Source organism: Scyliorhinus torazame, chromosome 13 (genome assembly GCF_047496885.1).
Source record: "Scyliorhinus torazame isolate Kashiwa2021f chromosome 13, sScyTor2.1, whole genome shotgun sequence".
In the NCBI taxonomy this organism is placed as follows: domain Eukaryota; kingdom Metazoa; phylum Chordata; class Chondrichthyes; order Carcharhiniformes; family Scyliorhinidae; genus Scyliorhinus; species Scyliorhinus torazame.
Genome location: NC_092719.1, coordinates 50145390 through 50217478, shown reverse-complemented (window position 1 = coordinate 50217478; position 72089 = coordinate 50145390). Strand labels below are relative to the sequence as shown.

General features: G+C 47.4%; 2 pseudogenes; both read right to left on the bottom strand.

Moving 5' to 3' along the window:
• Positions 1 to 14627: 14627 nt before the first annotated feature.
• LOC140387616 (ribosome-binding protein 1-like) lies at positions 14628 to 15985 on the bottom strand (annotated as a pseudogene).
• Positions 15986 to 16011: 26 nt separating this feature from the next.
• LOC140387615 (uncharacterized) lies at positions 16012 to 68671 on the bottom strand (annotated as a pseudogene).
• Positions 68672 to 72089: the final 3418 nt, after the last annotated feature.

Here is a 72089-nt window from a genome sequence, read left to right as displayed (position 1 = left end):
TTCCATTCGTCCGAGCACCAAAAGATTTTCCTGACAGCGGGATCCCATTCCGTAGAGATCAAAGGGTTCTGCATCGTGCACCTAACAGTGCAAGGGAGGGAGTTTAAGAATTATCGGCTTTATGTCCTTCCCCACCTCTGCGCTCCCACTCTCCTAGGGTTAGATTTCCAATGTAACCTCCAGAGCCTAACGTTTCAATTCGGCGGCCCTATACCCCCACTCACTATCTGCAGCCTCGCGACCCTCAAGGTTGAATCGCCTTCCTTGTTTGCGAACCTGACCCCGGATTGCAAACCCGTCGCCACTAGGAGCAGACGATACAGCGCCCAGGATCGGACGTTTATCCGGTCTGATGTCCAGCGGCTGCTGAAGGAAGGCATAATCCAGGCCAGCAATAGTCCCTGGAGAGCCCAGGTGGTAGTTGTAAAGACCGAGGAGAAGCAGAGGATGGTCGTAGACTATAGTCAAACCATCAATAGGTACACGCAGCTAGATGCGTACCCTCTCCCCCGCATATCCGACATGGTCAATCGGATTGGACCTTAAGTCCGCATACCACCAGCTTCCCATGCGCCCGAGTGACCGCAAGTACACGGCCTTCGAGGCAGACGGCCGACTCTACCACTTTTTAAGGGTTCCATTTGGCGTCACGAACGGAGTCTTGGTCTTCCAACGGGAGATGGACCGAATGGTTGACCAGCACGGTTTGCGGGCCACGTTCCCATACCTCGACAATGTAACCATCTGCGGCCATGACCAGCAGGACCACGACGCCAACCTCCGCAAATTCCTCCAGACCGCTAACGCCCTGAACCTCACCTATAACGAGGAAAAATGCGTGTTTAGCACCAACCGTCTGGCCATCCTGGGATACGTAGTGCGTAATGGCGTGATAGGCCCCGACCCTGAATGCATGCGCCCCCTTATGGAATTTCCCCTCCCCCACCGCTTCAAAGCGCTGAAACGCTGCCTGGGCTTCTTCTCGTATTACGCCCAGTGGGTTCCCCAATATGCAGACAAGGCCCGCCCGTTAATTCAGCCCACTACCTTCCCCCTGTCGACAGAGGCCCGCCAGGCCTTCAGCCGCATCAAAGAGGATATCGCAAAGGCCACGATGCACGCAATCGACGAGTCCCTCCCCTTCCAAGTCAAGAGCGACGCATCCGATGTAGCTCTGGCGGCCACTCTCAACCAAGCGGGCAGACCCGTGGCCTTTTTCTCCCGGACCCTCCACGCCTCAGAAATCCGCCACTCCTCAGTGGAAAAGGAAGCCCAAGCCATAGTGGAAGCTGTGCGACATTGGAGGCATTACCTGGCCGGCAGGAGATTCACTCTCCTCAGTGACCAACGGCCGGTAACCTTTATGTTCGATAATGCACAGCGGGGCAAAATCAAGAATGACAAGATCTTGAGGTGGAGGATCGAGCTCTCCACCTATAACTATGAGATCTTAAATCGTCCCGGAAAGCTGAACGAGCCGTCCGATGCCCTATCCCGCGGCACATGTGCCAACGCACAAGTAGACCGCCTCCAAGCCCTCCACGAGGACCTCTGCCACCCAGGGGTCACTCAATTCTACCACTTTGTGAAGACCCGCAACCTCCCCAACTCGGTTGAGGAGGTCCGAACAGCCACCAGGAACTGCCAAATCTGCGCAGAGTGCAAGCTGCACTTTTTCAGGCCAGATAGAGCGCACCTGATAAAGGCTTCCCGTCCCTTTGAGCGCCTCAGTCTGGATTTCAAAGGCCCCCACCCCTCCACCGACCGCAACGCGTACTTCCTAAGTACGCGTTGGTGGACGAATACTCCCGTTTCCGCTTCGCCATCCCCTGCCCCGACATGACCGCAGCCACAGTCATTAAAGCCCTCTGCACCATCTTTACACTGTTCAGTTTCCCCACGTACATCCATAGCGATAGGGGGTCCTCCTTCATGAGCGACGAACTGCATCAGTTCCTGCTCAGCAAGGGCATTGCCTCGAGCAGGACGACCAGTTACAACACCCGGGGGAATGGTCAGGTAGAGAGGGAGAATGGTACGGTCTGGAAGACGATCCCACTGGCCCTACGGTCCAGAAGTCTCCCAGTTTCCCGTTGCAGGAAGTCCTCCCGGATGCCCTCCACTCCATCCGGTCACTGCTGTGTACCACCACTAATCAAACGCCTCACGAGAGCCGCCTGGTCTTCCCTAGGAAGTCCTCCTCCGGAACGTCGCTGCCGACCTGGCTGGCAGCCGCAGGACCCATCTTGCTCCGAAAGCATGTGCGGGCGCACAAATCGGACCCGTTGGTCGAGAGGGTTCACCTTCTCCATGCAAACCCTCAGTACGCCTACGTGGCGTACCCCGATGGCCGACAGGACACGGTCTCCCTGCGGCACCTGGCACCCACCGGAACCACACATACCCCCCCAACACCAATCAACCCCTCCCTCCCGCCGGCGCACCCCACGGCCGCTCCCTTCCCGGGTGGATCGGTCCTCCTCCCGTGCCCGCCCAGGAGTAAGGAAACAGGGACAAACAGCACAATGCTCCCAGAGACGACAGTGCCCGAGCCAGCACCTGCACCACCACCGGGGCTGAGACGATCGACGAGGACGACCAGGGCACCCGCTCGACTCGTGGAATCCATGTGACAAAACAAAAATCTGTAAATAATTCAGCCAAAATCTGTAAATAGTTAACTGTTGAGATCAATGCATAGCCACTGTATGAAGGTAATTCCAGGACCAGCTTTGTAAACCCCTACCACCATGCAACCCACCACCCCGCCGGGTTCCTTTTTAACAAGGGGTGAATGTGGTGGTATGTATTAGGGGTAGTACGGTACCTGTGATGCTGAGAGGCTATTGGTAGACAGACACTGGGTCCTGATTGGATCTGCCGCCTGCTGGCTCCACCCAGTAAGGCGGAGTATAAGAGCCCGGGTTCTCCCAGCAGCCACATTCTGTAACTGAGCTGCTGGGGAACAAGTCTTGCTGAATAAGGCCTCGACTGACTTCATCACTTCTCAACTCGCGAGTAATTGGTTGCGCCACAGTATACTGTTAGTTCAATTTTGTGTCCCTGTGCTTCTATCACCAGTCGCTGTTGTACTTTTCTCGGTGAGGCTGTCACTTTTGTGCTGGACTATGGGCTTCAATGGGTTTCACCATGGCCTTCTGTGTCTGTGGATACATGTATTTGAGAATATTCAGAGGTAGAATCTTGGCCAATAATGAGTAGGTATTAACTTTCTTAGGGAAAATAATATGAATCTTGGCAAATACTTCAGAAGGTGAGGTGGGATCTATGCATTCCACAGGATTGGCAGTGTCGAACATGTATTCATCACTCTGCATCTCATTGTGCACATCATTATCAGTTTCTGATTTTCCAATACACCTCATGTATATGTTTTTGATGGAATACCAGATGCTCATTCTCATTGCTGTAAGGTACCCATTGTGTACTGTCTGTTTTGATCAATGCACAGCTCTTGGTAGCTGCATCTGTCTTTGCTCTTGTGCACTGCAACTGTTCATGGCCCTTTCTGTCACATGGCTTGCAAAATTGCTGGAACGCTGGGCATTTCTTTGGTGCATGCAGAAGGCCACACTTCCACATGTCTTGCCAGATTTAGGTATTCTAATAAATGTGTCAACAATTAGGGTTCCACTTAGGACCTGTAAGCTTTGTCTTCCGGCAAGGATTGTTTCGTACTCATGTCCATCCTTGAGTAGTTTGTCATACTTCACCTTTTGGGCTTGTCCAGCAGACCTTTCTGGAATGATTCCTCGCTCGTTATCGATGCGGACCACACCCTAGTCACTCGCCTTTACCGACTGAACTAACTCAGTGCTGGTCCTCTTGATGAACTGTCTAACTCACAGAACTGACAGACTATCCACCATGAGGGATCCCTCCACTTACCAGCTCTTTACTTGAGCACTATCTTGGTCTGTGTCATTGGTGCAGTCACCACGGTGCGACTTCAACATTCTCCGATGCTGCTGCTTTGTTGTGTTCTGACCGAAATGTCAAGGGACCTCTCATGTCACGTAGCACAATTTAAGACTGTTTACCAGTTTGTAACTCATTTAATCTTGCTGCCATACTATTTGACCAGCACTAAGCACCAGGTGATGTTTTCATAATTATATAAAGACATCAATCAGCCACAAGGGATTGTCTAAACATGTTGTCGGTTCATTTATTAAGACCAGGCAGGTGGGGATGTTTATATTAAGGTTGAAGACTTGAAGAATTCAACAGCAGTTGTGTGTGCAGAGGTCTGCTTCCCGGCCAAAGTGAAATTCAAACTTGTTGGCAGGATACACTTCCCTTTCTAGTGATGTCATGTGGCTGTCCCTTAAAGACATATTAAAACAGGGAACTCACTGCAAGTTATATTTTTTCAACATACTTTTTTTTTGGCACAATCTGCCTGAATGCAGCCAAATTGGCACAAAAGATGAGCAATTTTAAGTGCAAACTTGCATCCAGCACAAATCAAGTTTCCAGGATTTTGCACTAATTTTGAAAACATTGTTTGGCCCTGCGCATAAAAATGGCCACGCCTCCAATCAAAGAACAAAGAACAAAGAAAAGTACAGCACAGGAACAGGCCCTTCAGCCCTCCAAGCCTGTGCCGACCATGCTGCCCGTCTAAACTAAAATCTTCTACACTTCCGGGGACCATATCCCTGTATTCCCATCCTTGTCAAGATGCCCCTTAAACGTCACTATCGTCCCTGCTTCCACTACCTCCTCCTGCAGCGAGTTCCAGGCACCCACTACCCTCTATGTAAAAAACTTGCCTCGTTCATCTCCTCTAAACCTTGCCCCTCGCACCTTAAATCTATGCCCTCTAGTAATTGACCCCTCTACACTGGGAAAAAGTCTCTGACTATCCACTCTGTCTATGCCCCTCATAATTTTGTAGACCTCTATCAGGTCACCCCTCAACCTCCGTCGTTCCAGTGAGAACAAACCAAGTTTATTCAACCTCTTCTCATAGCTAATGCCCTCCATACCAGACAACATCATGGTAAATCTCTTCTGCACCCTCTCTAAAGCCTCCACATCCTTCTGGTAGTGTGGCGACCAGAATTGAACACTATACTCCCAAGTGTGGCCTAACTAAGGTTCTATACAGCTGCAACATGACTTGCCAATTTTTATACTCAATGCCCCGGCCAATGAAGGCAAGCATGCCGTATGCCTTCTTCACTACCTTCTCCACCTGTGTTGCCCCTTTCAGTGACCTGTGGACCTGTACACCAAGATCTCTCTGACTGTCAATATTTTTGAGGGTTCTACCATTCACTGTATATTCCCTACCTGTATTAGACCTTCCAAAATGCATTACCTCACATTTGTCTGGATTAAACTCCACCTGCCATCTCGCCGCCCAAGTCTCCAAACGATCTAAACCCTGCTGTATCATCTGACAGTCCTCATCGCTATCCACAATTCCACCAAACTTTGTGTCGTCTGCAAACTTACTAATCAGACCAGAAACATTTTCCTCCAAATCATTTATGTATACTACGAACAGCAAAGGTCCCAGCACTGACCCCTGCGGAACACCACTTGTCACAGCCCTCCAATTAGAAAAGCATCCTTCCAATGCTACTCTCTGCCTTCTATGACCTAGCCAGTTCTGTATCCATCTTGCCAGCTCACCTCTAATCCCGTGTGACTTCACCTTTTGTACCAGTCTGCCATGAGGGACCTTGTCAAAGGCCCTACTGAAGTCCATTTAGACAACATCCACTGCCCGACCTTCATCAATCATCTTTGTGACCTCCTAGAAAAACTCTATCAAGTTAGTGAGACATGACCTCCCCGCCACAAAACCGTGCTGCCTCTCACTAATACGTCCATTTGCTTCCAAATGGGAGTAGATCCTGTCTCGAAGAATTCTCTCCAGTAATTTCCCTACCACTGACGTAAGGCTCACCTGCCTGTAGTTCCCTGGATTATACTTGCTCCCCTTCTTAAACAAAGGAACAACATTGGCTGTTCTCCAGTCCTCCGGGACAATCAGGTTAATCATTGTGACCAATTATACATAGATATATATATATATGTAATGGGCGGGATTCTCCGGGAATCGGCGCGATGGTCCAACGCCGGCGCCAAACATGGCGCGAAACACTCTGGCGTCGGGCCCCCCCTGGAACGTCACAAATTCTCCGGCCGGGAATGGGCTAGCAGTGGCATGACGCCATTCGCGATGGCGGCACCCGTCACGGACACGTGCGCGGCGTCGCAGCACAAAAGACGGCCCCCTCCGGAGACCAGCAAAATGGCCGCCCGCCGCGCAGCTCCGTGGTTCCAGGAGCGCGACATTGAGGCACTCCTGGATGTAGTGCAGCAGAGGAGGGAGGTCCTGTACCCCGGACACGGCCGCAGGGTCGCACCACGTCTCAGTCGGGGCCTGTGGAGGGAGGTCTCAGAGGCCGTCAGCGCCGTCGCTGTAACAGCCAGGACAGGCGTCCAGTGCCACAAGAAGGTCAATGACCTTGTCAGGGCAGCCAGGGTGAGTACCCCTCCCCACCCCCGATGGGCGGCATGGCCCTAGGTGCAACCGACAAGGCTGCACCCACCCATGCAGGCTGCATTGGCAGAATGGGTTGTGAACCTCTGCCAACAGACACACAACAGCTGGTCCGCATGTATATGTCTGCCTAACACTGTTGCTATTTATCCCTGCCACCCTCCCGCCCCCACAGGAGAAGCACGCTCACAACAACCAAGAGCGTGATAGGACCGGAGGGGGTCCACCTGAACTGCGACCACTCACCATTCATGAGGAGAGGACTTGCAGGCGGACCCGAGGACCGGCAGGTTGCAGGTGCAGAGGTCGGGGGCGCACCACCAAGTGAGACCCCCCACTGCCTGCCCCCCTTTCCCCCATATCCCCCCTTCCCCCATAACCCCCCTTCCCCATCCCCATATCCCCCTTTTCCCATATTCCCCCATATCCCCCATATCCCCCCTTCCCCATATCCCCCCTTTCCCCATATCCCCCTTTTCCCATATCCCCCTTTCCCCATATACCCCCTTTCCCATATCCCCCCTTTCCCCCATCCCCCCTTCCCCCAAATCCCCCCTTCCCCCATATCTCCTTTCCACCATCCCCCTTCCCCCATATCCCCCCTTTCCCCATTCCCCCCTTCCCCCATATCCCCCTTCCCCCATATCCCCCCTTGCCCCTATCCCCGTCTACGTGTCTAACCATGCATGCTGTATTGTGTATTGCAGGACCAAACGTCGACGCACCTGTCCCCGTGGATGCCGACCGCCCCCAGGACGTGCCCGGGCGCCCACGAGTCAGGGACAGACCCGGAGCACCAGGTGGACGCTGCCCCCATCTAGTGCGAGTGCGGCGACGCCGGCGGGCCGCACCCAGTGATCAGGAGGGCAGCCACAGCAACAGGCCCCCGTCGCAGTCGACCAGGACACTGACGCACGGGACACAAGCACCCAGGAGAGCCACATACAGGACACACCCACCCAGGAGACCCACATACAGGACACACCCACCCAGCACACCGACACCCAGGACACTGACCACTGACGCCCAGGACACTGACGCCCAGGACGCTGACGCCCAGGACACTGACGCCCAGGACACTGACGCCCAGGACACTGACTCCCAGGACACTGACACCCAGGACACTGACGCCCAGGACACTGACGCCCAGGACATTGACACCCAGGACACTGACACCCAGGACACTGACGCACAGGACACTGATGCACAGGACACTGACGCCCAGGACACTGACACCCAGGACACTGACGCACAGGACACTGACACCCAGGACACTGACGCCCAGGACATTGACACCCAGGACACTGACACCCAGGACACTGACGCACAGGACACTGACACCCAGGACACTGACGCACAGGACACTGACACCCAGGACACTGACACCCAGGACATTGACACCCAGGACACTGACACCCAGGACACTGACGCACAGGACACTGATGCACAGGACACTGACGCCCAGGACACTGACACCCAGGACACTGACGCACAGGACACTGACACCCAGGACACTGACGCCCAGGACATTGACACCCAGGACACTGACACCCAGGACACTGACGCACAGGACACTGACACCCAGGACACTGACGCCCAGGACACTGATGCACAGGACACTGACACCCAGGACACTGACACCCAGGACACTGACGCCCAGGACACTGACGCCCAGGACACTGATGCACAGGACACTGACGCCCAGGACACTGATGCACACGACTCTGACGCACTGGACATCGACGCACTGGACACTGATGCCCACGACACTAACACACAGGACACCGACGCCCAGGACACCGACACACACGACACCTAGACACAGGGGACGGAAGGACAGGAATCACCACTCCAGGGGACCATGGACTTCGGGTCGGATGCGGAGCACGACACTACGCCACTTCTATCTCCTACACCCTCCACCATCGCAGAGACACTCACCACGGTTGGGCACTTTAGCGATGAGACATCTGGGACACTAATTGGTGCGCACAACACAGCCGTCCTGGTACAGCAGCTGGAGGCAGGAGCAGCCAAGGGGCCGGGTGGTCGGAGGGCAGCCCGGCGCAGGCAACCATCTGCCGCCCAGACGGCTCCCGGGTTCCTGGAGTTACCACACCCACCCATAGACCCGATGCAGTCACGGACCAAGGGACGATCGAAGGAGTGACGGCCAACTTGCGGCAGCTGCAGACGCAGGTGGAGGAGTCCACCAGCAGCCAGGAGCAGGGAATGGTGCCAGTCATGCGTGCCAGGCCAACGCCCACACGGGTAGCGTCCGCGGTGGATGCAATGGGTGCGACGGTGTCAGACATGGGTCGCAGTATGCAAGGCCTGGGGCTTTCCGTGCAGGCGGTGTCCGTGGCTGAGGATATGGCTGCCATGAGCCAGAGCCAGCAGCAGATCGCAGAGGCATTCAACGCCGTGGCCCAGTCTCAGCAGGCCATGGCCCAGTCTCAGCAGGCCATGGTCCAGTCTCAGCAGGCCATGGCCCAGTCTCAGCAGACCTTGGCCCAGTCTCAGCAGGCCATGGTCCAGTCTCAGCAGGCCATGGCCCAGTCTCAGCAGACCTTGGCCCAGTCTCAGCAGGCCATGGCCCAGTCTCAGCAGGCCATGGCCCAGTCTCAGCAGACCATGGCCCAGTCTCAGCAGGCCATGGGCCAGTCTCTGCAGGCCATGGCCCAGTCTCAGCAGGCCATGGCCCAGTCTCTGCAGGCCATCGCTGAGGGCATCGGCGCCATTTCCCAGGTGCTGGCCGGCGTCGCCCAGACACAGACAGGGATGGCCAATTCCCTGAGCTCCATGGCTGCAAACTTGCAGACCCTTGTTGATACCAGGGCAGGCCTCCAGGTGTCGGGGGGGCATCGGATGTTTGGTCCGTTCGCATCCCCGACCCATGTAGAGGCCCGGGGGCCATCGGGCACCCCAAGGGTGTAGGAGGTGCTGGGGCCCCTTCCGGATCCACCTGCAGGGGCGTTCCCGGAACACCTCGGACCCCCCCCCCCTTCTGTCCCAGGTGCATCTGGTGGGCAACGGGCAGGACAGGCTGGCAGCTCGCCAACCCAGTCACCCGAGCTGCAGCCTGGCCCATCTACGCCGGGCCGCCCCAGGAAACGGCCGCCAAAGGCGTCCCCAGTCACAGGGCAGGAATCACAGGAGTCCACCTCCAGTTCCGCTGCACTGTCTGGGGAACCACCTAGACATAGTCATTGGGCCCGTAAGGCACTGAGTAAGTTGGCATGGGTGCAGGGCACAGATTAGTTATAGGGGCTGGGGCACGTGTATGAACTGTTTGTCATTAAAATCACTTTCACACCTACAGAAGCTGCCTTTGTGCTCTGTCCGATGAGTGCGGGGGTATGGTGTGAGGCAAGTGCCAGTGTGTGTGTGAGGGGTGATAGAACGTCGGCCTCAGGTGAGTGTGCCCCCTCCCCAACCCCGGGTCGCCCTCGCCATCCCCCCGGGCAGACGACGGTACCCTGCGCTGCAGTGTCACGGCCGCATGCAGGGACGGTCCGGGTGGAGGGTGGGACTGTGGCCATGGGTCAGATATTGTCCAACGATGTAGAGCCCAGAGCACATCGCAGAGCGGGTTGCCATCATTCTCCATGGCCTGCAATAGACACGCTTCCACCGGCGACTGTGTGAGCCCGGCCGTTGTGCCACAGGTGGATGTGCAATGGAGGGCCGGTGTGCATGCGGGTGGGGTGCGGGTGGTTGGTGTTGGGTAGGTGGGGTGAGGTTGGTTGCTGTTGGGTGGGGTGAGGGTGGTTGGTGTTGGGTGGGTGGGGTGAGGGTGGTAGGCAGGTGTCGTAGTGTGCAGTCTGTGCCCATACTCGGCGATACCCACGCCCCCCCTAGTCCATGAACCGGGCAGCTATCAGCCTGTCCTGTGCCCGCTGGCCCAGCCGGTAACGGTGGGCAGCCACCCGTCCATGTCCAGCCTGTCAGTCCTGAACATTGCCCCCATCCTCTTCTTCTGGCGAGGTCTGTGCCTCGTCTTGCTGCTCCTCCCCTTCCCCCTCCTCTGCCTGCAGCACATCGCTCCTCCGCTGGGCTATGTTGTGCAGGACGCAGCAGACCACAACGATGCGGCCGACCCTATCTGACGGGTACTGGAGGGCCCCTCCAGAGCGGTCCAGGCACCTGAAGCGCATCTTCAGCAGCCCAAAGCACCTCTCTATCGCACCCCTGGTCGCTGCATGGGCATCGTTGTAGCGGTTCTCCGAGTCCGTCTGTGGCCTCCGTATAGGCATCATCAGCCACGACCGCAACGGGTAACCCCTGTCGCCCAGCAACCAGCCCCTCAGCCGGGAGGGGGCGTCCCTCGAACATGGTGGGGATGAAAGATTGTGCCAATACGAATGAGTCATGTACACTGCCCGGGTACCGGGCGCAGTTGTGCAGGATCCTCATACGGTGGTCACAGACCACCTGCACGTTCATGGAGTAGGTCCCCTTCCTATTTGTGAACACGGCCCTGTTATCCACAGGTGGCCGCACGGCAACGTGCATCCCAACAATCACCCCCTTGACCATGGGCATCCTGGCCACGGCAGCGAAGCCCGCTGCCCGGGCATCCTGGCTGGCCCGGTCCACATGGAACTGGATGTAACGGTCCGCAATGGCATATAGCGCGTCCATCACTGCACGGATGCACCGGTGCACCGATGCCTACAGGATGCCGGACAGGTCCCCACTCAGCGACTGGAATGACCCTGTGGCATAAAGGTTCAGGGCCACCGTAACCTTGACGGCCACGGGGAGAGGGTGTCCTCCCCCAGTGCCACACGGTGCCAGGTGTGCCATCAGGTGGCAGATATGAGTGACGGTTTCCCGCCTCATCCGGAGTCTCCTCCTGCATGCCCGGTTTGTGAGGTCCTGGTACGACGAGCAGGGCCGGTACACACAGGGCCTCATCTGGCGTCTCCGTCGCCGTGGCACCACCTGCTCCAGCTCCCCGAGGGCAACATGTAGAAGCGCGGCTCCCGCCATGGCGGCCAACATCACTGGGTGATGACCAAACATAACGGCCTGCAGGGGGTGGGGGTGGGGGGGATAGACGGCATGTCATCATTGCCCGAACCCCCTCCCCCCTCCCGCCGCAGCCAGGTGCCATGGGCTGCATGGTCGCGACTGTTGCCAGTTGGCACCTGGCCAGGCAGACAACCTCCCTGCTCCCTCAACACGCACCCTCCCCAACCCCCCCCCCCGTCTCCTCCCCGGCACGCACCCTCCCCAACCCCCCCCCCCCCCCCCCCCGTCTCCTCCCCGGCACGCACCATCCCCAACCCCCCCTCCTCCCCAGCACGCACCATCCCCAACCCCTCCCCCCCTCCTCCCCGGCACGCACCCTCCCCAACCCCCCCTCCCCCTCCTCCCCGGCACGCACCCTCCCCAACCCCCCCCCCCCCCCCCCCTCCCCGGCACGCACCCTCCCCAACCCCATCCCCCTCCCCAGCACGCACCCTCTCCAACCCCATCCCCCTCCCCGGCACACACCCTCCCCAACCCCATCCCCCTACCCGGCACGCACCCTCCCCGACCCCATCCCCCTCCCCTTCACTTGCCCTCCCCGGCCCCCCTCTCCTCCCCGGCGCGCACCCTCCCCAACCCCCCTCTCCTACCCAGCACGCGCCCCCCCCAACCCCCCCTCTCCTCCCCAGCACACACCCTCCCCAACCCCTCCCCCTCTCCTTCCCAGCACGTGCCCTCCCCAACCCCCCCCTCTCCACCCCGGCACGCACCCTCCCCAACCCCCCCCCTCTCCTCCCCAGCACACACCCTCCCCAAACCCCCCCCTCTCCTCCCCGGCACGCGCCCGCCCCAACCCCCCCCCCTCTACTCCCCGGTATGTGCCCCCCACTAACCCCCTCCCCAGCCCCCTCCCTCCCCAGCCCCCCCCTCCCCAGCCCCTCCCCACCCCAGCACGTACACTCCAACAGCTCCTGCGACCCCCCCCCCACTAACTGCTGCTGTGTCGTTCCCTCTCCGGCGGCCGCCCCACACCGACCCCTACCTCCGCGCTGGCCGGCAGCAACCAGCAGGACTGGTTGACGCCGTTAAATAGGTGGTTCGATTACGCGGCATGACCTGTGGTCACGTCGGCGGGACTTCGGCCCATCCGGCCCGGAGCATTGGGGCGGCCCCAGGGCCCATTGCATCGTGCCGGTCCTCGCCATTCTGCGAGGCGCGCGGCGCGATTCACGTCGACGGCATTTTGGGGGGACCGGAGAATATCGCGGGCGGCGTCGGGGCGGGATTTACGCCGCCCCCCCCGGCGATTCTCTGACCCGGCGGTCGGGGTCGGAGAATCCCGCTCAATATCTATATATTTAATTTTCTAAGGAATGAGAGGTTAAGTATACGAACATAGAACATACAGTGCAGAAGGAGGCCATTCGGCCCATCAAGTCTGCACCGACCCACTTAAGCCCTCACTGCCACCCTATCCCCATAACCTAATAACCCCTCCTAACCTTTTTTTTGGACACTAAGGGCAATTTAGCATGGCCAATCCAACTAACCTGCACGTCTTTGGACTGTGGGAGGAAACCGGAGCACCCGGAGGAAACCCTTGCAGACACGGGGAGAACGTGCAGACTCCGCACAGACAGTGTATTGACATAGATAGAGACAGGACGCAGAGAGTGGGAATAAATGGGTGCTTTTCAGAGTGGCAGGCAGTGACTTGTGGGGTACTGCAGGGTTCAGTGCTGGGACCCCATCTGTTCGCAATACACATTAATGATTTGGACGAAGGGATTGCTTGCAATATCTCCACATTTGCAGACGACACTAAGCTGGGTGGCAGTGTGTGCTGTGAGGAGGATGCAAAGAGGCCGCAGGGTGATTTGGACAGGCTGGCTGAGTGGGCAAATACTTGGCAAATGCAATATCACGTGGGTAAATGTGAGGTTATCCACTTTGGCGGCAAAAACAGGAAGGCAGATTAATATCTGAATGTTGGCAGTTCAGGAAAAGGAAACATGCAATGAGATCTGGATATCGTGGTGGAACAGTCGCTGAAGGTTGGCATGCAGGTACAGCTGGCGGTGTGGAAAGCTGATGGCATGCTGGCCTTCATAGTGACAGGATTTGAGGAGGAGAGGGATGTCTTGCTGCAGTTATAAAGGGCCTTGGTGAGGCCACACCTTGAGTATTGTGTGCAGTTTTGGTCTCCTAGTTTGAGGAAGGACATTTATGCAATTGAGGGTGTCCAGCGAAGATTCAACAGATTAATTCCCGGGATGGCAGGACTGAATATGAAGAAAGACTGGCTTGACTGGGTTTGTACTCACTGAACGCGATTTTGGCACGGGGCTGCGGAGAATCCAGCCCCACAAGTGAACCTTGCTGTCGGTAATTCCTCCTGGTGGAGGCAGAGAATCGCGGGAGGCCCGGAGAATACTGTACAACTTGTATGCCCACGACGGCATGCGGCATCGGATGCATTCATGCCGCTGTTGAGGCGCTGGAGTATGACATCCCGTTTGGCGCAAGCGTCGATTTTCGTCTAACACACAATTCTCCGCCCAATCGCAACTTTACTCTTTGCTTACTCTGTACAGACCAAGAATTATTCTCTTGGATCTATTTGAAGAGTAGATTCACATAGACATGAGAAAACCTTTGCAACTGGAGCTGCTGCTCCCTGTTAGGCTGGGAAGTGAGGGGACAGTCATGCTTTGCCCATAAATCTCCATTCAGTCTGCTATAGGGAGAGAGGTGTGTGTTTGTAGGAGACAGGGTCTGCAGCAATCCTTATCCAATGAGGTAGAGGGATGGGGATTGTTGGCAGCAAACCGGTTTTTACAGGTGCTGTCATTATCAATTCTAGCATTCTTCCAGCTAAATTCGAATCAGAGGATGCAACCTTGCCTTAAGAGGCAGATCGGTGTTTCAGTTAGTGTTCCGAGTGTGTAAAATGGCTACTACCCAAAACCATTATTTACATAAGGTGACATCAGACATCCACAAGGGGATGACCAGGACACATTGTACAAAGACATTTAACGTTCCTCTTTTCATTAAATGCCCTATCATTTTCAAGTTACTCATCCCACATCGTCCATAAAGATAATTATCACACATAAATAAAGAAAAACTGTTCGTTCTTTCTCGTCTGTTTCTTTAGTTGAACAATATCCTCTCTATCAAAGGTCACACTGTTCCTAACTGCTCTCAACTTCTCCAGCTCTTCCTGCAAGTTTAATGTCTGTTCTTTGATCACGGTTTCATCCAACTGTATTTTAAGCTTGTCTGACTCCTGCTCAACATGCTCAGTTGTTGACTGGACTTACTCTCTATCGCGCATTTTCACAGGCGCTGCCTCACCTGGGAAAGCGCCGCACTGTGTCCCTGTACATCTATCAAGCTGGCGTTGCGATTCTGTTAGGGGTTTGCTCAATACTGAGTATTTCTGGCACTGCACGTGCACAGATTCTCATTGGTATTGTAACTGTGCCTCCAATTCAGTAGGCAGCTCCTTCGTCTGTTCCGTGTTTTGGAATTCTGGCTTCATCTTCAATGCTTGTCCTCCAATGCTTTTGCTTGTGTTTGTGCCTCCTGAACTCGTGCCTGAGTCTCTAATTTCTTGCCTTTCCATACATACTCCCCCTCTTCCACACTTTTCTGAAGCTCTCTCAGCCTTCCCTCTGCCTCAGCAAGAAGCAATCTGTACTGGTCACAATCTGCTTGTACATTGCTTTGGGCTTTTCGTCTTTCTTTAACTTAAGTGAAATGAAATGAAAATGAAAATTGCTTATTGTCAAATGAAGTTACTGTGAAAAGCCCCTAGTCGCCACCTTCCGGCGCCTGTTCGGGGAGGCTGTTACGGAATAAGAAGGTTCACTTGTGGAGCTGGATTCTCCGCAGCCCCGTGCCAAAATCACGTTCGGTGTGTACAAACCCAGTCAATCCAGTCTTTCTTCATATTCAGTCCTGCCATCCCAGGAATTAGTCTGTGCTGGAGGGAGCTCTGTTGGTTCAGATATTCCAAGGCCCTCTACTTGAACTCTTGCAACCAATCGTTATGGAGCTGTTGTGACAATACAGTCACCTCCTAGAAGAGCAGTACCTAGGGCAGCACGGTAGCATTGTGGATAGCACAATTGCTTCACAGCTCCAGGGTCACAGGTTCGATTCCGGCTTGGGTCACTGTCTGTGCGGAGTCTGCACATCCTCCCCGTGTGTGCGTGGGTTTCGCTCCGGTTTCCTCCCACAGTCCAAAGATGTGCAGGTTAGGTGGATTGGCCATGATAAATTGCCCTTAGTGTCCAAAATTGCCCTTAGTGTTGGGTGGGGTTACTGGGTTATGGGGATAGGGTGGAGGTGTTGACCTTGGGTAGGGTGCTCGTTCCAAGAGCCGGTGCAGACTCGATGGGCACATATGGCCTCCTTCTGCACTGTAAATTCTATGATAATGAAAAAGCCCCTCTGCATTCCTTTGGTATGTGTCTGGACCAATCTCAGCTCTGCGCGTCATTGTTTTTATTCTTTTGCTTTTCAGCTATTGCTGTGAGCAGCAGTAACGCCTGTGTCAGTGTGGTAATCTGAACATCTTTATCCTTCCGTCTGCCCCCCAGCTGCTCTCGTTCTACCCGTTGGGTTGCTTGGGAAATGAATGCTCTTTTTCCATTATTCTGACCAGCCGCGAGCAGTGCCTCGATCGACTTGATTTGCTCCGCAAGGTGCTGGCCTCTGTCAGCTGACTCAAAGCTCTTCCAATACCTCCACCTTGCTCTTCGCTTCAGCCTCTGTGGACACCATTTTAGGCCGAAAATCAGTGATTTTTAATTGAAAGTAGTGCATTCTTCCTCTCTCATTTTCTTGCTGCCTGTGAGCAGGTTGGACCAACTGCGCTGCGACATGCAAGGCTCTGGCATTGCCAAGTCGCCTCTGTAACATCCTCTCTCTCATTCCTAATGACACAACGAAAGCTCAGTGAGCTGTTGCACGCACTTGCTGACTTTGTCCTCCAGCAGCTTCCTCTGCTTCTTATCGTGTTGGAGGGTTTCCGACTTCTCACTCAGTTACTTTATCTCGTCTTTCAGCCTGGACTTGAGGGCAGCTGAAACTCTCCCTGGACGATGTTGAATTGGCCTCACATTTTCATCACCTTCAAGATAAAATTCCAAGACAGTCAAAACATCTTTGTAAATTGTCAGAATCTGTTCAGCAGTCAATGGCTTGGACTCGTATAACATAACGCAAATCTCTTCTGATATGTGGAGGATTACCAGTCCAAACCTTTGACTTGTTTTAGCTGAGAGCAGGAGATTTTGCTAAGTGCCCACAATCTGGGACTGCAGATCTCCTTTCTTTTCGTTGTGCTCCACAGCTGAATTTCTCCTCTTGGGGACAGCATCACTCCATCCTCGAGCCTCAATTTTACCTTCATTCTCAGGTCACCATCTTGAGAAACTCCACACAGATCTGCGAAGCTCATGAGCTCATGATGTTGCACATGGTTCTAATTTCTATCTGACACTTTGCATCCACCTGATGCTTTCTTTTTGGAGTAATCATTCCTTTTTGGAATAATTATTCCCACAGTTGCAAATGATTATTTTGACTTGAGACTTGGTGGCGCCGGCCTGTTCTGGGGTGTAGAGATGTTCTTCACAGAATTATTGTCTAACATCCCATCAATCTACTCATTTTTCCTTCTTGTGATGTCATTCCCCCCACCCTCACCCCTCGCCTTGCCACTGTATCTCTCCTTAATCTCTCTGCTGGTCCTTCCGTGAATTGTCCTTTAATTTCTCTATTGACTTATGGTTGGAAGTCTGGATTGCCTTTCAGCATATGCCTTTGAGGGCTGGTTTAGCACAGGGCTAAAGAACAGGCTTTTAAAGCAGACCAAGGCAGGCCAGCAGCACGGTTCAATTCCCGTACCAGCCTCCCCGAACAGACGCCGGAATGTGTTGACGAGGGGCTTTTCACAGGAACTTCATTTGAAGCCTACTTGTGACAATAAGCGATTTTCATTTCGTTTCATTTCATAGTGCAATGCCTCAAGAGTTCTTCCATCCAAGATTCTTCAGCTGATGATTAGCAACATCAGAGCTTCTGTAAATATCAATAACTTTCTTGCGTAAGTTTCTCTTACCTCTGCAGGTGTGCTCTCACACAGGATCCCTCGTTCCCAAGACAATCCTATCTCTGATATCCTTCAGTTGCCCAAACTCACAAGATTCAGCAAGATGACTCAGTGCAGTCATATATCGAACAATATTCCCTCTTTCAGCCTGAGCTCTGGTGTTGAACACATAGCATTCATAAATAAATGTCAAGAAAATCTGTCTGATAAACCGAAGAAATTGTAATAGTTTTCTGTTAGCAATATTCTGGTCATTTTTTAAGCTGTTAGGGTATGCTCGTGGTAATTAAAGCAAGGGACAGAGTGACAGTGTGAAGGTAAATTGTGAGTGTGATATGTTAACGAACATAGCAGGACTTCAAACAGATGTTTACCTCAGGTAATTTAGTAAGGATCGTTATGGAACAAGGATAGATTTGAATGGATTTTTTGTGGTTCAAATAATTAGATACACAAATGGGTGAAGGAATGGTGTCATAGGTGAAGTACGGATAAAGGGAGATAGATTTTCTTTTAAATTCTGAAATCTAAAGTAAAGAGATGATGTGTATCAATTTTTGGAGAGAATAGTTCTAAAGGAACTGGGTGAGATAATGAGAGATCAAAGGGAAGGGGTGTTTTTATGGAGAAACTGGGGCAGCACGGTAGCATTGTGGATAGCACAATCGCTTCACAGCTCCAGGGTCCTAGGTTCGATTCCGGCTTGGGTCACTGTCTGTGTGGAGTCTGCACATCCTCCGCGTGGGTTTCCTCCGGGTGCTCTGGTTTCCTCCCACAGTCCAAAGATGTGCAGGTTAGGTGGATTGGCCATGATCAATTGCCCTTAGTGTCCAAAATTGCCCTTGGTGTTGGGTGGGGTTACTGGGTTATGGGGATAGGGTGGAGGTGTTGACCTTGGGTGTGGTGCTCTTTCTAAGAGCCAGTGCAGATTCGATGGGCCGAATGGCCTCCTTCTGCACTGTAAATTCTATGAAAAAAAGAAGGTACGCATTTTAGATCTCAGCCAACTACACAAGTAGTTTGTTAACTCCGAGCAAGAAGTGTGAATGAACTCAGAGTGCATCCCAAGAGAACTGGAAGCACTGTATGGTAAAAGTTACTGAACTTTTATAGATCTTAAAAATATGGGAACTGTTGCAAAGTAGAACGTGGGAACATAAGCTCTGAAGGTAGTTAAATTAAGATTGTTTGCAGCTGTTTAAAGCAGTGTTTTTCAAACTTTTTTTGCCTGGAACCCATTTTTACCAAATGTCCAACCTTTGCCCGAACTTTGCAACTTTTATTTGCTTACCTTCAATGTGACAGGTGAGCCTGCTTGGTCCTCACAATCTCACTTGCTTTGTCATTCGATGTTACATTTCTGCTAAGGGCTTCAGTTGATGATCAAAGCTCTCGCTGCATCCTGAGAAAATCCTCGAACTCACCCTGCTTCGTCTGCAAATGCTTTTGAAGTTTTGAGGGTTTAATCTTTCATTTGTGAGTACTTCCCTGCACATAGCGCACACGGGCATTGCCACCTGATTTGCATTGGCACAATTAATAAAGCCATACCTCAAGAAATCATCTTTATACTGCTTTGATTCCTATTTCAACATCTTCTTAATGGGTTGTTCTTCAGAGGTCCTGGAGCTCGCACTGCTTTGTCCTGCCATGGACTCTCCTGCAAATCTCTCTCCAGCAGATTCAGTTGCGCGTTCCTGGCCTGTTTATGTCTATGGCCCTCTCTTCCTTATTACAAATCCATCTTCAGTTATGCTATGGGCCAGGGTTTAGAGAACCCCAAAGTGTATCATGGAGTTCACCTGACCCACAACCTTTAATAGATTGTGACATGGGAAGCACACGGCCCACTCTACAGGTGTGGTACAGCAGAAATGGAAAAGTATTTTTTAAAGCAAAACAATGTTTATTCTATGAACTCAAGTTAACCTTTTTAAAACATGCAGTGAACATCTTAGCAACCATTTATTCAAATACAACCCCCAAAGAATACAACACTAAGTAATGCTTAATAACTTCCCAAACAACATTCAGAAGACAAAAGAAACACCTTTTAACAGAAGCACATCAGGTTTACATTCACTACTGAGAACATTTATAATTCTGAATTCACCAAATGATCAAGAGATAGTCTTTTGATGGCAGAGAGAACAGCAATACACCGGCTTGATCTGGCTTCAGCTCCAACACTGAAAACGAAACTAAAACACATCCTGCAGCAAACAGCCTAAAACAAAAGTATAAAGCTGACAGACAGCCCAGCTCCACCCACACTCTGACATCACTGATAACCACCCATTCCTTAAAGGTACATTTCGTAAGCACCCATTTCTTAAAGGTACTCTCACATGATAGTTATTTCCACACTCCTGTTGCTTGCTTGTTGGCAGCTACAAAATGGAGGAACCCCTCCTTCAGGATTTTGCGCCCAAAGTATGTAAAGTATGCCATGCGCCCTGCACATGTAAAGGTCGCCATTTTCTCATCAAGACATTACTTTTACGGTAGTAACACTCTGGTATCCACTCAGATTCCTCTTCTGTATATGCTTTCTGATACATCTGTTTTATTTATACATCTTTCTGTTGTAACATTGCCAATTTTCCTGAACTAAAAATATCTGCCTCATCCTCCACCAGTTCTTGTTCTTTTTCAATCATCTGATCAAAAATAGTTTCTGATAATTGCACCTCAACTTCATCTCCACTCTTTGATTTCTCCTCTTGTCTTAACCTGTGACTTTGTGACCTTGTTACTATACAATCCAGAAATATACCAGGATATTCGTCCTTAAACACTTCAGTTGTCTGATTTTGCACTGGTTTATCAACCACAGTAGGCATCACTCCCTCCTGCGATCCAGCTGTATCATTACCCAAGACAAACTGTATTCCTGGACAAGATAGTTTCTCTATTACTCCTACTACCACTCCACCACTCTTCACTGGACTTTCCAACCTTACCTTATATAATGGAACACTACTCCTCTCACCCTGAATTCCACATATTATCACCTTTTCTGGCAACATTCTTCCCAAACTACATAACTCCTCATCTCTTACCATTAAAGATTGACTCGCCCCCATATCTCATAAAATTGTGACTTCTTTACCTGCTCCTCCTGATACACATGAGTAAACTTTACCCACACAAGTAAATTATTTAAAGAGATCTGGCACCTTCTTATCAATCACCTCTTTATCAGGCTGTACAATCTTTTGCACCTCCTTCGCTTCACTTGGGCTTTCCTTTACCACTTTAACAAACCCCACTGTCTTATCCTGTTTTACCACATCCGCCTTCCCAGTGCTTTTCTTCAACCACCAACACTGTGACTTTACATGGCTTAGTTTATTACAGTGAAAACATTTGAAACTTTTCATGTCTCTTCCACCCTCCTGGATTTCTTTCTTAGTCTGAGGTACACTTTCCTTATTATCACCCATTAGATCACCTTTACCATTACCACTTGAGTATTTCTCATGTCCCTAGTTTCTATCCCTCACAGGCTGAAACTGATGTTGGAAACCAAGCTTTGATTTATGAACTAATTCATAATCATCTGCCATTTCTGCTGCTAACCTTGCAGTTTGACCCTCTGCTCTTCCACATGAGTTCTCACTACATCAGGAATTGAATTTTTAAACTCCTCCAAAAGCATAATTTCTCTGAGAGCTTCATACGTTTGGCCTATTTTCAAAGCCCTTATCCACCTATCAAAATTACTCTGTTTGAGCCTTTCAAACTCCATGTATGTTTGACCAAATTATTTCCTTAAATTTCCAAACCTTTGTCTGTCGGCTTCAGGCACCAGTTCACATGCACCTAAGATGGATTTTTTCACCTCCTCATATGTCCCAGATACCTCCTCCGGTAGTGATGCAAACTAGCCCTACCTATCAGCTTTGTTTGAATCAGTAATACCCACATGTCCTGTGGCCATTTCATTTGTTTAGCCACCTTCTCAAATGAAATGAAAAAGGCTTCTACCTCCTTCTCGTCAAACCTTGGCAATTCTTGTACATATTTAAATAAATCCCCACTTTGACGCTCTTTCTCACTATCCTGATCAGTATCATCCTAACAGCCTAAAACAAAAGTATAAAGCTGAAAGACAGCCCAGCTCCACCCACACTCTGACATCACTGATAACCACCCATTCCTTAAAGGTACATTTCGTAAGCACCCATTTCTTAAATGTACTCTCACATGATAGTTATTTCCACACTCCTGTTGCTTGCTTGTTGGCAGCTACAAAATGGAGGAACCTCTCCTTCAGGATTTTGCGCCCAAAGTATGGATCAAGTGACATCAGTGCAAGTGTTGCGAGCGTGACCTGCTCTCTCTCACCACTTCTGGTAAGAAGGTTTTGCAATTTCTAATATGAAATTTGTTCCTGAGACAGCACGCGGATGTCAGGAGGAGGCGGTAAGTGGACAGCAGGCTGACGTTAGGACGAGACGGTGCTGGGTTAGTGCGCTGATATCAGGTGGTGGCATTCTGCCCCACACGGGCATGTGTATAGCCAGATCTGCCTGAGAGGGCATGCATGTGGATGGTGTTCTCTCTATTTTAAACAGCACATGGTGTCCCTTGAGTTTTATTTGTGAAGACTGATAACTTATAATACACCATTCTAGTGACACGATTGCAGAGGTTTCAAACATTCACACAGATTTCACATGCTGGTGCTTAAATTCCACTTACCTTCTCCCAGAGGAAAACCGCATAATTTATTTTCTGTGACTGCTGCTGGTGACTTCTTCTTGGATCTCAGGTTGAAGCACAAACAATGTGCTGCAATCCATGTTTATGTAGCTATCACATAATTCCTCCTCCCTGTGATGGTGTAGGCATTGAAGTACTTGTGGAAGCCAGTGAACTGGTGCTGACTGCCAGCATCGTGATGCACCATTCTCAACCCTCACACAAGCTTAACTCGGCCGCTCTCTGTGTCCTTCACAGGCCCCGAGCTCCAACAATCCCACCACCGGATGTACCGCCTCCTCCTATTGATCAGCGGATCAATTAGACGTCAATGTGACATTAGGAAAGCTAATCACCCATTGGATAATCTGGATGCCAATCGGGTGGAGCAACGCGGAATGCTATGGCTGCTGGCAGACGCGGGTGGCATTCTCAACCTAAAAGCCAGTCGCAGCTGTTGGGCGCTTCTCCCGCGATCGGGAGCGCCACGACCGATCGCTCCGCAACTCTCCCGACACCCCGCGGGTTGTGACCTGGGTTTGAAAAACTCTAGTTTAAGCTACAAGTGCTGTGTGAAGCCATTGTCTAATTTACATGTAACTCTATTTCACTTCATTGTCTTTCCTACTCCTTAATAAAGATTTACTTTGCTATAAAATAGTAAAAGCAAAGTAGCCATAGTCCCAGATGACCATTGGCTGTTTTCCCCTTTGAGGGGGGAGAGCTGACTGGTGGAGATATAACCTGAGGATCACCACACCTCAGGCGAGGGGCAAGGTTGAGAAGATGGGGCCTTCATGAATAACCTCAGCTGGTACGGGAATTGAATCTGCGCTGTTAGCCTCACGAACCAACTGTCCAGCCAACTGAGCTAAACTGGCCCCCACCAGCTATAAAATAAGCACAAATAGTCAGGGACATCATTTCTGGACTTTGGAACCTCTCCTCTTACAATACAAGTTGCAAACACAAATGTGAGGGTAGTTGTTTCACGTTTCCCTTCTAGGATTTGAATAGCTCAGCATTTACCATCAGTCATAACATTGGTAGGGGGTTCAATTTGGTCTTCAAACCCTCCAAAAATTCACACGTCTGGCTTTTCTGCTCCTAAATTGTGTCCAAGGGGAAATACAGCTTGCATTGAAAATGGAATTCCTAGTCTTATTTGTTCAGGTACCGTACTCAACCCTGCGGCAATCCCAAATTCTGCCATTGAGACTGGAGGAGCTTCCAATTCACTCTCAACTCCCCCTTCATCTCCATGGAAACAGGCACTGGAATATTTAAAGCTGCAATGACTCACCCAGCAGTCCATGTCCCCGACAAAGTTGCAAACTGAAGTTGTAATTATTCTCTGCTGTGATTGGTAAACAAAGGTAGATTTTGAGGGATTTATATTTGTATTGGTAATATTTGTATTGGTAAACATTAGAAATAAGGCAATGTTTTAAGTGGGTTTAATTTAATGTTTCTGTATAAGGAAGGTGCCATAAGCAGAATGGAACTTACGGGGTAGCAACAATCAGACTGCCCATTAACCTTGCAGAATACGAGTTCCCCCATGAAGGGGGTGGGGACTTCTAATTGTAGAACAATTATCTGTGATATAATGTCGGCTGGTTCTGGCACCGACAAACAGCAAACCCAGCAGGAGTTGCTGTGTGGTGTACATAATAGTTCTTCTAAATAAAACTTTACTTCTTTTATTATCCTCAATTTAGGACTCTTTTGTCACTTTACAAAAGAACGATCAAACCAATAATTAGATTCATGCTTGGCAAAGGTGTTTGTATGTGTGGGGGTTGGTTCATTTCCCACTGTGCTTCCATCGTACTTTAGAGAGAGTTCAGGCGTGAAAAGTGAATAGCAGGTGCATGTGACCGCTGCTTAGCAACTGGGACCCCTTTAAGGTAGGAGGGCTTTTGAATTTAGTTTTAGCTGAATTCATTTGCAGCTGAAGATTGGACACTGGGAGTGAATATCTCTTGACTCTGCCAGGAAACGACAAGCTGGACAGGACAACGGATCTGCAACAAGGTAGACTTCCCAAAAAAACAGATGCAGTCCAGGTATTCAGGGAATTGGGACAGAAATAATATCTTAGGAAGACTGAAGTTAAGAGAACAGAGACAAAAGTATTGTTCAGATGAATTCAAGGAAAAAGCAGGTAGAATGTTGTGAGTGAAATAAATCAGATTTAGAGTGGAAAGGCAGACTTCAGAGGTAATTCAAATGTTTGATCTCATCTTAATACAGTCTGAGTATTTATAGTTGATGTTATTGTGAAGAACTGGTGCAACAGGCAAAACAAAGAAATCCTGAAGGGCGAGTTGTAAAGTCTGGATTCATTGTTAAAAGTGGAGCGGAAGCTTTGTTCGAAAGAATAATTTGGAAAATCTAGACTGGATTTTGAATGAAAACTGAATGAAAAAGCATTGTGGTGAAAGAAGATTTTAAAGCATATTTTTCAGCAATGGAGTTTGGAAATTCACATGTGACAATCATCTGGGGGACTTTGAGGAAAAATGCACAGGGGCTGGTTTAGCACAGTGGGCTAAACTACTGGCTTGTAATGTGGAACAATGCCAGCAGCGGGGTTCAATTTCCGTACCAGCCTCCCCGAACAGGCGCCGGAATGCTTTTCACAGTCACTTCATTTAAGCCTACTTGTGACAATAAGTGATTATTATTATTATTATGTTCACTTGGGTTCAGAGTGGGGTTTGTGTTTTGCCACTGCCAGCTTGTGTTTATAAATGGACTTTGTGTTATTGAGACTATTTTAGCTTAACCTATACTGTGTAACCTGTGTTAACTTTGGAATCTGTGTGCGTTTGTTAAGCTAAGAGGGGAGTTGTTAACAATTAGGAAAAAGTACGATTAAAAAGTGACATTGGGGTAAGATAAAAATTAGGGCAGCTATCCAAAGAGATTTTACGATGTGAATTAGCATATCAGTAAGAAAAGCAAGTTTACCTAGGTGACAAGGTGGAAACAATGGGGCATAGAAGAGGTAGCTTCAAAGTGGAGTGATAAGGAAATTGACATGTATTTGCTAAAATCTGGATCCACAGGGTAAATAACATCATAGGGAAATAATGATGTATCCATAACATAATAACTGGAGGAAGGGACATAGTAGTGGCTACCATCACAGCCACACTCAGCTGCTGAAACAGTTGCCTTAAAACAAGTTAGTGCTAAATATGCTGCCTATTAAGATCCAAAACCCGAACCAAGCAGATCTTTCCTTCATTGAAACTAAAGACGGTTTTCCCAAATGGGTCAGATAACCTGTGCATGGTAGCTATCTGCTGGATTTAACTAATTGGATATATAATATTGGATGTTGTTTGGGAATAAAGGGGTAACTTCATGTAATACTGTGTGTATCATCAGCCATGTGTGTAATTAAGTACTGGAGTGTATTATAGTCCTTCTTGTCGTGCATTTTTTTCTTTTAAGTTTTTTAAAAATAGAATTTACAGTGCAGATGGAAGCCATTCGGCCATCGAGTCTGCACCAGCTCTTGGAAAGAGCACCCCACGTAAGCTCACACCTCCACCCTATCCTCGTAACCCAGTAACCCCACCTAACCTGAGGGCAATTTAGCATGGCCAACCCACCTAACAGTGCACAACTTTAGACTGTGGGAGGAAACTGGAGCACCCGGAGGAATCCCACGTAGACACGGGGAGAGCGTGCAGAGCTGTAAAGCAACTGTGCTAACCACTATGCTACCGTGCTGCCCCCTAAGTTAATAAGTTAATAAAAATTCTTTATTAATTGTTCACAGAAATGACTGGAGTATTCCTCCCTGGTTCACATATTTTTCCGCACAGTATATCAAATTGAAAATATACACCACTAAAAACCGTGTTCCAAGTTACCCTTCTGCATTTTGAGATACTCTTGCATTAAACATAAATGGGGTTCGAAGCAGGATTAAAGGGCTATTACATCATAATATACTGTTCATGTTTAATAAATGTATTTTTTCTTGCTGTTAAAACTAATCAGCAGTCTTGTGGCTCTGTTCCTCCATGTTTGATGAAATAAAGTAAATGATACTGGGCGGGATTCTGTGACCCTGAGGCTAAGTGTTGACGTCGTTGGAAACGCCGTCGCATTTCCCGACGGCATCAACATGGCCTCAGGATCAGCAATTCTGGCCCCTAACGGGGGCCAGCACGGCACTGGAGCGACCCACGCCGCTACAGCTGCTGATCCCGGTGTCAACTGGGCGCCGGGGGATCCGCGCATGCGCAGTGGCTCCCTTCTCCACGCCGGCCCGCGCAACAGGGCGTAGGGCTACAGGGATGGCGCAGAAGAAAAGAGGCCCCCAGCACAAGAGGCTGGCCCGCCGATCGGCTGGTCCCGATCGTGGGCCAGGCCACAACGGAAGCCCCCCCTTGGGTCGGACCCCCCCTCCCCCTCACAGGCCGCCTCTGGACCCTTCCACGCCGAGGTCCTGCTGGCTCGGAGCAGATTAGAACGGCGCCGGCGGGACTCGGGTTTTCTGTTACAGCCGCTCGGCTCATCCCGGGCCGAGAATCGCAGGGGGTGCCGTGTAGAGCTCTGCGGAGAATCCCGTCCCGGCGTCGGGGCGGCGCTGGTCGCGGGGATTCTCCGTCCCGTTCCTGAGCTGAGAGAATCCCTCCCACTGTTTTGAGCCAGGGTTCCATTCCGGGTCTTCCCGTCCAGTTATAAGATCAACTGGGAGCATAACAGCTCTTTTTTTTTCCTGCTGCCGGCTCTCCTAAAGGTGTCAAATTCCAGTCAATCCCACATGTTCCATGCAAAAAATGCTACTGCCCAAAGCCTTTATTTACTAAAATGACACCAGAATTCACGTGCATATGACAAAGTGTACAACGGTATTTATCCAAACAGTCTTGTGCACACTGCAGATACTGGGCTGGGTGCCTGTTAAATGATAATGAGGCCCAGAATTAAAATTGTCCTTTCCTCATGCTGACATCATGGGGACTTCCCAAGCATGCACACGCACACGCATACACACACGCCTTATTCATGCCCTGAGTTAAAGCAAGTCTTTAACAATGGACCCCTCTTTCTGAACGTTAAGCAGTTCAGAGTCTGGGTTAAGTGCCTTAAGCAAGAGCCAAATGAAGTGGAACGAAGCCCAAAATGCACACAATATGTAGCTTATTCATTCTTCCCGTTTTCTTTCTTGTTGTCCATGGTGACAGCTTTATGTCTCTTTTTTTGTTAAAGAGATGATGCATTTTATTTGGTGCAATTTAATTTGTTCCCGCAGATGATTTAATTTGCAGACATTTGTTGTTTCTTAATTTTCTGAATGGTCACTTTCTCTTTCTAGGAGCTGAATATTTGTAATGCTCTGATGGGGAAAAAGAAGACATCACATTCTCTTTCTGTTTCACCTGAAACTTAAGTCAGCAGGAGGACAAAATGGAGAAAACTGCATTCTCTGCTTCAGTGAAGCTTGTTATCAAAGAGGCAAAATCTTGAACCTTTCAACAAGTGCATGAATTATGTGACAGCTTGTGAGCCATGATGTATTGAATGGGGTGCACTCAGCTCAGTCTCACAGTATAAATTATCACTAGAGCGATTAGCTGCTACCAACTAGCTGGCAGACAGTGTGAGCCAGCTCTGTGATCACAGCAGTTAAACGTGGGAGAGTTAAACTGTTTCAGCTCTGAAGAATGCAAAGAAGTGCTTCTATCTCTTCACATGGTTGTATATTTATTGTAATAAGCAATTATTTGTCGTCTGTGTTATTTATCCAAGCTCACACCTTTAAGACAATGCACTATGGTGTGTCTTTTTGTTTTGATGCATTGTGTGCCCAAAGGCATGCAGTCCAGAATCATTTCACCTTTGAAGTATTGAGGGCGAGCAACTGAATAAGGCCCATTCTTATGCTAAAGGTAAGGCACTGTAGAACACTACAAACCCAAGGCTCTTCCCAAATTAGAAAACACTGAAGAAGACTGCAGTCCCAATCCATGGAATATAGAGCATAGCTGACCACATGCTCCACTCAATGTTGTTAACTTTCAGAGTGAGGTCATGAAACAGGTGTAAAACCGTTCATTCCAGTGACATCTACATATCGACAACACAATATGATTGGACATATTTCTTGGGCTGGGTTCTCCATTATTGAGACTATGTCCCCCACGCTGGTGTCTAAACCGTGCAATTTTACAACTGAAATTCCTGCAAAAAAAATGAAACAAATTCATAGCCCTGCAGAGACCTGGAGTGAATCTTGCAGTTTTTGCTGCAGATACCGGGCCCCCACACTTCCGGGTCAGAGGCCGCGCATGGGCACGGCGGCGGCCTCCAGCGGCCGCGCCGTGCTCACTGGCGGACTCGGACCGCGGAGGTAGATCCACAAAGGAGCCCCCCCGATCAACCACGTGCCCAACCCTCAAACCCCGCACATTCATTCCCTGCCCGCCTATAAGGTCCCCCCGGTCTCAAATGTGGCGGCCCCAACTGCCACAGCTGCCACGCGAGCATCCTGACCGGCAATAGCAGGTTAGTTCCATGCCGTCGGGAACTCAGCCGGTGGGGGTCAGAGGATTGCTGGGCGGGAGCATTGTGTCACTGGAGCATTTGGTACTTTTTGGTCCTATTTTGCATTCAGGAAAACAGGCATCAGGTGGTCCAATTTCACCCCGTGGAGTTTACAAATAAACTGCTAAATTGTTACCGGTGCAAGATTTGGGCTGCCCTGTTCTTTGTTTCAGTACAAAAATATTCACTTTTCCTTTGAAACTTCGGCATTATCTGATGGGGGTTGTTGGCGGGGAGATAGTTTTCTTTGTTTGGCATTATATTGTTATATTATTCATGTAGAACTCGGAACTGATTGATATGCAGATGTACATCCATAATGCCACATTTACTGCTGCATTGGAGTCAGGTGGCAATTAAACACCAATCCACCAGCCACATGGAGAGCTGTGAGAAATACGCTCAAAGCATTTTGAGTCTAAAAGTGTGATTATTTCAAACCTCTGGGATCAAGAAGACCCAACAGTAGGCAAATAAATTATGACAATACTCATCTTTCAAGAAAGACAAATCTGTAACTACATGTAGCTTGCAAACGTACTGGAAATATTGGGAGTGGAATGCTTTTATATTGAGAAAGGTGCCAGGATAGTTATGGGGAGCATGCAGGACAAAATAGGTTTAATCTGTGGCACCTTGGACTCAGGAGAAACCAACAATGTGGGTAATGCCATGCGATCTTTCACCCTGCTTCACTCTGTTCATTGAGAATGTGATGTGGCTGTATCTTCTGGCGTAGCGAGTCTCAGTGACCTCCCTAACAGAGTGCTCTGCAACAACCTGAGAAATATCACTGATTTAACCTACGGCAGTCTTTAAGGAGCTGGAAATGTCTGTGTACAGAAGAACCACGGTGGCCTTGACAGTCACAGGCTGTGCTGTCCATGCCCCGGTTTGACATCTGTGAGCTGACTGCAGCATGGGGCATATGGCAGATGGAGAGATTAGAGAAGCTGGCATTGTTGCCTCAGAGCAAAGAAGGTTAAGACAAATTTAACATTTTTTTCCAAATCATGAATTGCTTTCATAGAGCAGACAGAGAGTAACTGTTTCCTACTGGTTTTGTAAGTAGAAGAAACAGGACTGGATTTTATAGTACTGTGTTCCCTGCTACACCTCCGATACCTGACTATCAGGTTGGCTAAGAGCCCAGCCACCAAAGATCCAGCTGCCCTCTAGCCACGTTGTGCTTGGCTGGGTGTTAATTAAGTTCAGCCAAGGCTTCCATCTCCATCTGGGGAGGAAGTCCCACCTTGGAGAGCTGCCAACCAAGCTGATTGGCCGGCAGTTCTGTGGTCTCAGCAGCCCCAGGTTCAAGTGGTGGCCACTGCTGGGACTCTAGCCAACCCTTGAAGAAGAGGAAGCGAAGGAGGCCAGACTTCAGGTCAGTCTAGGAAATCACCAGGGCCTGGCTGCAGACCCAGTGAGGGGGGCTGAGAGAGGTCAGGACTGGGTTTGAGAGGCCTGGGCGAGGGGTTTAAGGGTCAATATCCTTGGAGCAGGGGAGGGGGTTGCTTCCGTTGGGCAATGGTGACTTCGAGAGGAGGTTCCCTCTCTCCATCGCTCAACACCAGCTCATTCAGTAAAAGCTGCCAGGCTGGCTGCTTGGTCTGGGCTTCCTTCTGCCACAGTTAAATTAGTGAAGGAAGTGGGATGAGGCACTGAATTGGCCATAAATTGGCCACTTGAGAGCTTTAGTAATGTAATAACCTGCACAGAGAACATAGGGTTGGCTTAATTGTTTTCCCAGTGTGTGTCAAGGATTATGAGCTCCCCCACTAACAACGGGGCTATTACCATGTGTACATAAGATCAGCCAGATAGGAACTGGAAGGGCGGCATGGTAGCACAGTGGTTAGCAGTGTTGCTTCATAGCGCCAGGGACCTGGGTTCGATTACCGACTTGTGTCACTGTCTCTGCAGAGTCTGCATGTTCTCCCAGTGCCTGCGTGGGTTTCCTCCAGGTGCTCCGGTTTCCTCCCACAAGTCCTGAAAGATGTGCTGTTCGATGAATTGGACATTCTGAATTCTGAGTGTATCTGAACAGGCGGCGGGAGTGTGCCGACTAGTGGGATTTTCACAGTACTTTCATTGCAGTGTTAATGTAAGCCTACTTGTGACACGAATAAAGATTATTTAACTGACGGGCAGAGAGAGAGGACCCGGTAAAGTTTAACTGGGCCCCTTTGTACATAGTTATAAATAAATGTTTTCTTGACATCACTCATCTGACTCCCTTTCACCTTTACTGAACTGGCAATGAAGATAAACTGGAACTGTCAACATGCTACTATGTCACCTACACTGGCTCTCCATGACATTCCATCACCTGGGACTAAGGTAGAGAGTTGGGTCTTTGCTATGCCTTTGTTTGGTCGACTTGATGCTTATGACCCTGCAGCTGAGTTGTGAACTAGTACGCAGAACATTTGCGATACCTTTTCCGTGCCAACAACATAACCAAAAATGAGCACCAGACTGGTATTATTAACAGCCTGTGATGTGCACACATTTGACATTATTAGGGGCCTCATGTTTCTGGCAACACCGGATATGGTAGTATTTGACCAGCTCACTGCGCTGGTGGTGAATCATTTCAACCCAACATCATTCAGCATTGTGCATCGGTACAGATTTAACACGGTGGAAAGGGTGGAAGTGTAGTCAGTTGCCGAGTTTTTTTCCCAGCTGTTGAAAATCGCAGGAGCTGTGTTGGAGGATATGCTTCGTGATCGCTTGATTTGCGGTGTTAATAATCACGATGTACAAAATCGGCTTCAGCAGGCTGTGCAGATTACTCGTTCACAGGAGAGTGCCACTTGGGATGTACAGGAGATGGAGATTAATGTTGTTCAACACTGCCCCATTCGCCTCCTTTCTCCGGCTAAACAAAGATTGCTGTGATGCAGCAGACCCAAATTCTCGAGGACCTAAGGCATGGCACACGCCCTCGCTGGATTTGGGAGGGCCCGACTGCGCCCCCTGTGAGAAGTGTGGGCATTGGCATCGACAAAGCCTCCAACTGCATGAAGGACAGCACCCAGACCGCCTGAGATGAGATAGACGTGGAGCCCATGCGTAGGTCCCTCTTTTGGGCGATCCCAAAGAAGTGAGAGTCCGAAATGCAGCTGAACTGTGTGGCTGCACCAAGAGTGGCTCCTATCCGCATCCCCGTGGGAGTTAATGGCCACTTAATTCAGAAGGAACTAGATACAGGTGCTGCCTTATCTGTGGTACCCCATCACGTGTTCAACCGGATCCGACAAGGAGTGAGTAAATTATCATTAGTTGATTCGACCACCCGCCTCACTATCTATGCAGGAGAGCGTTTGTCAATTGTGTGCTCCAACCGTATCCCAATGGTTTACGGGCATCAGTCTTTGAGTCTTCCCCTTAACGTGGTGCAATTCGACGGTCCCAAACTGTTGGGTCAGGACTAGCTGCACCATTTGCCGGTCGACTGGCAACGTATCCTCAATAGGCTCAACCTTGTTTTCTGCAATTGAGGTCAAGTCAAAGCTGAGCTCTAGCGGTTAGAAAGCCGCAAGATCATTCAGCCGGTTCCTTTTGCCGACTGGGTGGCGCCGGTGCTCCCAATCATGAAACTGGACTGGACTGTCCACCTCTGCAGAGATTACAAATTCACTGTAAACATGGCTTCTCGCTTAGACCGCTACCCACTCCCTCATATCAAAGACCTGTATGACACACTGGCAGGTGGCTCCTTCACAAAATTGGATATGAGCAATGCTTATTTCTGCTCAAACTGCACGAAAATACGTTATGATCAACACCCATAAGGGATTATATGAGTATGCATGACTTCCATTCGGCATCTCTTCAGATTGCGCCCTGTTTCGATGAGTCATGGAGGGTATTTTGTGAGGCCTCCTGCAGATTGCTATACATCTTGACGATCTGTTAATTACGGGAGCACCAGAGCCGGAGCAGCTCAAAAACCTTGAGGAAGTTTTACAGCAGTTTTCTGAATGTGGCGCCCATCTGCGTAAAGCAAAGTACATCTTCAATGCGAAGGATGTGGTATATTTAGGCGAACTGGGTGGACCGGGATAGCCTACACCCAGTCACCGGCAAAGTACAGGCTATAACGATGACCCCCGCACCACGTGATACTACAGAGCTTCACTCCTTCTTGGGCGTGATAAATTATTATGGCCGTTTGATATCGAATTTGGCAACAATCCTGACCCCCTTCATTTTCTTCTGCAGAAAAACTGACCCTGAGGTTGGGGTGCTGACCAGGAGACCACATTCCATTTGGTAAAACGGACATTGGTTTCGTCCAAAGTCCTCACATTTTGATGCTGCAAAACCCATTTATTTGACAGAAAATAGGCCGCAAAAACGCTCTTAAGATCAGTTTCGGAGGGTAAAATACAGCAGCTAACCTGATGGCCACACCAGACTACCCATGACTTCAACCGTGCTGTTTTGATGGTGGATAAAAGTTGTCCAATGCCAGCCCCAAGTTGTCAACAGAAGGCAGGATTCAGTTGTTGAGCATAATGATGCTCACAAAAATGGCCCAGAAGTTAATCAGCAACTTGAGAAGACAAACCAGCAACTAAACTGTACGGCCAAGATTTTGCTGCCCCTCCCGCCTGACGGGATATTACGGTCCTGTCAAAGTAAACGGCAATTTACATGGCCCGCCACATCCATCAGTGGGGGACATGCCCTGGCAGGGCCGTAAGATCCTGGTCTATAGGTTGGACTAGCCCCATTAGTCCAACCTATAGGCCCCCTTCAAGGCCTTTGCTGCCAGTGAGGGACATAATTTGCCAGCTAGGCAGGTTCATCACATGATGAGCCATGAGCTGGGGCAGACCAATGTCACAAAAGAGTCCAAAAAAATGCAGGGTGCTTATTTAAATATTATAGTATCCAGTTAAATCTTCTGGTAGACATTCTTATGGAGAAAATCAATCCAATATTCTGGGTGGCGCATTTCCCTCAGGGAATGAGTATGCACATGCTGGCTGTTTATACTGAGCCCTTTCTCGGTCCCATGTTTTGTACTGCAATCCAATTTCTAGGCCACAATCTTTACTTTAAGTCAGGTTATGATTTCCTGATTGCCTGCTTTGAGAAGTTGATGTTTATATTTTCCTTTTTGAGAGTGTGCGGCAGTACAATAATCTTTTCTTCATTTCTCTTTGTCTGGCATTTTAAAAGGACTGCTTTGACCTTGAACGGATACAGCTAGCAATATTTCTTGACGATGCCGCATATTGCAAGCTGCTCTTGATGCCTTCCGCAGCAGTGTGATTTCGCACATCCTTTTTGAGAAAGGAGCTATAAATTATCTTGGAAAAATGTTTGCACCATCAACTCAGTGAGGGGGGGTCAGAGATGACAGCCAATGACTAAATGGGAAGTTTGGAGATGACAGCCAATGAGTGATCGCAGATTCTGGTTCTGTGTTGTCCAATACATCAGAGAAACTGCTCCTTTGACAATATTTCACAAAAGAGCCGGGGATTCAAATCTCTTGAGAGCAGAGAAGAGTAAATAAATGTGTAACCCTGTGCTAAGCTACTGTTATGAACAACTCCCTTGAAAGGGATTTTTAATCCTACTATTGAGAGAATTGGTCCGACTAAGGCCAACCTCCCCTACCTGATTTCCTCAACAGCTTCTGATTTCTGCTTTCTGAAGTGTGGCTCCTTATCTCACTGCCACAAATATCTTCCATTATGTTGTAACACGAACCATGAGCTTACAGACATATCAAAATGTTAGTCATCTGAGACGCAGTTTGAGGAGGTTTCCAGCTGTAGAGTCATAGATGTTTACAGCACAGAATGAGTCTATTTGACCCATTACGTTGCTGCCGGCAAAAAGAGAGCTATCCAGCCTACCTTCCTGTAGGTTACAGCACCTCAAGTATATAATCCAATTGTTTTTTTAAAAAATAGATTGAGGGTTACTGCTTCAATTCCCCTTTCAGGCAATGTGTTCCAGACTCCTAGCTTTCTCTGCGTGAAAGTATTCCTCCTCAACTCCCCTCAAATCCTTCTGCCAATTACTTTGAATCATGCTTTAGTTTGCATTCAGATTATGAGCATCCTGAATGGCTGCTGGTCTGCAGGTAGTATGAAGTTGAGGCCTGTTATCAAGCCCTTTGACCCTGAGAATACGGCGCCCACACCATTAAACTGTTGAACACCCCCTTCATTCCAACCCACACCCTCCCTTAAACCCACCCACCTCCACCCGCTCTCCCCCCCCCCCCCCCCCCCCCCCCCGACCAACCCAAACCCTCGCTGCCCAAGACCCCAAACTTAACTGTTTCCGGAGACCCATGAGCCTTCTTCCTTCTTCTCGGAAGTCCCACTCAGCCGTTGTTTAGCACTTTATTGCTGAGGAGTGCGACAGTGTGGAGCATATCCATTCCATGTCAACTTTGCTTCCGGTGTTTATGTTGTCTGTAATGCGCCCCCCCCACCCCTCCCCCCCCTCCCCCACCCCACCTCCTGCTTATGTTATTCTGCCACCGACTTTCATGTAACATTCTGCAGTTTTATTGATAAGCAGTTGAAATTCAGCTTTCAGAAGCTGCAACATTTTATACACTCTGCAGTCAGTTCCTTCCCTTCACAGAGACACCACCCACTAGACCTGGGGCAGACAAGTAAGTTGTGAATCTCTCCGTTCTTTGTAAAGTAAGGCCAGGGGCAGAGGGGGTGCAGCATCGCAGCAGGCAACAATCACCTCCCTGAATACTTGCTGGATCAAGCAATCAGGATCAGACGGCCTCTCCAACCATCCCCTTCCGAACCAGTGTGTGATAGGAAATGTAATTGCAGTGTCCTAAGTACTACACTGGCTGAAATCAGGTATCACAGCCAAGAGTAGGAATCAAATGTTGGCTATTTTCTAATATGTCCGCCTCATATATGCAAATTTTCCTTCTGAGGAATAAGAATTGTTCTGAAAATATTACTTATTGTCACATACAGCTTGCCATTTATTCCAATGCGCACTTGATGTTTCCTTTCCTGGATTATAATTACTTTACCATAAATCCTTCATTTATTCATTTAGAGAAATAAATGCAGTAATCACTGTTATGATTCTCAAAATATAATTTTGAAGTATGAATTATAGGCTTACGAATATACGTGGCTTAAAGCAACTTGCCAGCAGAAATCATACAACATAGGTAGCAATATTGGTGTTCTTTAACTCGTTGATGCTGAATATCTTGCATTAAAATTGCTGTAGGGCTTCTTGAGCTGGAGATATTTGGAGCATACATGTTGGGCTGGATCTCCAAAAATGGGGTTATGCCCCCACGCTGGTGTAAAAACGCTGCTGTGTCTCCTACCTGCAGGGGGCTGGCAGGGCCCCAGAGTGCTTCTCGCAGCTCTGGCTGCGGATACAGCGCCAAGCACTTCTGGTCGGGCGTTCGCGCATGTGGACTAAGGTGGACTCGGAAGGACATCGAGAATGTAGGCGCGCTGCCCTAGCTGTCCATTGGTATGTGGCCTCTGGATAGCCATCATCAGCAGTGGATAAACCTTGTCACCCAGGACCAAACTCCCCCAATGAAGGTTGTGGGGGGGAGGGGGGGGGGGGGGTGCAGGCATCACAAACATGTCAGGAATCGTCGGTGTGCCAGGATGAAGGCCTCGTATATGCTGCCTGGGTATCGGGCGCAGACGTGCATGATGCGCATCTGATGATCACATGTTAGCTGCACGTTCATCAAGTGCAACCCCTTTTGGTTTGTGTAGAATAGCCTGTCATTTGCAGGAGCTCATAGGGCGACGTGCATCCTGTCGATTATTCCCGGGACATGTCGGCGATGGTGGCGAACCCCGCTGCCCGGGCATCCTGCTGGGCTCAGTCCACGTTGAAATAGATTTATTATGCCGAGTGGGCAGACAGGGCCCATTGTATGCCCACAGCATACAGTGTGGTAGTGACAGTGCAGATGCAACTGTGCACTGAGGTCTGTGAGATCCCGGACAGGTCCCCACTCAGCGCCTGGAAGGATACCATGGCCTAAATATTCAGGGCGACCGTCACTTTGATGGCCACCGGGAACTAATGTCCTCTCCCATATCCCCATAGTGGCAGGTGCACCATGATCTGACAGAAATGTTGCACTGTCTCCCTGCTCAGCTGGAGTCATAGAATTCTAACAGTGCTGAAGGAGACCATTCAGTCCACCGATCTGCACCGATCTTCCGAAAGAGCACCCAGCCTAGGCTCCATCCCCCATCCTAACCCTGTAACCCCACCTAGGGGCATTTAGCATAGCCAATCCACCTGATCTGCACATCTTAGGACTGTGGAAGGAAACCGGAGCACCCGGAGGAAACTCACGCAGACACAGGAAGAATGTGCAGACTCCGTGCAGACAGAAAACAAAATCGGTAAAAATGGCACGAACGCTCACCATGAGGCGGAGGCAGAGTTCAATCGGAGAAAGACGGAGGTTCTGAGCGGCAGCCAGCTTGAGAAAGGAGCCGCACTTGCTCAGTTGCGAAAAGAGAGCACAGTACAGGAAAATTGGTGTGACCATGGGCAATCGAGTCCTACACATGACGTCACGTGCGTCATGACATCAGAGGACCAGGACCACGGCCACTTAAAAGGGAAATGCACGAAAATGAACAAAAGAAAACTTAAAGCTGCAAAACCCAATTTCCTTGCCTCAAAAGGCAGGACAATGCCTGAACTTACACCAGCAGTTGAAAATAACTTTCACAACACCCTGGAACAAGCAGTTATCACCCCCCTAGAAGATGATATGGTCCTTGTAGACTATGACTCAGACAAAGATTTCATCTTGGAGATGGCTACCCCAGTACCAAATCCGAACCGCAACTAGAGGTGTTGTACCGTGAAGACCCCGACGATGAGTTCTTCGGATTGGGGAATCTTCAGCCCAGCATATATGACATCCCGACTCGTGAGTGCAGGATTATGCTGCGGCCTGACGTCAAGAAACAGAGAGTGGTCCACGCACCACGAAGGGCCCCAGACTCCACACAAGAAGATGATTTGTTCATTGAACCTGAAGGGAACAATCCGCTCAATGTAGCAGATACCACAAAGGACACTGACACCAATAACTGTGACAATGACTCAAATCATCCACATGGCACACTCATTGAGCGCAACAAGAACAACAAAAAACGCAAGAAGCACAGCAGAAACAAGAACAACAACAGCAACAACAAAAACAACATGCAGCGCAACAAGAACGACAAAAGCATCAAGAAGCATCCCAGAAATAGCAAGCATGACAAGAAAAAGAACAAGAATAAAAGCGAAAACAATGAAAACAGAATCAACAAGCGTGACAAAAAGAACAACAAGAACGACAACAACAAGAACGCCAACGAAAACAACCAAGACAGAAACAACAAAAACAACCACAAGAACGACAACGAAAACAACAGAAACAATAACAATGAAACAACGACCTGTACAACATGGTACAACTCTGCACGTGAAGACCAATGCCACAGCACACTGCGAAACAATGACAAGACTACAAACATGCCAAACAAGCAGTTGATGTGTATATGGATTTCAGTAAAGCGATTGATAAGGTTCCCCACGGTAGGCTACTGCAGAAAATACGGAGGCATGGGATTCAGGGTGATTTAGCAGGTTGGATTAGAAATTGGCTAGCTGGAAGAAGACAAAGGGTGGTGGTTGATGGGAAATGTTCAGATTGGAGTCCAGTTACTAGGGGTGTACCACAAGGATCTGTTTTGGGGCCACTGCTGTTTGTCATTTTTATAAATGACCTGGAGGAGGGTGTAGAACGATGGGTGAGTAAATTTGCAGATGGCACTAAAGTCGGTGGAGTTGTGGACAGTGTGGAAGGATGTTACAAGTTACAGAGGGACATAGATAAGCTGCAGCGCTGGGCTGAGAGGTGGCAAATGGAGTTTAATGCAGAAAAATGTGAGGTGATTCCATCAGACCATAAGATCATAAGACATAGGAGCGGATGTAAGGCCATTCGGCCCATCGAGTCCACTCCACCATTCAATCATGGCTGATTTCAACTCCATTTACCCGCTCTCTCTCCATAGGCCTTAATTCCTCGAGAAATCAAGAATTTATCAACTTCTGTCTTAAAGACACTCAACGTCCCGGCCTCCACCGCCCTCTGTGGCAATGAATTCCACAGACCCACCACTCTCTGGCTGAAGAAATTTCTCCTCATCTCTGTTCTAAAGTGACTCCTTTTTATTCCAAGGCTGTGCCCCCGGGTCCTAGTCTCCCCTGCTAATGGAAACAACTTCCCTACATCCACCCTATCTAAGCCATTCATTATCTTGTAAGTTTCTATTAGATCTCCCCTCAATCTCCTAAACTCCAATGAATATAATCCCAGGATCCTCAGACGTTCATCGTATGTTAGGCCTACCATTCCTGGGATCATCCGTGTGAATCTCCGCTGGACCCGCTCCAGTGCCAGTATGTCCTTCCTGAGGTGTGGGGCCCAAAATTGCTCACAGTATTCTAAATGGGGCCTAACTAATGCTTTATAAAGCTTCAGAAGTACATCCCTGCTTTTATATTCCAAGCCTCTTGAGATGAATGATAACATTGCATTTGCTTTCTTAATTACAGACTCAACCTGCAAGTTTACCTTTCGAGAATCCTGGACTAGGACTCCCAAGTCCCTTTGCCTTTCAGCATTATGAATTTTGTCACCGTTTAGAAAATAGTCCATGCCTCTATTCTTTTTTCCAAAGTGCAAGACCTCGCACTTGCCCACGTTGAATTTCATCAGCCATTTCTTGGACCACTCTCCTAAACTGTCTAAATCTTTCTGGAGCCTCCCCACCTCCTCCATACTACCTGCCCCTCCACCTATCTTTGTATCATCGGCAAACTTAGCCAGAATGCCCCAGTCCCGTCATCTAGATCGTTAATATATAAAGAGAACAGCTGTGGCCCCAACACTGAACCCTGCGGGACACCACTCGTCACCAGTTGCCATTCCGAAAAAGAACCTTTTATCCCAACTCTCTGCCTTCTGCCAGACAGCCAATCGTCAATCCAAGTTAGTACCTTGCCTCGAATACCATGGGCCCTTATTTTACTCAGCAGTCTCCCGTGAGGCACCTTATCAAAGGCCTTTTGGAAGTCAAGATAGATGACATCCATTGGCTCTCCTTGGTCTAACCTATTTGTTATCTCATCAAAGGACTCTAACAGGTTTGTCAGGCAAGACCTCCCCTTACTAAATCCATGCTGACTTGTCCTAATCCGACCCTGCACTTCCAAGAATTTAGAAATCTCATCCTTAACAATGGATTCTAGAATCTTGCCAACAACCGAGGTTAGGCTAATTGGCCTATAATTTTCCATCTTTTTCCTTGTTCCCTTCTTGAACAGGGGGGTTACAACAGCGATTTTCCAATCCTCTGGGACTTTCCCTGACTCCAGTGACTTTTGAAAGATCATAACTAACGCCTCCACTATTTCTTCAGCTATCTCCTTTAGAACTCTAGGATGTAGCCCATCTGGGCCCAGAGATTTATCAATTTTTAGACCTCTTAGTTTCTCTAGCACTTTCTCCTTTGTGATGGCTACCATATTCAACTCTGCCTCCTGACTCTCCGGAATTGTTGGGATATTACTCATGTCTTCTACTGTGAAGACTGACGCAAAGTACTTATTTAGTTCCTCAGCTATTTCCTTGTCTCCCATCACTAGATTACCAGCGTCATTTTGGAGCGGCCCAATGTCAACTTTTGCCTCCCGTTTGTTTTTAATGTATTTAAAGAAACTTTTACGACCATTCCTAATGTTACTGGCTAACCTACCTTCATATTTGATCCTCTCTTTCCTTATTTCTCTCTTTGTTATCCTCTGTTTGTTTTTGTAGCCTTCCCAATCTTCTGACTTCCCACTACTCTTTGCCACATTATTAGCTTTCTCTTTTGCTTTGATGCATTCCCTAACTTCCTTTGTCAGCCATGGCTGCCTAATCCCCCCTCTGATAGCCTTTCTTTTCTTTGGGATGAACCTCTGTACTGTGTCCTCAATTACTCCCAGAAACTCCTGCCATTGCTGTTCTACTGTATTTCCCACTAGGCTCTGCTCCCAGTCGATTTTTGTCAGTTCCTCCCTCATGCCCCTGTAGTTACCTTTATTTAACTGTAACACCTTTACATCTGATTCTACCTTCTTTCTTTCAAATTTGAGATTGAATTCTACCATATTATGATCACTGCCTCCTAAGTGCTCCCTTACTTTAAGATCTTTAATCAAGTCTGGCTCATTACATAACACTAAGTCCAGTATGGCCTGTTCGCTCGTGGGCTCCATCACAAGCTGTTCCAAAAAGCCCTCCTGTAAACATTCAATGAATTCCCTTTCCTTGGGTCCACTGGCAGCATTATTTACCCAGTCCACCTGCATATTGAAGTCCCCCGTGATCACTGTGACCTTGCCTTTCTGACATGCACTTTCTATTTTGTGGTGAATTTTGTGCCCCCGGTCCTGACCACTGTTAGGAGGCCTGTACATAACTCCCATTATGGTTTTTTTGCCTTTGTGGTTCCTCAACTCTACCCACACAGACTCCATATCATCTGACCCTATGTCGTTTAGTGCTATTGATTTAATTTCATTCCTAATTAACAAGGCAACCCCGCCCCCTCTGCCCACCTCTCTGTCTTTTCGATAGGTTGTGAATCCCTGGATGTTTAAATGCCAGTCCTGAACCCCCTGCAACCATGTCTCTGTGATGCCTACCACATCATACCTGCCAGTCACAATCTGGACCACAAGCTCATCTACCTTGTTCCGTACACTGCGCGCATTTAAATATAGCACCCTTAATTCTCTATTGACCGTCCCTTTTTGTTTTCTTAGTGTGGTGGACCTTGGTTTACTGAGCCTTTCCATACACTGTGTCATATTTTGTGGGATGGGGACTATCGTAACCTCTCCTGAGTTTTGTCTTTTCGTGCTTTTTTGTATTCCTAAGCAGCTATGCTTCCCACTGATTACTTCACCTCTTGGTTCCCTGACTTTCTCTTCCCCCCCAATCTTTAGTTTAAAGTCCTATTGACCACCCTATTTACTCTTTTCGCCAGAACACTGGTCCCAGCTCGGTTCAGGTGGAGACCATCCCAACTGTATAGGTTCCCCCCTGTCCCAAAACTGATGCCAGTGTCCCATGAAAAGGAACCCCTCTTTCCCACACCACTCTTTCAGCCACGTGTTAACTTCCCTTATTCTTGCCTCCCTATGCCAATTTGCACGTGGCTCGGGCAGTAATCCGGAGATTATGACCCTTGAGGACCTGTTTTTTAATTTGAATCCTAGCTCTTTGTAATCTCTAAACAGGTCCTCTTTCCTAGACTTGCCTATGTTGTTGGTACCGACATGGACCACAACAACTGGATCCTCCCCCTCCCTCTCCAGTATCCTTACAAGCCGGTTAGAGATGTCCCACACCCTAGCACCGGGCAGGCAACATACCATGCGGGACTCTTTATCCTGCTCACAAAGGATACTATCTATCCCCCTGATAATAGAATCCCCCACAACTACAACTTGCCTATTTACTCCCTCCCCTGGAATGGCCTCATTTTGGAAGGAATAACAGGAAGACAGAGTACTGGGCTAATGGTATAGATTCTTGGCAGTGTGGATGAGCAGTGAGATCTCGGTGTCCATGTACATAGATCCCTGAAATTTGCAATCCAGGTTGAGAGGGTTGTTACGAAGGCGTACGGTGTGTTAGCTTTTATTGGTCGAGGGATTGAGTTTTGGAGCCATGAGGTCATGTTGCAGCTGTACAAAACTCTGGTGCGGCCGCATTTGGAGTATTGCGTGCAATTCTGGTTGCCGCATTATTGGAAGGATGTGGAAGCATTAGAAAGGGTGCAGAGGAGATTTACCAGAATGTTGCCTGGTATGGAGGGAAGATCTTATGAGGGAAGGCTGAGGTACTTGAGGCTGTTTTAGTTAGAGAGAAGAAGGTTAAGAGGTGACTTAATTGAGGCATACAAGATGATCAGAGGATTAGATAGGGTGGACAGTGAGAGCCTTTTTCCTCGGATGGTGATGTCTAGCACGAGGGGACATAACTTTAAATTGAGGGTAGATAGATATAGGACAGATGTCAGAGGTAGGTTCTTTACTCAGAGAGTAGTAAGGGCGTGGAATGCCCTGCCTGCAACAGTAGTGGACTCGCCAACACTAAGGGCATTCAAATGGTCATTGGATAGACATATGGACACTAAGGGAATCGTGTAGATGGGCTTTTGAGTGGTTTCACAGGTCGGCGCAACATCAAGGGCCGAAGGGCCTGTAGTGCACTGTAATGTTCTATGTTCTATGGCATGATAAAGAATCTCACGAATTCACATCTGCTTCAGAACAAACAAGCAAAACAGCTTTCACGTAGGATGACAAACAGAATCAATACGACAAACACAGGAAAAAGTCGAGGTCAGACAACGGTGTGACACAGAATCGCTACCCGCAATCAAATGGAACAGTGGAAAATGTGTCCACATCATTAAACGACTCATCAACAAAGCAGCTGAGTCACGTTCCGACATCAACCTAGCTCTGTTATCGTACCGAGCAACCCCATTGAGCTCAGGACTGTCGCCAGCGCAAATGCTCTTCGGCAGAGACATCCGGACAACCCTACCGGCAAAGCAATTCCGAGACCCCGGCAACACACCGTTTCTCGACGACATGCGGGCACTATGCTCCAAACAAAAACTATACTACGATCAACCTGCAATCCCACTCAAGCCACTGACAATAGGTGGCACCATCAGAATCAGGGACCCAGAAGATGGATGGTCTGAGTCAGCCACGGTGATCAGGCAGGCGGCACCGCGGTCCTACATTGTCAATTCGTCTGCGGGAGTATTTTTTCACTGTAACCGCCGGGACCTATTAGAGATTCGACCTACGACGCCAGTATTTCCCACACTGGACATGACCGAGTCCATTTGTCCACAGGACGTTCCTCACCACACAACGCAGACAGCACTCTTGGTGACATCAAACCATCATCCCTACTACCACCGTTAAGACGCTTCAGCAGAAGCCGTAAGGCACCTGACCGGCTAGATTTGTGACGACACTTCAACACACGCACAAGACGAATATGGACATTTCTCACGATGGACTCACAACACAGTTAATTGTTTCTGTATTACTTTTATCATTTTCACAGTGTGCAGGTTTGCATATTCTTACCACTTGTTATGTACAGTTTTCTTGAGGCCAGTCTGGAAAACATGTCCAATAAAAGGGGCGGGGGGGGATGTAGTGATCTATACATCTGTACATACATCTGCACATCCACCAGGGGCTACAGACAGATGTAACAGCCACAGCATCACTAGAGGGCAGCATAAGAGATGGGTATAAAGGGTCCAGCCTAAGGGAGGATCCACCTCTTTCAGAGGCACAAGGCTAGTGAGCAGCAGCAGACAGAGACAGCTCAGCATAGGCAGTTTACCTTAGCTTCACTGGTCATACCTCCTGACTGTATTATATCTAGTTAAGCTCAGGAAACAGAACAAACCCACTGAATAAAGTATTTGTGTTAACTGGAAGTCTACAATCTTTATTCAGACTTAGAGAACAACATAATAACCACCCCCATCCCTCCACTCCACAATTCTCAACATATGATATGGGCATTAGGGTCTCTTAAAATGTTTTTTCTCATTGAATAACAGCAAAACTCGCAGCAGTTTGATGAGCAGACAGCTAATGTTGTATCTTCAGTATTTCTTTTAGATGCTGGCCATGTTCAGCTGATTTTTCTTCATTTGCTGTCATGAGTTTCTTCCGTTGCGTGGAGATTGGAGAAGTTAGGCTTGAGAGGAGATTCAACGGGGATGTTCAAAATCATGACTGTTTTGATGTGGAGTAAATAAGGATAAACTGTTTCTGGTGGCTGAAGGGTTGATGACCAAAGGACGAAGATTGAAGGTGACCATAAAACATCAGCCTTTTGGCTCATTGTGTCTGCTCTGCCATTCAATGAGATTCTGAGTTATCCGATATGACGATCCTCAACTCCACTTTCCCGCCTTATCCCCATTACCCTCGATTCCCTGACTAATTAAAAATCGGTCTATCTCAACCTTGAGAATACTTCACGACCCAGCCTCTCAAAGCCGTGATTGGCAAAAGAACCAGAATAAACATGCCGAAAGATTTATTTTTGACAACATGTTATTATGATCTGGAATTCACTGCCTGAGGGTGGTGGAAGCAGAGTCGAGAGTAACGTTGAGTGAGAATTGAAGGAAAAATATTTACAAGGCTATGGGGAATGAAATTAATTCAATAATCTTACTAAAGAACCAGCACTATCACAATAAGCTGAATACTCTCTTTCTGTGCTACATGCTTCTATAGTTCTATTTTGTGTGAAAGATGTGTGTGTTTAATACAGATTGGAAACAGTGAAAAAATGTGTATATCATGCTCTCCCCCAGTTAGCACATAAATTGTAATTTCTAAGCTATGGCTTCCCCATGTGATGTAAATATTGCATTTATGGTTATCACATCCAAGGACCAAAGGGAAGAGGTGTTTTATTCAGGCATTAAAATCAAAACGTGGCTTGAATTAATTGAGTTTGAGTTTTGTAATGCTTCCAAGATTCAAAAGCAGTCACGCTGCACTCGTCAAATCAATCATTTGTCCTGGGTGGCAGTTATCAATTTCCAACACTCATTGCAGGTGAACAAAGCAGGTCTGTGAAGCAGTCACGAAAAAGATCGATTGAGCTCATTAAATGGGGTGGAGGAAAGAACATTCAATTAAAATTTGCCATGTTGCAATATCTGATCACTTGGCTGGGCTTAGACCAGCTTTGAACAAGGTCTAATTGAACAAACTCATTCCCATTAACATTGGGAAGACATCATCGGAATGTAGAAACACCAGGAACAGAAGGAGGGCCATTCAGCCACCTGGGCCCACTTTGCTGTTCAATCCATTCATGGTTGATCTCCATCTCAAATCTATTTATCTGCCTTTGTTCTGAATCTTTTGATACTCTTACCGTGAACAAAAATCTACTGATTTTCATCTTTAAAGTTCCAAATTAGTCAGCATCCACTGTTTATGGAGAGCGAGTTCCAGATTTCTATTACCTTTGATGCGAAAAAGCGTTTCCTGATTTCAATCCTCAGCGGTCTAGTTCTATGATTTTTGAACACAATGACCAATATGATTGATTATTACACAATATAGGTTGGACCTTAAAAAAATGACTTATGACCCTCTAGTACAACCAACAGAGAGTTGAAGAACAACGATTCAACGATGTACACAAGAAATTGCACTGCATGGCAGAGCAAGCATCATGTACTCGGTACCTATGACAAATTGATTCCTTGGCAATGGGAGGAATAAATAGTACAAGTCAACCAAATTATGAAACATAGGCATGGTCTACTCCAAGCTGTACAAGCTCACTATTGAAAAGCAGTTCCACTTCAAACTGAAGGGCGAGCATATCAAAAACATTGACATGGAAATAAAATAATCCAACTCACTTGATCGGCAGAGAATGAGGAAATTAGAGATGGTCTGACTGTCACATGATTTAAAAGAATCTTCAATTTCAAAGTAAAAAATCTGGCACACATATGGACTTAATGTATTGAACTTCATTTGTCTCTGACTGAAAACAGAACTTACTGTGTATATTTTGTGGTTTTCCCCTATGAGACTAATATACTGTTGTGCCTCTGTTGGCTGCAACTGACGAATGCAGTCAGATTGATTTACCTTAAAATAGAGCTTTTATTATTTCCCTGAGACTTTATCAAGATTACATCTATGTGTTTATTTAAACAGTTACGTAACTTTCAAGACTCACGCTAGAATTAAATACTTCCCATTAGGGAGAGCTTGACCAGGTTCCCTCTGAGGGGCACGAACTAATGTGCTTTGAAAGTCAGGTCTGCACATATGACGGTTGATCCCGGGTTATTGTTGGTTAAATCACAGTGCCACCGTGTGCACTGTTTAAATGAAAAAATCCTTCAAGCTTCTTATGTCATTTGAGCTTATCCTTCACATTCCACAAGCAAGGGTGTCATCAGTGATGTTATTGTCTCATTAAATCCATTTCGCAAAGGGCAATAGTTTTTTTGTTAGCTTCTTTAAAGTTATCACTGACTTCTTCTCCCATGATGCCTTATGGCTCAATGTTGGCCATTGTCTTCATTTACCATCAATACTTTTTTCTCAAACATCAAACAGTATTTGTACTACTGATGAGCACTACATTATCCAGCTGGGAACCTTCAGGTGAATGGTTTGGGGTCAGCAGCACTACCTTGTGCTGCAGAATTTGGGAAAGGAATTTCTCGGGCAACCTCCTGAAAACTTTTCAACAATATAATTAGGGATTTGCAGCCAAGGCTGTCTGATATCAAGGACATGTCACTAGTTTCCATCCTTTTAATGATTCCAATACAGACCATGCAAAATGGCATTATTACAACACCCTGGGCTATTGCACAGCCAATGTCAGCTCCATTTGAACCAGAGTCACAACGCGAGTGAATTATCCAGCAATTCTTGGAAAAATGCCCAAAGTCTTTGGCCCTTGGCTGCCAATAATTACAGTCACCAGGTTTGTGAGTTTAAACCCAATTACTGTTTATTTATAACACGAACTAGGATGAAATCTGCAGCAAATACAACTGTTTAACTATTATCAAATTTCTAATTCTCCACTTTAACTTGCCCTCTATACACACACTAAGACAGACAAACACAGAGGGGACGCAAGGGGCAAAAAAAAATCATAGGTAAAATGAAAAAGAGTATTTTTTTTGAGATGGTGGTTTCCAGCGCCTTTCTCCTCTTCAAACTTGCTTTTAGTCCGTGTTGTTTTGTAGATGTATCCAGGTCTCTATAATTGCAGAAATACAGCACTCACAGGACTTACTGGACTGAGAGGGATGGTTATTGTCTTTGTTTGCAGCCAGTAATGGTTTTCCTGTAGATTCATTCATTAAGGTTCTCTACAGTCCCAGGAATATAGCCTTTCTGGGTAAAACAAGGAGGAGAGAGAGAGCAGGACATTGCCCTTGTGCTGCCAAGTGTCAAACTGAAATGCCTTGGGACTCTGAATATCATTCCACTTGGATAGGATCCAATTCCCACCTGTTACTGGGCAGAGTACAGCCTTTTGGACCAATGCATTGCCCACTAGCCAAAGCGAGTCCCACCCCATCTCCCTCTCTGGTGCCAACAAGTCTGAAGCTCCTGTCTAAACAGGAGGAGACTAGCAGAGTGTTCTCTCCTGTAACTTCTGAATTACTCAATCTCTCTGCTGCTTGACTCAAAGATAAATGACCATTAATCACCCAGGGGTCAAAAGTAATAACGGCAAAATAAAAGAATGGGAAATAAGGGAATAAGCAGAAAGGACCCTTACAACATCTGATCATGCTAATGTGATTTGTCAAAGGAAAGAGAAGCAAGTCTTCAAGTCAAGGAATCCTTCCCCCATGAAGTCCTGATAATGCAGTGCTTCAGGAAGAGGGAAGAGATAGCCGGACACTTTGAACTGGGAAGCAGTATGCATGGGGTTAGACAGGAATTTGGATTTAGTTCATGGTCAGAGACAGGAGGATATGCCTGCAATCAATGGTTCTCGTTCACCAGGTAGAAAGCACTTCCTACTCATGTGGATGCGAACATAGACTGCAGGGGCAATGGGCATTTGAACATTGCATTATGTGACAGGAGGCCATTCAAATGGGGCAGAGAAAAGGATTGCAATGGTATTAGGAGACCATGAAGTCAGGGGAGAGAAATTGTTCTCTGCAATCGTGACCGGGAATTCTGAAGGTACCAGAGCGTCAAAGATGTTTACTTGTAGTCTGAAAACAATTTGGAGTAGGAGGGAGAGGATCCGATTGTCAAGGTCCACGTAAGATCCAACAATTTAAGTAGAAGGAAGAATGATATTCTACCCAGGGAGTCTGAGAAGTTAGACTCCAAATTCAAAGCAAAAGATGATATTTTGTGTATTAATAACTGAACCACAAGCAATAGAGACAATTAGATTAAAGATGACTTGAGCGACTGAAAGAGTTGTGTGGGCAGCAGGGCTTTCCATTTTTGGGGCAGTACCACCTGTCTTGGGCAAAAGGGTCCATTCTGTTGAGACAAATTGCACTTAAACTGGACCAGAAATAGAGTCAAGGCAAATTAACTAATGACAGATGGGTATTTAAACTAATAAGAGGGAGGGTTCAAGGAAGGGTGAATTTATGTCGATAGAGAAAAGTCAAGGCTGTAGAACAGAGTCACGAAAGGACAAAGCGAGAGATTTAATTGAAAAGTTTCTAAGTGTGGTAGCGAGCAGGAACTGCCGCGAGCTTTCCAACGCTCGGCCTGGTGAGAAAAATTGGACCACTTAACGAGGCCTCAGTGACATTCACACCGTAAATGACTGCCCCCTGGCTGACTTGCCAGGACCGCGCATACCAGCCCCCTGGTAACAATGGAGAGCTGCACTTCAACCACACCTGCACAGCCAACCCCACACAACTTGCAGCCAAGCCTCCGAGGAGACCAGCCCCACGATTGAAGGATGCCGACCTGCCCAGGCTGTTGGACGCTGTCAAAATCAGATGGGTTGCCCTGTTCCCCCAAGGGTCTCGGAGAGTCAACCACGGGGCAGCCAGTGCTTCCTGCGAGGAAGTGTCGGACATCAGAGTCCTTGCCCCCTTTGAGGAATGGGCCCACGAGGTCCCGGTGCATGACCGAGGACAGATCTGTCACCAGCGTAGAGGTTGGCGTATGGCACAGAGGTAAGGTTCCACTGGCACCCACCCAGATGACCTTTCACACGTGAGTTGTTGATGCCACACACAGAATGACCCATCCCTCCCACTGACCACATGTCCATTCTCCCACAGGATCCTCAGCTGCTGGTGTTGGCCCATCTGGGGAGGTTTACCTTCCCAACACCCCCCTCCCATGAGAACACTCTCTGGAGAGCTCCAAGGAGCCCAGTGTATTTGCGGAACAGCTCCCATCCCCACCGTCCACCAGTACAGAAAAACACCTTGGTGAGCAACAGTAGTGGTCAGGTTTCTGGGGCACATTCTGGTGAGCACCGTTGCTGATGCCCATCAGGTGGAGGCAGGTACACCCAAGTGGGACAGCAATCGGGGGTCTGTTGGATCCCTGGACCCAGCTGTATCACAGTCAGATGCTGAGCCTCTGGACCAGGCTTACCCGGAGCTGATGCAGTCGCTAGGGTGCGGCCACAATATTCAGAGGGGGATGTAAGCAACACTCGAGCAGGTCCATAACCAATTGGAGGAGTCCCAGAGGCTACAAATGCAGGAGATGGCCCTGGCAATGCATGGCACCATGGCCAACACTGCTTGGGTGGCGACTGCAGTGGGCAGCCTGGTGCACGACGCCAGCAGCATGAGTGGGGATGTCCAAGGCTTGGCTCAGACAGTGACAGAGGTGACTGAGTGCCTCAACAGCATTCCCAGGTCTCTGGGGTCGTGATTCAGTCCCAGGTGGACCTTGATGAGGCGCTGCAGGGCATGTCCCAGTCTCAGCTGGGCATTGCCAAGGCCGTCCAGTACACGTCCCGGTCTCCATCCAGCTGCCTCTCCATACTGAGTTGAACCCCAGGGCCCTATTTTCACTGTCTGGGAGGTGGGAACGCTGGGTGGTAATCCGGAGAATATCATACAAAATAGTGATGGCAGCCACCAGGTGGCCCAAGACCCACTCTCCTAACAACGATGCGTCATGGAGTCAGTATCTGAAAAACGATGGCACAGCGGGGCATGTGCCACCAGCAAGTGGGCCGAGTCCCTCCGACTCCAGCGCTCCCAGAGGATGCCTGCCAGGGGCATCAAAGGCCATGGGATGCAGTAGCAGCAGGCTGCCTCCCCAGCTCTGATGTGCATCCTGGGAACACACCGAGACACTGCGGTAGAGCACGGAAGGCTAAACAGGTCGAGGTCACTGAGAGGGCATGAGGAGGGGGGTTGGGTTAAGGGGGGGGGATGGTGCGAGGAGGGGGAGGGGTGGCGGAAGGTGTTGGGGGGCAAGGGGACACATATATATAGCATTAAAAAACGTCACACTTAAGAAATATGACGCCTCTGACACTTTGTTCTGCAATGCGGGACGGGCACCAATTCCTCACAAATTACCCGCTGACAGCGCCAACAGAGTCCCCCTGCCCTGGAATGATATTACGCAGATCCTGGAAGGGTGGAACAGGGTGGAGCAGGGGGAAGGGTTGGAGAGGAATGGGGGTGAATGCTGAGGGATGGGGAGGGGGGAAAGGGAGGAAGGGGGGAAGGGGAGAGGAGAGAATGATGGACTCTCCGAGTTTGCCAGACCCTTGCTGCTGCTGCCTGTCCTCCATCCTTTGGCTGCTTCTTCAGGTCCTCCCATGGCTTGTCCTCCTCCTTAGAGATGGCCATACTTTCCTCCCCCTCCACCTCCATGACGTCGGCCCGCTGCTGTGCTAGGTTGTGGGGGGCACAGCAGACCCCACAACGCGGGCAACCCTCCGAGGGGCATACTGCATGGCCCACTGGAGTGGCGGGGCATCGGAACCGCATTTTGAGGCGTCTGATGCCTCGCTCGATGGGTGGCCTCATGGGGCTCGTTGAATCGGGTCTCCGCTTCGGTCACCTACCTCTGTACTGGCGTCATTAGCCAGGTCCTCAGCTAGTACCCCTTATTCCCCAAGAGCCAACTGGCCAGCTGGAGTGGTCCTCGAAGAAGCTTGGGATGTCCAACTACCCAAGGATGTAGCTGTCGTTCACACTCCCTGGGAAGCGTGCACACATGTGTATTATCTTCATGCGGTGGTCGCACATGAGCTGGACATTCATGGAGTGGAACCCCTTCCTGCAGATATAGGGCATTCCCTGACGGCTCGGTTAGCATGCCATCCATTACCGCCTGGACCTGGGGCATCACAGCGTTGGCAGAGAATCCTCTGCCCGGACATCCTGTTGGGCCTGTTCCATGTCTAAGTTTATATAGTTCACTGCCTGGGCAAACAGGGCATCTGTGACCTGTGGGCTGTAGCTTATGAGATTCCCTGCACAATTTCCTGCTCGAGCCCTGGAATGATCCAAGGCGTAGACGTTCATTGCTGTGATGACCTTGACGGCCACCAGGAGCAGGTATCCTCCTCATCCTTGTGGTACCATGTCAGCAAGGACAAAGGGACAGTGTGGCTGCTGTGCCATATCCTTGTTGAGGCGAAGCCTGCTGCAGCACACACTGTCCACCATCTGTTCGAAAGACCAGAGACGCCTGTATACCTTGGGTCTTCGCTGGCCTCCCCCTCTGGGTCCATTCCTGGCCTGATTGGGCTGCCAGGTCCTCAGGATGTGGGGCGGGGCCCTGCACATGGGCCACCGACTCAAGCCTCTATTGACGATGCTGTCGCCGCCTTCTCCTGCGTCTGGCCACCTGTCCAAGATCTCATCCATTCCGACTAATGTCTGTAAGGAATTGGAGAGGGTGTGAGACGAACAGCCAGTGGTGCCTTCCACCCTGGGACCCTCCATTCCTCCATTTCAACCCCCTTCCCTCCACCCCCTGCCATCCGACTCGCCCTGCCCACACCCCCTTGGCCACAGCGGGGGGCACTGCTCACCAGACCCCACACCCTTTACCCCAGACACCCTCACTTAACGTTAACTTGACCAGGCACCAGTCCCCTCCCCAGTGCACACACCCACCCTCTGGTCGCTGAAATGTCCCCGGTGCTTGGACCCAGCCCCTGGGTCTTGGATGTTGGCTGCTGCATCCGTGGTGTTGCTTCCTGCAGTCTTCAGGCAGAGTGTCCAGGCATCAAAGTCTGATTGGGATGCAAAAGCTCCCACATACTACAAGGCACGCCTAGCCACAGGAATTCACCTAGGAGCACACTTAACTACGATTGCCAATTCACAATTAGTAATAACCTTAAGCCGCACGGCCAAAGACCTCCGCGATCAGTGGAAGTTATGGTGGTCGGTGGGGAATACAGGGAGGGGCTGGGGTTGCCCCCAGAATGGGAATACATGTTCCAGGGAAGTGGCATGGTGGATTTGTGGGTGCTAAGTCACTCATCGCCCCCATCATCCCAGGCCATGGGTAGGCACCCCCTCCCTCCTCCACACCCCTCCCACCACCAATAGTGGGCCACCCCCCCCCCCTCCCCCCGGGTCCGCTGCCTCGGGGGCTCCCCCTCCCACGAGACCATCCCGCCAGAGACTCGCCCACCGCCCCTCCGAGAACCGGGGCAGCAAATCTAGTGCCCCTCGAGCTCATTGCCAGGAGCGAAGATGGCTACTCATCTCCTCAGATCCCCACAGCAGCCCTTCCGCCAACTTCACATTTTTAAAAAGGAGTAATAATCAATGCCGGCGTGACCACTTGCTAACCCCGGCGTAAACCACCGTTACATAGGGGGTCACTCCTGTTAATTGTATGGAGATTGGCCTTAAGTGGGGATTATTGGTTTCTCGCCACGCTACAGCGGGTTCCTGATTCCGCCAACGGGAGAGGGCCGGTTAGATCGTATGCCGATCGGTGCGTGGCACGGTTATTGTTTGTGCCCTCTCCCACGATCTAACAGCCTCATCACACACTCGCTTAAGCACAATGAGGCCATTAAATCACACCCACAGAGTTTAACAAAGGGAATGGGGGCATATGTGACTTAGGTCAAATCAGGGAACAATTGTGAAAAGTTAAATTTAAAGGTATTATAATCTGAATACATGAACCATTCACAACAAAGTAGATGAACTAAAAGTACAAATAGAGATAAGTGAGTGTGATAGTGACTATTGTTGAGATATGGTTGCAGGTTGAACTAGATTGGAAACTAAATATTGCAGGTTCTTAACCTTTGGAAATGATGGAGAAAATGAACAAAAGAGGTGGAGAAGCTCTGCTAATAATGGATGAGACTGACACCAAACATCAGGTCATAAAATCATAATGGGTGTTGTTAAGAATTAGCAAAGGGAATACAGGCAACTTCAGTTTATGGCCCTTTTAGCAGTAGTTATTGTGTTGGATAATTTATAAGTCAGTAAATTAGGGTGGAATGTAACAAGGGAAATGCAATAATCATGAAGAACTTAAATCTTAATATAGGCTGGTCAAACCAGACTGGCAAAAGTGGAATGAGCTCAAATAACAATATGGAGAACAATCAAGTGGACAACAAATTATTTTTGAACCAATATTGTGTAATAAGACAGGGCTAATTTATAATCTTTTAAAGCATGTTTTATATCAAAATTACTTTATTTATCGAGTGGGCTGAAGCCACAGGGCAGGTTTTTGAAATGACTGACAACACCATATTTTAAGTGAATTAAATAGCAATTCTCAAAACGGTTGAACCTTTCCACAAAATATCTGGTTCAGGAAAATGGTTTACGGAAAAGTTGAGCATTCTTAGATAGCTTAACAAGCTAGATGCTGAAAGGCTTCTTCCCTCGCTTGGAGGGTCCGAGACTCATGATCTGTAATCGCCGGGTAAGGAGTTGCCTATTAAGGACTGTGATGAGGAGAAGTGTCTTCAATCAGAGAGTTGTGAATCTTTGAAAATAGGGCTGTGGCTGTTCATAGATTTCATAGAATTCACAGTCCAGAAGGAAGCCATTCGGCCCATCGAGTCTGTTCCGGCCCTTGGAAAGAGCACCCCACTTAAGCCCATGCCTCCACCCTATCCCCGTAACCCAGTAACCCCATCTAACCTTTTTGGATGCTAAGGGTAATTTATCATGGACAATCCACATAACCTGTACATCTTTGTACTGTGGGAGGAAACCGGAGCACTCGGAGGAAACCCACGCAGACACAGTGAGAACCTGCAGACTCCGCACAGACAGCGACCCAAGCCGGGAATCGAACCTGGGACCCTGGAGCTGTGAAGCAATTGTGCTAACCAGAGTGCTACTGTGCTGTCTTTAGTTCAGTTAAAGTGTACAGCCAACGATTGGACTGATAGATATTTGGACCGTCAACGACTCAAGGAATCTCAGGATTGAGTTAAAAATCAGCATCATCTTATTGAATGTTGAAGGAAGCTCAACAGACATATGTCTTACTTCTGCTCCGATTCCTGATGTGCTGTGTGAATTACCAACAATTTAGGGCTGTGAAACTTGGGGGACTCCTTTCTCTCTACTCCAATAAAAACATACTGTGTAAGGGCCCCTCCACTGATTTCCATTTTTCCCATTTCTTTTATTTTGCCTTTCTCATTTTTGATTCATGAATGTTTAATGGAGATATACCTTTAAGTCGAGCAGAGGAAGTGAAGAACTCAAAAGTTACAATATAATACACTGCTTTTGGACAGCAGAACTCAGACTTTTTTTGCACCTGGGAGATTGATGGGATTTGGTTTGATTGTTTGGCTGGTGGCCAAATGAATTGGCCAAAAGGCCGTATTTTGCCCGGTGATAGGTGATGACTGGGTCCTACTCAATTGGGATGGTTTTCAGGTAATCAAGGAAAGGACAGTCGGGTCCTGGATATGCAGAGAAGAAGCTGTGAGTTTCCCCTCTCTTTTTCTCCAATAAAGCTGCATGGCTGCTGTTTTCCTGAATTTACAGGGAACTTAGATGGATCTCCAGTGAAAACCATTACTGACTGAAAGCAGAAACCTCGAATTGAAAGCCTAGTCTGAAGGAAGGTGAAACAAAAACGCTTAGTCTTTTACTTTCATCAATATTTTTACACCCCTTTTTTCCCCTCTGTGTCTGTTTGTCTGTCTTGTGTCCATGTGTGGAGGGTGAGTTCAAGAGGGGGGGGGGTAGGAATTAGATAATAGTTAACCAATTGTATTTGCTGCATATTTAATTATAGTTACTGTTATTAATAAAATTAATTGTGTTTACATTTACAAACCTGGTGACGGTAGTTACTGAACAGCCAAGAGCCAAAGACTCTGGGTGTTTTTCGAAGAATTATTTGTTAATTTCAATTGTGTTGTGACTTCGGGTCATGTGGGGCTGTAATTGACCACGCTCTAGCCCAGGAGGCCGTAACAACTGTGAACAGTTTTGGTCCACTTATCTAAGGAAAGATATACTGGCATTGGAGACAGTCCAAAGAAGGTTCACTAAGTTGATCCAAGGGTTGGAGGGAATTTTTTTATGAGGAGAGGTTGAGTAGATTGGGTCTGAACTCATTGAAGTTTAGAAGAATGAGAGGTGACCTTATTGAGACATATAAGAATCTCAGGCGACTTGACAGGATAGATGCTGAGAGGTTGTTTCCTCCTGTAGGAGAATCCAGGACCAGAGGGCATAATCTCAGAATAAAGGGTTGCCTATTTAATAGAGATGAGGGGGGATTTCTTCTCTCATACGCTGTGAATCTGTGGAATTCTTTACCAGACAGGTGTGGAGGCTGGGTCATTAAGTATGTTTAAGGCTGAGAGAGACAGATTTTTAATCAGCACACAGCTAATGATGTTTCAGTAAAATATGTTTTTGCTTTGAAAATTGTGAATATACTTGCAGTTTATAAACTAAGCAAGTACTGGACGTTTCATGATAAGGCAGGAAAATTGAGTTGAGGATTATCATTTCAGATCAGTCGTGATCTTGTTGAATGGTGAAGCCGAGTCGATGGGCCAAATGGCCTACTTCTGCTCCTACATCTTATAGTCTTATGGTTTTATATCCTTGACGTCCAGTAACTGCACAGGCAAGAGTACATTAATTATGCCCAATTGTATCGCCTGTCTAGTACACTCTGTTATTCTACAAAAGGTTATGTTGTACCATTTTGTTGCAGTGTATAAACTGTTGACACTTCAAATACCCTTCCTCTGCAGTTGTCAGTGAGTGGCATATGGTGGCAAAGGGATGACAGCAAATTGCAATCATGAGATGCTGACTTACATTCTTAATGGAGTGCAGTATAAAATGTGCAAATACTATTACCAAGTTCCTTGTTGCTGTAGTTGAGGATTGTGCGAATAGATTTTTGAACACTTGCCAATAATTAAATGGTTTATTAATTCATGGTGAGTGAAAGCAGAATATTTGAACGATTAGAATCTTCTGCAGTCGTTGCAGAGAAAGGAGACACAAAATAAATAAAGGAGATCTATCTGGTCAATAAAAATAACTCCACCCAGTGAAATGTGCGAGTTGCACCACTGTGGATTTTGCATAACTCATACAATCACCTGGAGAAATTGAAAACTACAGGTGAAATTTCCGCGGAGCTAATATTCTGGGAACCTTCTTTTTAATCTCAAAGGCAAATGAGCGAAAATGCCATAGATTTCAATCTATCAAATATTATTTATCCCTGGCCGGTTGCACTCGAATATTATTGTTCACCTTTCTGGTTACAAGATGATTTGTCTTTGTCATTAGCAGCTAAATCACACATCTTGGATTCTGTTACCCCGATAAAGGTTATAAATCACATCCATTAATGCTCATTCACCTTTGCAGCCTAGAACTTTAAGCTTATAAGGCTAGAGTTTGCTGATAAATTTAACCAATCTGATTAGCCATTAGATAAATCGGTAGCTACCTTTGTATAAAACGTTTTACAAAATGCCTGTTCTTCGACTAGAAACAGCTACTTTTTAACCAGTCATTTAATGATCAATTTAATTATCCATACCTAGATAAGCAGTTTTATTTAGGCAACACATGACAGGAACTAGTTGGAAAAAAGACAATCTATTAACACAAGTAGTGGAGACCTCAGCCTGGCTTAAATAGATTCTCTTGCAGTCAAGGTATCTGATTAAAATTGCCATTGTGATTCATTTTATGATGCAGAATATCATTATTTACCGCCTATCTTAAGCAGCCAGCTTAATTCAGTTCTGTAACTGATTGCTTTTGTGTCTGTTTTTACGCCACCCTGGGAAAGTGCGCGGTCAATTCCAGCCCCATGTGCCCCGGGGTCACAACACAAGGAAATTAGCCAATAATTCTAATAAAACTTCCCAAAATCTTTGGCTGTTGGCTGCCCAATAATTACAGTCACCAGGTTTGTAAGTTGAAACAGAATTACTGTTGATTTAAAACTAAAATAATGGTGAAATAAGCAACAGATACACAGCAGATGTGCAGCAGATGTTTAAATATTTATAAGTACCTAACACCTACTATGAATTGCCTCCTCACCCTCTACACACACCCATACACACACACACACACATACAAGACAGACAAACACAGAGGGGTGGAAAAGGGGCCAAACTGAAATGAAAGAGAAATTGAAAACTACAGGTGAAATTTCTGCGGAGCTAATATTCTGGGAACCTTCTTTTTAATCTCAAAGGCAATTGAGCGAAAATGCCATGGATTTCAATCGATCAAAAATTATGTATATCTGGCCAGTTGCACTCGAATATTATTGTTCACCTTTCTGGGTACAAGATGATTTGTACCCAGATGGTGACTCCATACAGGCTTGCTCCATAGTAGCTTGTAAATCATAGTCCTTGTTTTGAAGCAGGTACTCACAATTGTCCTGGAAAGACAGAATCCCTGTTTTATCAGATTTGCTCTCAGTTCGTGGTCTGCCTTCAGGTCCTGGTATCAGGAATCCAACCACCACAGGCTTATTGGAAAAAGAGAGAGTTAGCAGTACCTTTTTTTGAAGAGGCTTAGCGGCAGCTTTCTGGAGAGGATTTAGTTGGACCTTCCACCTTCAGCCAGAACAACAAGTGATTCTAAAATGAAACATTGTGGCTCTGAAAATGTTCCAGAGGGATAATATCCAATCACCATCTGTTACCGGGCTGAACACAGCCTTTCAGGCCAATTTACTGGCCACCAACCAAATCAGTCAATCTCTGCCATTAGTGCCAGTCCGCAATTTAAATCAGCATAGCTTTCTGGATCCTTTTATTTGAATTAAAGGCACAGGACATTGCTTTATTCTGCTTGAATTAAAATGCCAGGCTACCTTAAAGACACATGTCCATAACTCATCCATGGACCAAAAATGTAACAGCAAAAATAAAAGAAAGGGGGAAACAAGGGAATAGACAGGAAATAAACATGAAGGACTCTTAAAAGTTGGGTATTACACTGAGTAAAAAATAACACATGTTCAACTTCAGGAAGCCATTATTGAATGAATTTAGCTCGGTTTGCTGGACTGCTGGCTTGTGATGCAGAACAAGGCCACTAGCACGGGTCCAATTGCCATTGCAGGTGAGATTATTCATGATGGATCCTTGGATTAAACCAGTACCAGTCAGCTCCCCCCCTCAAAGGGCAAAGCGGCCATGGCCATCTGGGGATATAGTGACATTACTTTTACTTTATTTGCACCTCCCCAAGAGAGGGTAATATAATAATTACAAATATTATAACACCTCCCTCCTTTAAAAATACAACATAGGCATTAAAATATAAAATGGGCCATGCACATAAGTTCCAGAAATACAATCCAATTAAACCAACATCAACAATACCTGAAATTGGGCTGCATATTTTTTTTTACTATTATCATAACCAAAAGATATTGTGATACTGGAAACAAGCTGAAAAGGGGGGGAATACATAGGCCAGAAACAGAAAATGCCAGATAAGGCCTGGCTGAAATCGATACTAGCGTCTGCCAGAACACTCAAGTCAACACAGAAACACATTATCGCGATATGGACTTTGTGATTACTCAATCACAGTGGTTAACATTTTTACACAAGAGAACAAGAACATTCTATGAATATTTAACTAACGTCCAGACAGAGGTCATCAACTTTGCAGCAGGATGAACAATAAACAAAGTGGCCATCAGACTCCATAATGGGCTAATAGCTGGTCAGACAAGAGTGTTTCAGAGGACAATGGATCTTTATTGAATTACCCAGGCTGAACAGGAGTGTCCTGTTTATTCCTATTAATGAGTTTAAGTCTGGGTGGGACAATAACACTCAGATCAGTTGTGGGCATATACTTATGAGTCAGTGCTAGCAGCAACGATATGAAAGAAAAACATCAGAACAGATCATCAGTGAGAACCTTGGAGTCCCCCAGGCATAACCATCACAAGGGAAAGGGATCCTGGGCTCCAAGCTCAAAGACGATATCCACATTGAGTGATCGTAGCTTGGCCAGCCTCCTTCACTAAGTGTGGGTAATACCTAGAGTTCAGCTGTGAGTCTGAGTCATATTTTGTGTGAGTGATATTGAACATTGTAATACCCAAATAAAATAGAAGTGTGGTAAAAGAATCGGAGAGTTGTAAATAAAATTAAAACTGCAAACCTGTTTCTGTCCTTTGTTCATCTCAACGTTCATGTTCCCGTACCAGCCTCCCCGAACAGGCGCCGGAATGTGGCAACTAGGGGCTTTTCACAGTAACTTCATTTGAAGCCTACTTGTGACAATAAGCAATTTTCATTTTCATTCATATGTAAAGGCACCTGGGTACATATTTTAATAATAAACTGGTTGAAATGTCTGATAATTCACCAGACAACAATATATATGACCAAAATGACCAGTGTAATTTACATAAATAAAATATCCTGAAGAAGTGTAGGTGTTTAACAAAAATATCATTTGACAAGAAGTAATGAAAATACAACTTTTTTTCTTTTTCTTTCCAACATAATTTCACTTAATGTATTTGGCTTCTTTATCTTTCAGTCTGGATAAAAGTCTTTATCTTTCAGTCACGAATCACTACTGGTTTTCTTCCATTTCTATTAGCTTGACTCAGCATTCTCAACACCTCTGTGAATCCCAAACTTGAACTTTACTTAATAACTAGGACTTTGACATTCATTGATTTGTCTTAACTCACTTTGCTCTACTAGTCTATTTTGTGATACCGGCAAACTTTCAGTTTCTTTGTGACTTTCAATTTTTTGGTTACTTTCACTGGTGAGACGGTAGGAGAAATTTAGTAGACACGAGGTTCCTTATGCCCTTCCTTTTTCAAATTTAGACTTTTAGGAAACTAATCTACAGGGCAGAAAGAGTGAATATCTCTCCAATATTCACTGGATATGTGAATGCATCCAGTCTCTTTATAACTGCTCCAGCCGCATACTTCTCCTTATCTCTCCAGTGGTTTTTCACTATGACCTTCTGAAAAGTATTGAACTTTCTAAGTTTCTCATGTCATGTCGCTTGACTTATCTTCACTTTATCTTGCTTTTTTCTTACGTTACTGATGATGTCAGCCTTAAAAAAACGAAAGCTTGTCCTACGTGTGTATACAATGATCATACAATGAGCAACCTGTTGTAGACTGTGGGGTTACCCTGTAAGAGAACAGAAAATTGTCTAGCCAGTTCCAAAGAGAAACATGGAAATTATTGCCTAACTTGTCACCATGCAAATACTTCTGTAATGACCTCTTCACAATCTGCACTCTTCCTGCAGCACCATTCGATGCTGGATGGTGTTAGAGCATGTCTAACTCCATTTTTAATCAGAAATATTGCAAACTCTCCGACCATAAACTGTGGACAGGCGGTGAGGAGGTGAGTACTCACGACAGGATTCCTAGACTTTGTCCTGCTCTTGTAACCACAGAATTCATATGGCTAGTCCGGTTTGGTTTTTAATCAATGGTAACCCCCAGGATGTTGATTGTGGGGGATTCAGCGATGGTAATACCATTGAATGTCAAGGGGCAATGGTTAGATTATTTCTTGTTGGAGATGGTCATTGCCTGGCCCTTGTGTTGTACAAATGCTGCTTTCCACTTGTCAGCCAAAGCCTGGATATTGTCCAGGTCTTGCTGTATTTGGAGGAGAACTGCTTCAGTGTCTGAGAAGTCGTGAATGGTGCTGAACTTTGTGCAACCACCACAACCATCTTCATTGTGCTAGGTATGACTCCAACCAGAGGAGAATGTACCTCCAGGGGCGAAATTCTCCCAAAACGGCGTGATGTCCGCCGACTGGCGCCCAAAACGGTGCCAATCAGACGGGCATCGCGCCGCCCCAAAGGTGCGGTATGCTCCGCATCTTTGGTGGCCGAGCCCCAACATCGAGGGGCTAGGCCGACGCCGGAGGAATTTCCGCCCCGCCAGCTGGTGAAAACGGCCTTTGTTGCCCCGCCAGCTGGCGCGGAAATGACATCCCCGGGTGGCGCATGCGCGGGAGCATCAGCAGCCGCTGACAGTTTCCCACGCATGCGCAGTGGAGGGAGTCTCTTCCGCCTCCGCCATGGTGGAGACCATGGCGGAGGCGGAAGGGAAAGAGTGCCCCCATGGCACAGGCCCGTCTGCGGATCGGTGGGCCCCATTCCCGCCCCCGCCGAATCTCCGGTGCCGGTGGGGGCGGGATTCACGGCAGCCCCTGGTGATTCGACGCCCCTGATTCTCATTGACTCTAGTTTTGCTCATCAATGCCATAATCGGTTAAATGACCGCTTTGATGTCAAAGGCAGTCACTCTCACCTCACCTCTGGGGCTCAGCTCTTTTCTCTATGTTTGAACCAAGGTTGTAATGAGTTCAGGAGCTGAGTGGCCCTGGCGGAACCCAAAATGAGCGTGCATGAGCAGGTTATTGCTGAGTAAGTGCCACTTCATAGGGGTATTGATGACACCTTCCATCACTTTGCTGATTATCCAGTAGACCGATAGGGGGGTAATTGGCCTGATTGGATTTGCCCTGTTTCTTGTGTCGAGGACATGCCTGGACAATTTTCAACATTGTCGGGTCGACGCCAGTGTTGTCGCTGTACTGGAACAGCTTGGCTAGGGGTGCGGCAAGTTCTGGAGCACAAATCATTAGGGTTATTGCCTGAATATTGTCAGGGCACATAGATTTTGCAGTATCCAGTACTGTTTCTTGATATCACGTGGAGTGAACTTAATTGGCTGAAGACAGGCAGCTGTGATGCTGGTGACCTCTGGAGAAGACCAAGATGGATCATCCACTCTGCACTTATGGGTGAAGATTTTTGCGAATGCCTCAGCCTTTTCTTTTACACAGATGTGCTGGGCTCCTCCATCATTGAGGATGAGGATATTTGTGGAGCCTTTAGGGCCAGACCAGCTCAGTCTGTGTTGGTACTATTGGGCCACTCTTGCGAATAGACATTGAAGTCCCCCACCCATAACACATTCTGCACCCTTGCCACCTTCAGTGCTTCCTCCGAGTTGGGGTCAAAGTGGAAGAGTTCTGATTCATCAGCTGAGGGGGGACGGTACGTGGTAATCAGAAGGCGGTTTCCTTGGCAATATTTGACCTGATGCCATGAGACTTCATTTTTACTGTGAATGCTGGGATTACATCATCAGCCTTTTTACTTTCATCTTTCATGTGCTGCCTTTCTTGCTCTTTGACTAAGCACAGTTTGATCTTCCTACTCAATAGCATCAATTTCTGTTTCAATACCTATCATATGCGAATTTGAGGACTTCCAACCTCCTGAACTAGTTTTTGGTCTGCCATGATGTTGACTTGGGTGCATGGCTGTGACCCAGAGCTTTACCTCTCCTCCAACAGCACCTTCCAACGCCGTGACCTTCACCATCTAGAAGGACAAGAACAGCAGATGCACGGGACGGGACACCATCACCTGCAATTTTGCCTCCAAGTTACACACAACCCTAACTTGGAACTGTATCGCTATTTCTTCACTGACACTGGGTCAAAATCCTGGAATTCCCTTCCCCACAGAACGACTGATATTCCTAAAACACATGGACTGCATAAGCTCAAGAAGACAGCTCACAAACATCTCTGAGCAAGACAGCAAAGATCAAAGAGTGAAACAACCTTCTCAGCACACTTCCTGGCCCTTTATACGATGCAGATGCTCAAACCTTAAGGACCTCGGCTCTTGCTATCGTCTACTCGACCGCAGAGTACTATCCACCAATTGATATAACTCATCCCACACCAGTCTAGTAGATACCCAGCTCAATTCAATAATACATATTGTGGTATTGAAAACAGGCTGAGAAGATACACATAGGCCAGGAACAGAAACAGTCTCAAGAGGCCCTGGCTGGAATCGATACTGGCCATCTGCAAGAGCATAAACTTATTATTGCTATATGGACTTTGTGATTACCCACTGCAAAAAACAAGACAATGCTAGACAAGACAATGAATATTAAACAAACTTCCAGACACAGGTGATCAACTGTGCAGCAGGACAAAGAACAGACAAAATAAGCCATCAACTCCATAATGAGCTGATGGCTGGTCAGACGAGGGTGTTTCAGAGGACAATGGGTCTTGATTGAATCGCCATGGATAAACAGGAGTATCTAGTCCTTCCCATTAACAAGTTGCGGACAATGGCCAGTGGTGGGCATATACCTACGACTCAATCATAGCATACCAGTATAAAGAAAGAAACATCAAGCAGATCTTCAGCGATAACCTGGGAGTCAGGCACAACCATCACAAGCAGAAAGGACCCTGGGTTTCGAAACCAGAGAAGACATCCACATTGAGTGATTGTAGCCTGGCCAGTCTCCTTCACAAAATGTGGATAGAACCTGAAGCTCAACTGCGAGACTGAGCCATATTTTGTTGGATAAGAGAATTCTGAATAAAATTGTGTTAACCTGTGAACCTGTTTTGTCCTTTGTTCATCTCGCAAATAAGGGCACCTGGGTAACACTTTTGAGTAAGTAAACTGGTCAAAAGTATCAGAGATTTTACAGGTACAACAATATCAACTCAGGTTACCTCCAATCAACTTAACTCTCCTGGTCCCCAATCCTGAGCAACATCCAACCCCCTCACATAAGGAAGGAGATTGCAACAAGAAAGCTCCTGAAGAAGGTTTACATCAATTTAAGCCTGTCACTACATAAGGGCCTTACCAATCCATCTGCTGCTTGCCTCCCATTATGCCAGCCAGTATGGCCAAGACCACTGTGCCAAGGAATAACAGAGAGATCCTGTTGCAGCAGGAATGGAACCAACACTCCACCATTAAAAACACTTCCTCATCACAGATCCTACAGTCCATCCACCCTGCTCGAACCTGTCATGCCAACATAGAACCATGAAATGTTTGAAATGCTACAGGACAGAAGGAGATCATTCGGCCCTTCTTGCCCATGCCAGCCCAAGGACACCCAGGAGCCCTTTCTAATCCCACCTTCCTGCATTTGGTCCATAGCTCTGTAGCTGACAGCACTTAAGGTGCAGATCCAGGTAGTTTTTAAAATACTTTATGGTCTCTGCCTCCACCACCAACTCGGGCAGCGAATTCCAGAGACCCACTAGCCTCTGCATAAAAACGTTCTTCCGTATGTCCCCTCTACACCTCAAAACATTGAGCACACCTCAATCATTTCCACACTGGTGATGATCTTCCTGCAGTAAATCGGCACAAATGAGGCCTTGCATGGAACCCGGATTCCAGCTGTGATGCACTCCGATTACGGACTCACACATTGAAGGATCCCCCCTGACATAATTCAGCGGAAGTCTCAGAGAGCTCCATTTAGCCACTGCGGAAGCTATTTCCTGGCTTGGTGATTGCTGCACCTGCGGAAAAGAAACCTACCACTTCTCAAGAGCAATTAGGGGTGGGCACGAAATAATGGCCTTTCCAGCGATGCCAACAGCCCATAAACGGATATTTTTAAAAAATCTGGATGCCATCTGGATATGATTGACATTCCCACAGTCATAACGCTGACTGGAAATGGGGCATTTAAATGTTTGATGGCTACAAAGGCAGCAGTAGTACCAGAATTTCTGACACTGAGACCATGGATTTTGTTGCTGTGGCCTGGTTTTTACTCAAATCTTGTGGACCTCCCCTGCCAGCCCAGGAAAAGAGCTCCTTTGCAATTTGCAACTTCCTCTTTCTGCCGTTTTCATGGTGGCGGTCTCATTCTGGGCTTCCTTCCATATCAGCTTTTGTTTTTGCTCAAAATCCTGGCAGTATATAGTTTATATTGGATAACGATGAACTACACTGGAAATTGTTGAAACTTCGCACTGGTATAGGAAAGAGAAAAGATGCATTAATATTTTGCATACAGACACCTCAGCAGAACCGGAAGATAACTAAACTTAATTGCAGAATTGGACAAAGTGAAAAGGAATTCAAACAAGTAAAAGTAATGATGCAGAATACAACAGCAAACCACTGGAATAATTTTGCCAAGCAGACCAGCCATGATCTTATTAAATGGCGGAGCAGGCACAAAGGGCAGGGTGGCCTATTCTTGCTCCTAATTTATATGTTTGCATGTTTGTATAATCATGGACCAATCCAGAATGGAAGTCCGTTTCTGCCTCTTTAAACAAGGCACCTGAAGGAGAAAATAAAGTAATAAATGTTAATGAAAGGCAGCACGGTGGCGCAGTGGTTAGCACTGCTGCCTCACGGCGCCGAGGTCCAAGGTTCGATCCCGGCTCTGGGTCACTGTCCCTGTGGAGTTTGCACATTCTCCCCGTGTTTGCGGGGGTTTCGCCCCCACAACCCAAAGATGTGCAGGGTAGGTGGATTGGCCATGCTAAATTGCCCCTTAATTGTTAAAAACAAATTGGGTACTCTAAATTCTTTTTTTTTTTTTAAATGTTAATGAATTTTGACTCCTAAAGAAGTTAATGATTCATATAATCTTCAAAATGATTATTTGAAAAGTTAGAAGTGAAACCACTAGGAAGCTAAGTGTAGCAACACAACTGGGCAATTCTGCAAGACCAGAATTGTACTAGTTACATGAGACTGATCATGAGGGTGCAATTAATCAACAAAATTGGTCAAGGACCAATCTTAAAGTAGATGGGCCATCAGTGCTAGCTTCACTGATAACAGATACTCACCTCATCAGAATCTTGACAGACTATATGGGGAGGTACATTTTGGCTGCAGGCAACTAAAAGATAATTTCAGCCAAGGAGAAGCTTTGAGGGCTGGAGGAGTCACATCCATTTCACACCAAGCAGTAGGAAAATGACATTCCCATCCAGTAGCGCAGCAGCAGTGGGTGAAATTGACAGAAAATGTCAGTGCAAGAACATTGCCACAGGATAGTTCTACAATGGTCTGCTGCTCCTAATTTGTTTGTTTGTGTGTAAGTTCAATGGCCAGACCAGGTTTGTGCAGGGAAACAAGGTGAAAAACAAGGAAGAGATGAGGACAGGAAAAGGGAGGTTGCCACTTCAGGTTCTGCCCAAACTGTGATGATGGATCATGTTGGGGGTGTTTCAAAGGCCAAGTTGGAGATGCATTCTGCAGGGTTCATGGTAATGTTTCATTCATTCCCTGCTCACTGAAAATTCATCCTCCCACATTATGCATGACAAAGAGCATTTGCTTTCAGTAGCCACATATTTGTCTCAGCTTATCCATGACTTTGAATACTAATCTCTGTCCCTCTCTTACTTTTCAGTTCAACAGAAGGAGCCAGAGGCTGAGCCCACAGGAACTATCCCCCAAACTGGAACAGCATCACTCGATCTTACTTCAGCAAGTACCAGTGCTTTCTTTTCATGTTATTGTTGGTATTCATATTCTTAGTTAGGTAAGAAGATGACTGATCAGGTGGTGTTGTAAGAGGTGTCAGGGTATGGGTTTAATATTTTGAGGGATTAGGCATTGTGAATTAAGCTCCTGGCTGCAAGATTCTGCTCCATAGCACCTGCCGTTCTGGTGCTATGAGTGTCTGTTTGGTAGCAATGTGGTGTTTGCACTGCTTCCACCCACTCCCAGTGTGGCCCATGCTGAACACCATCTTGATGAAGCTGTTACTGGGCACTATGTTCAGACACTGTGATGAAATCTACCAAGCGGAATTAGTGAAGTCTTGCAACACTAAAACTCAGTATAAATTGGAGTTAAACTTCTCGGATGCAAATAAGAATCTTTATTGCCTCTATTTGATTACAATTGAGAGAAACTTAAATCTATTCTCAATAAATGCAGGCTAGCAAAGGACTTAAAGAGAAGTAACTTATAAACAATTTAACTTTCAAAATAATACAGAAATGGTTTCTTGCTTACGGCAAAACAGCTTACATTGACTTCAAGAGTTAGAGTGGAGAAGTGAAAATATGAAAATAAGAATCGCATGTAGTATGATCCAGGATAAAGATGGCCGTACGGACCATCATGTTTCAGGAGAATCTTATCAGACTTTCGTCATCTCACTACATCTCTAAGTCATCCTAATTGGTTTGGGTTAGAATCAAATACATTTGATTCGATGGGTAACTGTCAATCCTTAATATGCAACACATGTTTCATGTTTGAATATTTGTGTATGTTATGGAATGTGATTCTGTGCTTTTATCAAAACTGGTTTCTACTGGTTTTCTGCTGACTTTGCTTTTATCCACATTCTGGACAATGGTGCCATCATATTGCTATGGTGCTTACTTGGCCTTGATCTGATTACTGGTACAGTTACTTTCTTAATGTCAAACTGTCTTTGAAAATATGTTTTTTCGAACAATAGCTTTTTCATCTTGCTTCGTGAAAATGTTGTTTTTATCTCCAATTAGTTTATGCATGTGTCAGGCTTTTTGTGCCTCTGTTGAAGCTGTGTGTTTTGTCAAGACCTGAGGTTCTGAGTGCTGAAATCCTCATTTTAAAATGGGTATTAAAACTGGGTCTTAATATTTATATTAAAATTGCCTTTTTACCTATTAGATCTATCAGGAAATAGTTGATTACTATCACACTGGAAGTATGCAGAGTCGGCAGATCATCATCAGTCAGCTTCTGACACTGAGTTGGTGCCATCCAGTTATTTGGTGCTTTGGTCAACATCCTGTCTTAATCTCGCAAAGCCGGACGTGTGTTCAGCAGCACAAGGGGCCATTTCCCCTCCTTCCAACCCTTTAAAGGGATCGTCAACAACTTGCAAGTTAGTCACTGATTCCTTTCTACTGTTTTGAGCTTGTGCAAGTGTTGGGTATTTCAGAGGGCTGGTGAGTTTGATGAAGTCTACAGGAAATGGTACTGCATGAGTGGGCGGGGGAGGGGGGTGGAAAGGCGTTATTGATGACTGGAAGGTATTGAGTACAACACTTGCTCCCAGGTATGAGAGCTATAATGGCAATCTGCATTGAGCTGCAACTTGAGAGAGATATGGTACAGAAGAGGAGGAGGAGGGCTCTTAGCAGGAGGCCTTATCTGCCTGGGGTTGCAGGAGTACTTTCTCTCATTCCACCTGAGGCAGACACAATGTGCTTGGCACAGAACTCTGTCACTTCTCAGAACCAGATCTTCAACCTCAGAGCAGATTGTGCTGGTTGTGGCTGTGCTGCCAGTGATCATGATTTTGATTTATAAATTGTCCTAAAACCACTGAATCAAGTGTTTCCTTGTCAGTTGTTCCCTTTAAGGGAAGGGCTTGGCTGCCTACATGACTAGCTAGGGGACCAACCGTGTGGGAGTACGTGAACCCCAGCCAATAGCGAGTTAACGCGGGGCCTTGGGAGCTCACAACAGCCTGTAAAATGAAGTTGGCTGCTGCCACCTGTCAAGGGCCACCTTGTCTTGCAGAAGAGAGGAAGGGAGGGCAGCGATGTGGCGCAGTGGGTTAGCACTGCGGCTTCACAGCGCCGAGGTCCCAGGTTCAATTCCGGCTCTGGGTCACTGTCCGTGTGGAGTTTGCACATTCTCCCCGTGTTTGCGTGGGTTTTGCTTCCACAACCCAAAAAGATGTGCAGGGTAGGTGGATTGGCCACGCTAAATTGCCCTTTAATTGGAAAAAAAATGAATTGGGTATTCTAAATTTATATTTAAAAAAAGAAGGGAGGAAAGTGTTTCAGCGAGTGTGCTGCAATGTGTTTAGATAGTGTGTCTACCACAGTTGAATAGTTGCAGCATATGCAAAGCGCGAGTGTGGCATGTGAGTGACAGGGTCTGCTGGACGGGGCAGGATGTGAGGCTGGAGGTGAAGTTGGTAGGATGTGGCATGCAAAGATGCATTCACTGACCTTCATCACTTGCCTTGTTGAACTGCAGTCACTTCCTTGGGGTTACACTGTTGCTGCGGCTATATACTCTCATTGCCTTCCCAGTGTCTGTCTGGAGGATCTCCTGACTTCGCGAGGGAAGAGAAGAGAATCTTCCCTCTGCTGTCTTTTACCAAGTGACATCTGAGTACCTTGGAGCACATTCTCTGACCTGTTGCTCCATTTTTCTAGCTGGCCTTACACTCTTTAACCAGTTTCAGCCCCTGCTGTAACCAGGCTGCATTTCAGCTTTAAGTGGTGCATTTCAGCGTTTCAGTGATGCTGGCTAGGTTTACCTGATACTGGTCTCTCCAAGACTTGAGGCTGCTACTGAGGTGTGCAGCCATTTAGCAGCATGTTCAGCATTGGGCTGCATGCCACAATCATTCCAATGAATAGGGAGTACAAACTGTGTGTGCTGCCTGAATTACATACATAAAACGTGTGAATCGTTCACTGTGATACCAGTGCACAATTTAGGGGCTATCCAATTTTGCCCCAGCTCTTGTGTAAAAATATACTACTTTGGATTGTATGCAGAATTTTAGCAGGTGTAGAGCCACAAGTGGATTTGTTATTGCAAAGCTACTTATCAATGTTGGAAGAAGGGGAAGTGTAGAATAAGACTTAACACTGTCCGCATCCTTATTTCAAATCTCTCCCTTTGTCTCTGGCACTGTGAAAACTTGTGTAAGTTGTTTCAATATAATCAACTATATTTCCTTTTTTGCTGTTTTTCTGTATTAAGTTTTTATTGGAATGCCAATTAATATTAAGCTTGCTAGTCTGTAGGTTTATATATTGCTTCTATTTCATTTCTCATCTGTTAAAATTAGAAAAATGTCTGTCAAAATCTAGATGTTATTCAGATGTTATTCTTGTCATCAAGGCCGCTGGGTTGCAGCATCATCAACAGAAACAGATATAAAGCACAGAAGAAACTTTTGGGAAGAGTTAAAGTAAATAGAAGGGCATCCAATATGTCTGTAGGAGCGGTTTCAAGGCCTGTGTATTGAGTCAGCTTCCATGTGGCCTTTTCTCCTGTGGCTCAACTCAGTACAAAGAGCAGCAGACACATCAACAATTTGAAGACGGTTTTCATTTTCTACAAGCTTGCATTCATGTACATGAGAGATAAGACCTGGATAGCTGCCAAGATCCTTCTACAGAACAAAGACACAAACTCAGCACATATACAACTTTCAAAAATCAATAGCCCTTCCCAGTCAGACACGATCCAATCCCTGAAGTTGCTATGTTTAAACTTATCCAATAGAATCACAAGCAATGTTTAAACTTCACCCAATAGAATTGCAAGCAATTTTTAAACTTCACCCAATAGAATTGCAAGCAACCCATGATTGATGCCAGGATCTTCATCCTGACAGCTATGTACAATCTCAGCATCCTGTGCTGATTGTTTGTGAGAAACAGAACAACAGAACCAGCACCCTGGATTGTTTCACTATTGAATACTTATTACTGCTATGTCCTAAAAATACATGTTTAATGGTTAATAATGATTACTTGGTATTCTTCCTATAATTCATCTCAATCCTGAATAAAGTAAATTATGTAGAACTACTCTAGTGGCATGCTAACTATTGAGTTTTAAGAGGTATCATCGCTGAACCCCCCCTTCAACGAGTAACCACAGAACCTGCTGTGCCCATGGTTGAACGGGTTTCTGTAGTTCTGGTTTATGTGGCATAATTGAAGATGTTTGGGTCATTCTCAGTTGAGGGGAACCTGGGAGGTCACCAAACATATATAGCCACAAATATGAGAAGGAACAGGAAATAGATCATGACCTCTACCCAAAGGACAAAAAAAAGATAATATAATTCTTATAGGTGGGATTCTCTAGCTACGCCCGCCCGGCGACCGGAAATTCAATGATCTTGCGGTGGGCGGTGCGGAAGAATCCATCCCAACTGTTTGTTGCAAATAAAAGAGGAGTAAATGTCGCCACAGTCCCAGGGAACTATAGGCCGCTCTCCCCTTTGAGAGTGGACTGGTGATGATTTAACCTGAGGGTCACCACACCTCAGGCGAGGGACAACGTTGAGAAAACGTGGCCTTGACTTCCGGGTGCGGCTATGCAGAGCTAGGTTGCATATTCGGCAGCTCCCACTTGGAACGGACTTTTGGGCTCTTTTACAGGGCCCCCACGGCATTTGTTTGACATTTCCCGGTGTGGGAAGAAGGCTGCAGCATTCCCCTGA